Consider the following 72,089-nt stretch of genomic DNA (forward strand, 5'->3'; position numbering starts at 1 on the left):
CTACTTGTTCTGAACATGAGTGTATACAGGATGAGCCCCAACCGTAATAGATACATAGATGCCGTTTGGAGATTGATCTGCAGGGACATGGGCTACTTGAATACATCACATTTCATGTTTGTGCTATTTTTTATTACAGAGATATGAGGCCATCTTTGGTTTTTTAAAATGGAACCCTATGTTAAATTTTAGCGTAACATGATGGTCTTAAAAAGACGGTTTCAAATATGTGTATATCATAATATTTAGGCGAATAGTTTTTGAGACACAGATATGTTCTCGTATCGCTTTCGTCCTTCGAAGCGGCGTTGTCCAATGCGACCTTTCAAAAATGGTTCAAATGGCTCTGAGCGCTATGGGACTAAACATCTATGGTCATCAGTCCCCTAGAACTTAGAACTACTTAAACCTAACTAACCTAAGGACAGCACACAACACCCAGCCATCACGAGGCAGAGAAAATCCCTGACCCCGCCGGGAATCGAACCCGGGAACCAATGCGACCTTTCCTGTTGTGTAGAGTACATGGTAAACGTCGCGAGTCCGTTCTTACACAAACACGCCCATTTACCCGATAATAGTAATACATACTGCGATATTTTGCGCAAAAATTAACTGATGATGTCGGACAAATATTATTCAGTTATTTGACAACTGTGATACCAAAATAGTAGACAACATACAGTACAAAAACACTACACGATGTTAATACGTTTTAAGCAACAGAAATACAAATGTTAATGAGGAGGCCCTTATTGGTCACAATTATTTCTTACGCATTTGTTCTTTATTCGAATTGCTCCCAACAGAAAAAAAATCAAGAGGGGTCAAATAAGGAGACCGGGCTCGCCACATCACTTCAGCACGTCGTCCTCTCCAACAATCCGGGAACTTTTCATTTAACAGCTCTGTAGCCACAGGGGAAGAGTGAACAGGACGGCCGTCATGTTGTAACCACTTGCACTGACGCGTAGTTAGTGGTACCTCTTCCAGCAAAATGGGCAGGACGTTTCGCAGGAATTGTGCATAGTTATTGTCATTTAGTATACCCGGAATGACGTACGGCCCCACAATGACATTTCCGAAGATGCCGCATCACACGTTACCGCTCCACGGTTGCTGATGCTGTACCTGTCGAAGCCAATGAGGGTTCTCTATTGACCAGTAAGGCATATTATGCGAATTCACATTACCGTGGTTGGTGAAAGTCGCTTCATCAGTAAAAAGCACCCGTTGAAAAAACGCTGGATCATCTTGTAGGCACTGCAGAGCAAACCGGCAAAATTCCTGGCGCCGTTCGAAATCCACACCGGAGAGTGCTTGATGTAATGAGAGGTGAAACGGGTGAAATCTGTGCCGGTGAAATATGCATAGAACACTTCACTGACTTATACCACATTCCGAGGCGATACGTCGCGACGAAACAGTAGGGTCGTTATGCGCCAACGCTAGAACGCCCTCTTCATGTACCTCGCCAGTTTCATTTTTCTGCGTTGTCCTCTGTATGGCGTTCCATGATCCCGATTCAAGCAGTTTCTTGCAAATACGTGCAAGAAGCTGGCGCGTAGGACGCTCACGATTAGGATACAGCTCTCCATATCGCTTTATGGCATTTCTTCTGCTTTCACACTAGAAGCATATCTAACTTTTCTTCGTTGATGTATATGTCTGCTCCAAGAAACTGTGACAAAAATGCGATGTCTTATTACCCCAGCAGCACATTTATAGCCTTCTCTCCAGCTACCTGTGCGTCACCTTGTGGCGTTATCGAGAAGCAGGAAAACAATGCCTTCCCTGTTATGTTCCTCAGTGGTCAACAGGAAAGGTCGCATTGGACAACGCGGCTTCGAAGGACGAATACGATACGGGAACATATCCGTGTCTCAAAAACTCGTCGACTAAATATTGTGATATACACATATTTGAAACCTTCATTTTAAGCCCATCTTGTTACGCTAAAATTTAACATAGGGTTCCATTTAAAAAAATTGAAGATTGCCTCATATCTCCGTAATAAAAAATAGCACAAACATGAAATGTGATCTATTCAAGTACCCCCTGTCCGTGCAATTCACTGTCCAAACGGCTTCTTTGTATCTATTCCGGTTGGGGAGATACAAGGGTGTTATGACTTACTGCCTCACCCTGTATACAAAACCGGCGCCGGCCGAAGTGGCCGTGCGGTTAAAGGCGCTGCAGTCTGGAACCGCAAGACCGCTACGGTCGCAGGTTCGAATCCTGCCTCGGGCATGGTTGTTTGTGATGTCCTTAGGTTAGTTAGGTTTAACTAGTTCTAAGTTCTAGGGGACTAATGACCTCAGCAGTTGAGTCCCATAGTGCTCAGAGCCATTTGAACCATTTGAACAAAACCGGCCAGACCGTCTCTTGAGAGATGAATTAGAGAACGCACAACTCAGACTCGTTCAAGCTAATGGTGCAAGCGTGAGGAATACGTATAAGGAGGAATAAGGAGATACACCTTAACGACATATAGATATACCAAATAACGCTATTCTGGTAACTGTGTCCTATGATTTTCTTCGTAGGTCGAACCAGCCTATGACAAATATTACAACCACACTACGCGCAGGGCGAGCGAGGCAAAGTAGAACGTGCCGATCAGCCGATGCTTCTGACAATTCGCTCCGTCCCGCATTGTTCGTGCGGTCGCTCCTACTACTGTTGAGACACACAAGTGTGAACGAGAGCTCGTCTGAGCTGCGCCTTCGCTAAGAAAGCTTGTCTTCTCATTTCCCATTCCAGAAGAATAGATGATTGTATTGTCCGTGACGAGCTTTCAATCTGCTTTGACACATGATTATCTTAGAATGAAGACTGAGGAATTAAGATGTGTCAGCACTTAGTTGCTATCATAATGGTCCAATTATAAGGCTGTTTATCGATAGCGTTTTTAAAGTAATCACATTTAAGGTTGATCTCGCAGGAAATTGACTGTGAATGATTATTAATTGGTAGTCTGGTTTTTAAGGCAAAATGTCCAGCTAAATATAACTTCAATTTTTTTTTTACTTTTAGACCTGCTAACCCCACACGTAAGGGGTGCGTGGAAAATACGATCATGCTGTAGGCAGCTCTGAGATGTTTTGAGACCACAGTTCCCTTCAGTCAGAATGGTTACATCGATCTGCTGGAAGGCCAGCTTTAAGCGTTTGCTTTTCATCTGAAGTAGAGCAGCATCACAATCCTTCCCATTTAATGCACTATTCTCGATCACTCCGAGGCTATAAATATGTCTGAAATGAGATATGTTCAGCAGCAGTCACACATCTGGCTTGCTCCCCAGTGTTTCGCTAGAGCTTTTTTTTTTTTCTCTCTCTTTTCCACCTGGTTTGCTTCACCTGAAGCAACGCCGGAAGTGTCAGGACGATATTCGCGGAGTTTGGCCGACGTGTGCGAGTTGCAGCAGGGTAGTTCGACTCTTACGCCTCCTGCTAACACATCCATTCCACGCTAATGCGAACAGGAGCTGTTATCGCTATTGGTGTGTACTTGCATGCTGTCACGGTGTACGGTGAGCTTAGCTTTATCCCGACTGAAATCGTTGCTTGGCAGCGCAACTCTCCAGGTCAGATAACACAGCGATCGCTTGCGCGTCAAGAGCAGAGCAGTACATGGGGCTAGAACTACGTGTGTTGGGGGGAAAGGTTGGTGGGGAGAGGGGGAGGCAGCTGCGTAGGAGGGGAAGAGCGAGGGACAGGCGGCGCAGAGACAGAGAGCCCGCTATCGACCACAGGGCAGCCGGGCCGCGCCGCCGTCATAACCGCCAGCGCCAGAACGGCACGACCCAGCCGCGTTTCGCTCTAAATAAATCGCGCGGTGTCGATACTGGCAGCCGGCTGGCCCGGCGTGCGCATGCGCCAGTGCCCCACAAGCACGTTACGTGGTCACCGGCGTCCTGAACAACACACTGCAAAGGCGCGCCTACTTTCTTCCCGCAGTCTACCAACTGGGTCAAAACGCCCGGTATCGCGGTCAACTTAAACAAGGGCACAGAATTCAGGCGTGCTCTGTAAGTCCACGAATGGAACCCGCTCTGTAAGAGCACTTCCTGCGGCTACAGAAGCCAGAGCGCAAGTTCCTTCCCCTTTCATCTACATGATGTGTACCATGCGAGCCACTATACTCTGTATCGCGGGAGGTACACCGTACAAATATTATCGTCTCGTCCCATTCACTTACAGAGCGACAGCAAAATGACAGTACAGATGCCTCTGTATCCGCTCTAGTCTCTCTTATCGCATTCTCGTGGTCCTTACGCAACATGACGATCGCACATTAATCTCCGAATACGGGTTCTCAAAATGTATCCACTACGTTGTCTTTATACCAAGAACTTCTATTTAAGTCGACTTTCACTTCTATGCGAACCGTCGTTTCGTACTTAGCCCGATCAAACTGAAGGAACTACGTTGTCTATACCAAGAACTTCTATTTAAGTCGACTTTCACTTCTATGCGAACCTTCGTTTCGTACATAGCACGATCAAACTGAAGGAAGAAAGTCTTGAGTTTAATGTCCCGCCGACGACAGGCCCACCAGGGACGAACGACAGACTTGGTTAAGTTATAATGAATCAGCTACTAGCCACTGAATTGACGTATCTGTTTAAAAAAGTCAGTTTGTGTTCAGATCACTACAGTAAATTCGTGTGGGGCTACAACTACATACTCTCCTGTGCCATGGTATTCTACTGTAAAAAGTGTTAAATGTTGGGGTCGGAAGTGAAATTCAAGCTAACTTCGTTTCCTCTCTTTGTCGTTTGGTTCGTTATGTGCGCCTGTGCAGACCACGTCAAGGAAAAAACCTGAAACGGAGCATCAGCGTCGACTATCACACGTACTTTGATAATATCTGGAAATGAAATGACTACTCGAATCCCTAACGCCAATAAATAATAACAAAATAATTCTCAGCACGAGGTAATTATCCGAATGGGAAGGAAATCGGTAGATGCGATGCACATTTACAGACAAACAAATGGTTACAATTTCAGAAAAACTGGATGATACATTCAAGGGAAAGAGCTCCACAAACTGAGCAAGTCAGTAACACGTTGGTCCACTCTAGCCCTTATGCAAGCAGTTATTCGGCTTGGCTGACAGAGTTGTTGAGCGTCCTCCTGAGGGATATCGTGCCAAATTCTGTCCAATTGGCACGTTAGATCACCAAAATCACGAGCTGGTTGGAGGGCTCTTCCCATAATGCTCCAAACGTTCTCAATTGTGGAGGGATACGGCGACCTCGCTGGTTAACGTAGGCAAATGGCTCTGAGCACTATGGGACTCAACTGCTGAGGTCATTTGTCCCCTAGAACTCAGAACTAGTTAAACCTAACGAACCTAAGGACATCACAAACATCCATGCCCGAGGCAGGATTCGAACCTGCGACCGTAGCGGTCTTGCGGTTCCAGACTGCAGCGCCTTTAACCGCACGGCCACTACGGCCGGCCTTAACGTAGACTTTGGCAAGGACGAGGACAAGCAATACAAACTCTCGCCGTGTGCGATCGGGCGTTATTTTGCTGAAATGTAAGCCCAGAATTACCTCTGTGCTGTAAGCTTGCCGCAGATGAAAACTAATCGGGTCCTACGATGAAAGGAAATGGCACCCCACAACATCACACCTGGCTGTCGGACCGTATGGAGGGCGACAGTGAGGGTGGATTCCCACCGCTGTCCAGGGTGTCTCCAGACACGTCTTCGGCCTGGAATCTCATTGACTGGGGAAGAATTGTCTTCAGTGATGAGGCCCGTTTCGAACTAAGCCCCAATGAACGTCGAAGTCGTGGCTGGAGACGCACCAGAAAGCAGTGGAATAGCAACGTAACTGTCGCCCACCACTCGGCCCGACAGCCAGGAGTGATGGCCTGGGTTGCCATTTATTTTCGCAGCAGGACCTCTTCGGTGGTTATCCGCGGCACCCTTACAGCACAGCGGTACTTCGACGATATTCTACGCCCCGTTTTGTTTCCCTTCATAGCAACCCATCCTGGGCTTAACGTTTCAGCAAGGAAATGACCGCCTGCACACTTGTCTTCCTACTGCTTGTCTTCGTGCTAGCTAAATGCTAATTTGGCCAGCAAAGTCACAGAGTCTCTCCCTAATTGAGAGCGTTTGGAGCATTATGGGAAAGACCCTCCAACCATCTCCAGATTTTGATGATCTAACGCGCCAAGGAATACAAACGTCTCAAAAATGAGATCAACAGGAAGTGCCAAATGGCTAAGCAGGGATGGCTAGAGGACATATGTAAGGCTGTAGAGGCTTATCTCACTAGGGGTAAGATAGATACTGCCTACAGGAGAATTCGAGAGACCTTTGGAGAAAAGAGAACCACTTGTATGAATATCAAGAGCTCAGATGGAAACCCAGTTCTAAGCAAAGAAGGGAAAGCAGAAAGGTGGAAGGAGTACATAGAGGGTTTATACAAGGGCGATGTACTTGAGGACAATATTGTGGAAATGGACGAGGATCTACATGAAGATGAATGGGAGATACGATACTGCGTGAAGAGCTTGACAGAGCACTGAAAGACCTGAGTCGAAATAAGGCCCCGGGAGTAGACAACATTCCATTAGAACTACTGACGGCCTTGGGAGATCCAGTCCTGACAAAACTCTACCATCTGGTGTGCAAGATGTATGAGACAGGCGAAATACCCTCAGACTTCAATAAGAATATGATGGTTCCAATCACAAAAAAAGCAGATGTAGACAGATGTGAAAATTACCGAACTATTAGTTTAATAAGTCACAGCTGCAAAATACTAACGCGAATGCTTTAAAGGCGAATGGAAAAACTGGTAGAAGCCGACCTCGGCGAAGATCAGTTTGGATTCCGTAGAAATATTGGAACACGTGAGGCAATACTGACTCTACGACTTATCTTAGAAGAAAGATTAAGGAAAGGCAAACTTACATTTCTAGCATTTGTAGACTTAGAGAAAGCTTTCGACAATGTTGACTGGAATACTCTCTTTCAAATTCTAAAGGTGGCAGGGGTAAAATATACAGGAGCGAAAGGCTATTTACAATTTGTACAGAAACCAGATGGCAGTTATAAGAGTTGACGGGCATGAAAGAGAGGCAGTGGTTGGGAAGGGAGTGGGACGTTATTCAATCTGTATATTGAGCAAGCAGTAAAGGAAACGAAAGAAAAATTCGGTGTAGGTATTAAAATCCATGGAGAAGAAATAAAAACTTTGAGATTCGCCGATGAAATTGTAATTCTGTCAGAGACAGCAAAGGACTTGGAAGAGCAGTTGAACGGAATGGACAGTGTCTTGAAAGGAGGATATAAGATGAACATCAACAAAAGCAAAACGAGGATAATGGAATGTAGTCGAATTAAGTCGGGTGATGCTGAGGGAATTAGATTAGGAAATGAGACACTTAAAGTAGTAAAGGAGTTTTGCTATTTGGGGAGCAAAATAACTGATGATGGTCGAAATAGAGAGGATATAAAATGTAGACTGGCAATGGCAAGGAAAGCGTTTCTGAAGAAGAGAAATTTGTTAACATCGAGTATAGATTTAAGTGTCAGGAAGTCAATACTGAAAGTATTTGAATGGAGTGTACCATGTATGGAAGTGAAACGTGGACGATAAACAGTTTGGACAAGAAGAGAATGGAAGCTTTCGAAATGTGGTGCTACAGAAGAATGGTGAAGATTAGATGGGTGGATCACATAACTAATGAGGAGGTATTGAATAGAACTGGGGAGAAGAGGAGTTTGTGGCACAAGTTGACAAGAAGAACGGACCGGTTGGCAGGACATGTTCTGAGGCATCAAGGGATCACAAATTTAGCGTTGGAGGGCAGAGCGGAGGGTAGAAATCGCAGAGGGAGACCAAGAGATGGATATACTAAGCAGATTCAGAAGGATGTAGGTTGCAGTAAGTACTGGGAGAGGAAGAAGATTGTACAGGATAGAGTAACATGGAGAGCTGCATCAAACCAGTCTCAGGACTGAAGACACAACAACAACGCGCCAGTTGGTGCGCGTCCAACTCAATTACAACCCGAAAAACGGCTTGGATAAGGGCCATTGGTGAACCAATGCGTTATTAATTGCTCAAACTTTGAAGCTCTTTCTCTTAAATAAATCATTTCAAGTTTTCTGAATTTGTAATCATTTGTTCGTCTGTACATGTACGAGGGGGGTTTGAAAAGTCCGTGCAAAGTCCGAGAGATGGCACCACCGGCGCATATAGAGATCATGGTTAGTTAGTAGCATCTTTGGAAAGAATGCACATTCTTTGTGTTTGGCATTCGTGTGAATCAAGGAAGTCGAGTAATTGTCAAAAAATGGACGAAAAAGAATTTCGTGTGGTGATTAAACATTACTTTATGAAAGGCAAAGCGCCTCAGGGGACTAAAGAGAATCTTGATAAAAAATTACGGTGACTCTGCACCTTCGATTAGAACAGTTCATAAGTGTTTTCAAAATTTTCGGAGTGGTCATATGGGCACAAGTGCTGCTGAACGTTCTGGACGTCCTGTGGAGTTTACGACTCCATAAATCATTGACAAAATCCATGATATGATGATGAATGACAGAAGGGTTAAGGTGCGTGAGATTGCTAGTGCTGTGGGCATCTCGAATGAACGGGTACATAATATTTTGCATAAACATTTGGACATGAGAAAGCTATCGGCAAAATGGGTTCCGCGATTGCTCACACTTGACCAAAAACGGGATCGTGTGGTTTGTTGCAAGGTTGGTTTGCAGCTGCTCAGGAAGAATCTGCAGGACTTTAAGCGTCGTTTCGTCACTGTGGCTGAAACATGGGTACATTACTACACTCCTGAGACCAAACAACAATCTAAACAATGGGTTACCAAGGGAGAATCTGCACCAAAAACTGCGAAGACCGTTCCTTCGGCCGGAAAGGTTATGGCAACTGTCTTTTGGGATTTGCAAGGGATAATCCTCATCGACTGTCTGGAAAAGCGTAAAACTATTACAGATGCATATTATTCATCGTTACTGGGCCGTTTGAAAACCGAGCTGCAAGAAAAACGCCGGCGATTGGACAACAAATAAGTCCTTTTCCATCACGACAGTGCACCAGCACACACCTCAGCAGTTGTGGTCGCAAAATTATTGGAAACAGGATTCCAACTCGTTTCACATTCTTCTCCCCCCCCCCCCCCCCCCATTCTCCAGACTTGGCTCCCTCGGACTACTATTTGTTCCCCAATTTGAAGAAATGGCTGGCGGGACAAAGATTTCATTCAAACGAGGAGGTGATTGCAGCAACTAATAGCTTTTTTGCAGAATTGGACAATTCCTATTACTCGGAAGGGATCAACAAATTAGAACAGCGTTGGACGAAGTGTATAAGTCTAAAAGGAGACTATGTCGAAAAGTAAAAAAGGTTTACCCCAAACACATGAGTAGTTTTTATTTTTGCACGGACTTTTCGAACGCGCCTCGTACATCACAACTGCCGATATCAGTCCCATTCAGATAATTCATTCGTAGGGCGGGGTTGTTTGATTTTTTTTTCCCGTAGAGTATATTGCATCGTTTCAGTCGTTGGCTATAACGTATCTGACAGCGTATAAACAGTCTAGTACAGGGAAAGAGGGCATCCCTCGCTAAAATAAGTCTGTTAGTATCAAACATAAGCCCTAATTTAGGAATGTGCGATTGGAGCACAGCTTTGTGTGGGATTGAATCATGGACTGTGGGTAAAACGGAAAAGAAGAAGATCGAAGCGTTTGAGGTGTGGTGCTATAGAAGGCTGTAGGAAATTAGGTGGACTGATAAGATAAGGAATGAGGAGGTTAGGCGAAGAATCGGTGAGGAAATGAATATGTAGAAAACATGAATAAAAAGAGGAACAGAATGGTAGGACGTAACTTCTATGCTGCTAGAGGGGTCTGTAAAGGGTAAAAACTGTAGGGGCAGACAGAGACTGAAGTATGTTAGGCCGGTATTACACCATCAAATTTCTTTGTCCAATATCTTTATCAAAGATATTTGATGGTGTAATAGGTAACTTTGTCAAATGTCGTCCAATATTTGATCAAATCTAGGGCCTCGCTATAGATTTGATCAAAGAAGTCGCTTGTCTTCTGTTCACTGCAATGTGACATGTTACCACATGGAGCGCTAGCATCGCTGCATTCTGTCGTCTGTAGTGTTCTTATAAACATTGCAGGTAAATACAATTGGTGTGTGCCGACAACTAAAAAATTAAGAGATGTATGAAGCTGATGAGGCGCTTTACAACGTGAGCCACGCTGAATACAAAAATAGATTATGAAGATTGGAGACCTGACCTAACCTAACCTAACCTAACCCTCTCGTGTAGCAAGGAATCGGAGTGTTACAGTGAGCCTGTCTTCTGCAGATATAGCAGTTCTTAAGTGAGTGTTGTACTTTGTGATATGAGGATACACTTCACTCAGCACACACAGAAATGTATGCTCGTCCATTCTTAAGTAATTTATGAAAGACTTGACGTCCTCCACTATAAGCTCACGTAACAAGTTTTGTAGAATGCTTTTATCGTGTCGTCGTAGAACCCACAGCTTCACCCAGGTACGTTTCCTTTTTTCCCCCCGCTTCTCTTCCGCATGTGCACACAGTGCAATTGTGGTACATGGAACTGCTGCGGTTAATGACAAGTTGTAGTTGTCAACCATAGACGAAAAATATGATGACAGTGTAATACCCCTTCTAGCGCGCGGCGGAAGGGGTCGATCGCCGGTCGAATGGGTCTGCCCCGCCGCAGGCCCCATCGGCCACCCCACCTATGACTACTTCGGCACCGGCAGGTGGACATCGGAGAGAGACGACACACGCTGTGGGAATGGTTTATGAGAGTTCAACGTATCACTCGGGCGGAGCTGTGCAACCGCCTGGCGCAGCAGCGACGAGAGAACAACACGCACAACTGACATCAACCGCCGCTTCTACCGGTAAACAAGAGCGTTCGCGGAAGCCGCGCAAAATTGAAACCTTCACGGACGAAGAAAACTCGTACCCTACGCGTGGCAGCGTCCTTCACAATCAACCTGATGTGGAACAGGATAGGCCAACACCGCTGGAATTCGGTGTGAACATCGAATTGATGGACCAAGAACCACTGGAAAGAGACAATAGCTTTGCAGAAACGGATGATTTCCTCCTAGTGCGACACAAACGCCACTGTCGGAGAAACTCGAAAGAAGACGCGAAGTCTCGGAAACGACGAGCTAAGATCATTGAGACTACCAATAGGTTCACACCTATTACCCCCAGAGATGATGACAAACTGGGAGGAGACCTTAACTCCAGACATAGGGCTCGGCAATCAAGGAGGGCCAACCGAAAGGGACAGCAACTCTACGATCTAGAGAACGATCTTCAAGTACAATCTATGGGCCACGGGAACCTACACGCATCCCTGAGTTCGCCGTCCAGGAGGCTGACGTTCTCGATATAGCGAGTGTTAAAAATATCGCTGCAAATCTACAGCTCAAGACCACCCAGGCTCTATCATCTCATCATCTACCAGTTCTCTGTCTTCTCGAGGGTGGCGGCCTCCAAGCTCCTGAACTGTTAACTGAGATCTCTTTGCGACATACCTTAACAATAACGTCCGACTGACCCAAGCAGTCTCTACAATTCTGGAAATTGACATTGCTGTGGCAACTTTGACAGCTAAAATCCAATGGGCAACAAGACGTGCAGCGACTGATATCTTTCGCCATGAGCATCACTTTGAAACATTCCCTCCTCTTCTCACTGACATCAAGCATCGCCGGGATACTCACAGAAAACGATGGAAACGATACAGAAATCTAGAAGATAGACGGCTGATGCATCGTTTGTTCTGGGAACTGCGCCGCCGAGCTGAAGAATGGCGGCAAGACCTCTGGGAAGCAAAGATGGACGAAATGTTTCTCCAGACTAGGGAAGAGTGGCAACTTGTCAGGGCACTACGCCAACCGAGACCACCAAAAAGAGCAATAAGCGGCCCCGATGGCCTCTTATACGACTCTCTTGGCCAAGATGAATTGTATGCCGATGTATATGAACACCACATGACAGCTCCGCCCCCACAGGATGCAGAGGATGCTAGGGAAGAGGACCGTATCCGACAGAGAATCGCCGACTTCCGCCAACTCCCCACAAAACAGAAGCCTGTTCTTAGCACTCCCGCTGAAGTTGGAAAACTCCTCAGGAAGGCGAACAACTCGGCACCTGGCAAGGACTCTGTAACCAACGCCGATCTTAAGCATCTTCCGAGAAAGGCCATCGTTCTCTTAACTCCAATTATCAACAGCTGCTTACTCAACGGCTACTTCCCTGCAGACTGAAAGGCGGCGAAGACGGTTCCTATTCCCAAAAGAGGAAAAACCCAACGTTGGCAGTCAGCTACCGCCCGATTAGTCTGTTGCTCACACTCGGAAAAATATTGGAACGGGTGCTGCTACAGCGTCTCACAGTCTATCTGGAAGAAAGTAACATCATCCGCCAGGAACAGTTCAGCTTCCAGCCATTGTTATCGGTGGAGCTTCAGCTGCTTCGGATCACAAAGTCCATACAACTCAACCTGAATAGACGTTAACTCCACACTTGGAGTTCCCCTAGTTATCGAAAAGGCTTATGATCGGATGTGGCGTGACACGCTTATAGTCAAACTAGTCGATCAAACCCGTCTCCCCGACTGTTACATCAAGCTGGTTGATAGCTTTCTGCAGGACAGGCGTCTGTTTGTGCAAATAGGTGGGAAGAAATCATCACTGAAAACTGCCCAGCTCGCATCCCACAGAAAGCGGTGGTTTCGCCATGCCTGTTTAACGACATTTCCCACTATTCAGCACGTCACCTCCAGTCTATACCCCGATGATGGTTCAAATGGCTCTGAGCACTATGGGACTTAACATCGGAGGTCATCAGTCCTTTAGAACTCAGAACGAATTAAACCTAACTAAACTAAGGACACCACACAGATCCATGACCGAGGCAGGTTTCGAACCCGCGACCGTAGCAGTCGCGCGGTTCCGGACTGAAGCGCCCAGAACCGCTCGGCCACCGCGGCCGGCTACGCCGATGACGGCCTTCCTAACCTCGGGAAGGAACATCGAACAACTTGTCAATAGGATGCAGCGACAACTTGTCGTCACCGAACAATGGGAAAAGAGAAATAAAATCACCCTCAACCCTACGAAAACTGCAGCAATACTGTTTACGAAGAAACGGCCGGAACTGAGGAAGCGACTTGCCATCAGTGAACAACCAAGCACGACTAGGACGACGAAATACCTGGGAGTGATACTGGATAAAGGGATGACTTTTACCCCACACATACAAGATAGAAAACTGAATACTGTGAAGATGATCTGGGCACTCTGCCGTTTTTCACGAGCAGGAATCTAAACCCGTCAACGAAATTAAATCTTTATAGAGCAACGGTACAACCATTCCTGCTGTACGCCTCAACTTCTTGGGGAACAACATGTCACTCTAATATACGCAGTTTGCAGCCTCTACAAAACAGGTGTTTGAAGTGGAATCTAGGCACCAAAAGGTGGGCCAGGACGAGAGAAATACACGAGCTGACTGGAAAAAATTACGTAGCTCAGAAGATAAAAGACCAGGCAACTCGTCTTTTTCGCAAATTAGACGAGTATCGGGGAAATGTCCGCTAACTTGCGAATGTAGGCCAGGCCCTACCACAACATGGCACAAATACAAGGTGCCTCGAGGCATTATTGCACCCCCACAGGACCATCAAAGATGATGCAATCTTCCGTTATTCGGCATTTTACATGGAAATAGTTACTGTCAGTCTCTCGTACGACTGCCTAACCCTCAAAGGACTCAAGGACCCACAGAGAGTCCAAGTCACTTTGCAAGCGAATACACAATAAAGTGAAACTATTTCTCACACCCTGCCACTCCAGAAGAAAAAATGGCCAAAGGCGATCACTTTTTGGACACATCGTGCCAAAAAAAAAAAAAAAAAGTCACGGACTGCGCGGCTCCTACGGCAGGAGGTTCGAGTCCTCCCTCGGGCATCGGTGTGTGTGTTGGTCTTAGCATAAGTTAATTTAAGTAGTGTTTAAGTCTAGGGACCGATGACCTCAGCAGTTTGGTCCCCTAGGAATTCACACACATTTGAACATTTTTTTGATATCGTTGCGTGTTTGTGCTACTCTGGGATGAAGAGTCACGACGGGCAGCATCGAACCAGTCACAAGGGTGATGGAAAAAGGAAAACATCATGGGTTCCCTCACATTGTCATCAACTGGCAAAAGAGACACAACATTAGATAGTTGGTTGCGAATCGAGAGAAAACTCAACTATTGCAGTAAAAGAACCACCCTGGCGAGGCGTAATTACATGAATTTAACAGAATCAAAATGAGAGTGACTGAATGTGGATTTGAAACTTCAGTACAAAATTTGGCGTATTTTCTGTATAGATTATTTCTTTCTTCTTGATTCTGGTGTTTGCTGTCAGCAGAAAGATCTAAGTATGTTTAGTTTTCGGCATAAAATACGATCCCCGTCAGTACTTTCTTAAATCCACTGCTTCCATGATATACTTACATTATTATGGTCATTCTGTCTGGAGTTGCAGATCCATGACTTCATTTGATACCTGAGGCGATCTTAATGGTTGAACAAAAAGAAAACTTTTCGAAATGTTTGCTTGTCATTGTTGTTATTCTTCAGCACGAAATAAAAAAGATTGCCACAGCGTGTCATCTAAATTTGGTAAATCAAACCACCACTTGCTTCCATTACTCTGCTACCAACCGCCAAAAGTAGCTTACGAAAAATTACAGAACTTCAGATGATGCTGACTTTTGACGTCATTTTTATAAAATTAGCCAACCGTTCGCCAGAATTACAGAGTGTCTGTTGTACCAAATTATTATTTACACAGTTTCAAATGACACTGAAGACCAGTTTTAAACAAGATTCAGAGGACCAAAATGGAATCTGGGAAACCTCACTCATTCCGGTTCGGTTCAGATGAGAACCACGTTCATAATATTTTGATTAAACGGACAGAAAGGTTAACAACAAACAAGAACAAAAATCATTATAAAAGAGATTTAAAAAACTGTACATCGGCGATCGATGTAGTACATGATTGCGTTTCATTGTTGTATTACTAATTTAGAAACGTATTTCGTCAAGGTAAAGTATTTTGTAAGTTATAACCACATTTTATTCATGTTTTAAGTAGTTAATGTTACCAATACATCGAATATTAGAGGAAACTAATTATCTGAACAGAGGTTTTTTGACCTCATGCTGCGACTGAGATACCTGAGTTGCCTCAAAAGGCTTATTTTCTTTTTAATAGTGTCAAAAATTATTTGAGCAGTGCTGTCGTATTGGGTTCGGTGGGATAAGTCCACGGAAGCTGTCTTCCACGAAGCCTGTAGCGATACTTCGAATGGTCGTTGTGACTTTCAATAAGTATTAGTAAAGTCGTGGTAATTTCTAAACAGGAAACCAAGTGTGAAAACTTGAATCGCAGGATGAAATTTGACAAAGTAAATACTAGTAAATAGACTGATTTGAAAAGAGATGGTTAATTTCAAGGAAATTCATTTTTTAGCGAAAAGTGTGTCGTTTTACGTCCCAAGCAACTTTTATTACTCGAATGCTTAAGTTGTTAACTATGAACAGAGAGCCTTCCGCCCGAACAATGATGGAGTACAGTGCTTGGAACTGATGTTTAACGTACAAATGAGGGAAGACTTCAACAGAAGTTGATTTGGATAAAAAGTCTGATCTAGATTCTAGATAGTCCTTTCGTTGTATATCATGATCGCTTATCTCTTTCCACTTTTTATGCATGAAGTTTCGTCTTCCCCGAAGACCGGCATCAAAATCAGTAGCCTCGAGGAAACATCGTACGAATTCCCACTGTAGAATGCCTTACCGAAAAGAGTTCGTACAGACTCCGTACAGCAACCACCACATCAGCAGCTGATAACAAGTTGTGAAAACGTGAATCTTTAAGGAATTTACTAACGAATTATGGTAATAACTACACAGTGGACTTCGACACGGTAAGTTTTTGACTGACATACTGGGTGGGAAAACGGTGGGACGGAAAACCAAGATGAGGCTAAAGAAAGAAAAACAATGAAAGATCTGTTTGAAGTAACACAGTGACGTAATTATCAAGAAGTGATGTGGACTGCACGAAGCAGAGAAGAGCGATTCCAGTGACAAGATTTACCCTTTACAAGTTGATGTGATGGTGGTGATAATTGTGATGAAAATCATTGTGCCTTTGTGTTACTTTCCAAATTTGTGCAAATATCTCTTGGCGACAAGTAGCTGTTACACTGTTTCGTGCAACGATGGCGCTGTGTTGCTAAACTCTTAACCTCTTTCCAAACACATTCTCGTTCCGCATCTTTACTAGCGCTGTTGCTCAGCGTGGCGGTTTGTCGAGAATGGGCGTGGGCTTGGTTTCAAACGGCAAGCGCCACACTGCCGGCGTCGTGTGTGTGTGTGTGTGTGTGTGTGTGTGTGGCGGGGGAGGGAAGCGAGGCACATACGCGCAACCGCCAACACTTCGCAGTGACGTGCCGCGATATCTTGCCTGGAGCTCGGTGTGTTATCAGTGCTGTGCGGGCTCCGAAGGGGTCTATCCGTACTTTGACCAAGCATAATCTGCTTCCATCACAGGCTCATTAGCAGGAACCAGCTGCAGGCGAAACAGAGGGGAAGAAGTGGAAGAAGGAAAGGAGAGAGAGAGAGAGAGAGAGAGAGAGAGATGCGGAGGTCAACGATGACGCATGCGTGGCGAACGCGCGACGCGGCACTCTCGCCATTCGCCGTGTCCCGGCGCACCGCACAGGCCCAGCGGCGTGCGGACCGCCCACGGGTTACGCATTTACATCACAAGCGCAGCGCACCAAATGCTTCAGTAGCGCAGCTTTAAAATCGTCCATCGGCGTAGCGTTTCACGGTCCCCATACGCGATCAAACAATTATCAAACTTTACTATGGTTGCCAAACATTTGACTGTGTAACGTGCTGTTTGCTGAGTTTCTCAAGTACAGATCGTGTTTGACATATTTGCAAGAGATTTCGATAGACGGGAAGTTTGACAAGATGGCGGACTTTGTTTGTATCGAAGTTTCGCCGCATAAGTTTAGTGAAAAACTTGTATTACAAGTTACCTCACTCTATCGTGAGTTTCCACAACTATGGAAACGACAATCAATGATAAAAACAAAATAGAACAGTCACCAAAATGGTAGTGGTATTGCATATTTCTCAGCCATATTACAAAGGTAGAGGTTAAGAAGAAAATCAATATTCTACGCATAACATACAAGCGGGAGTGCAATTAAATAAAAAAAAAATCAAAGTTTCTCAGAACTATTATCTGAGGACCAAATAGAAGAGAACAAATTTTCGGAAACTTGCGCCTTCTTTTTCAGTGTGAAGGCGAAGTTACTCTAAACAGGTTATTAAAAGTTTTACTATCCATTCGCAGAAAGCCATTCTCACTACTGTTAAAATAATCACGAATACGAATAGCATCTGTTTCGAAGTGAGGTCAAACTCACAAACTTCGTTTGTACGTGTACGGGGTTGTATGACAAACCGGTGGCTAGACAAGGGCGAATTTGACAAACACGTTTCCTCCTTTACGGGCGCCTTAACCGCTTTGGTTGGCGCTGCTCTATTTCTAGTTTTGTAGTTTGCTATGCATTCCGTACTACATGATGTTTTCTTAATGAACCAATAAGTCTATGATTCATTGAAGAATCGAACTCACATGTATAAAAAAGCTTCAAACGTCTGATTACTCAGAAATGTGTTAATGTTCAAAAATGTGTGTGAAATCTTATGGGACTTAACTGCTAAGGTCATCAGTCCCTAAGCTTACACACTATTTAACCTAAATTATCCTAAGGACAAACACACACACCCCTGCCCGAGGGAGCACTCGAACCTCCGCCGGGATCAGCCGCACAGTCCATGACTGCAGCACCTCAGACCGCTCGGCTAATCCCGCGAGCAAATGTGTTAATGTGTTAAATGTTTAACATGAAGCACATAAGCGAGAAAAAATTTAGAAAATGTTTACAATTGTGCTTAAAGTTTGTTGGAAGTTGCTAAGTGCTCTCGTTCTGAAATACTAGATAAATAAACTCTGGATTTTATCCACTGTTTTTCAGTGTTTCGTCCGCGACTGTTTTCCTTTCGTAAAATGAAGAACAAACCGCCTTCAGTCACAAGTTGCGTTTATTTACTGCAATATGCATTTCGAGCCCTGGAGGCTCATCTTCAGGTGCTTTTTAGTGATTTACATCAGGTTTTTGTCCTGACAATGTGTATAAAAAAATGGTTCAAATGGCTCTGAGCTCTATGGGCTAGTTCCCCTAGAACTTGGAACTACTTAAACCTAACTAACCTAAGGACATCACACAACACCCAGTCATCACGAGGCAGAGAAAATCCCTGACCCCGCCGGGAAACGAACCCGGGAACCCGGGCGCGGGAAGCGAGAACGCTACCGCACGACCACGAGCTGCGGACGACAACGTATATATCCCAGTATGTACTGCAAAATTAAAGATGTGTATTGTGTATACCAACTGCACAACAGAAGCAGACATCATACAATGTTAAACTGCAAACAACTAAAAAACCTGATGTAAATCACTATAAAGCACCTGAAGATGAGCCTCCAGGGCTCGAAATGCGTAGTGCAGTAAATAAACGCAACTTGTGATTGAAGGCGGTTTGTTCTTCATTTTACGAAACTCCGGATATTTGCGCGCCTTCAGTTACGCTACCTCAAGAGAAGCACACTATTTCTGACTGTAATATTTGTCTTACACCTCTTAATGAGAAGATTACGATAGAACATTGGATTTTTAAATTCTGTCAATAATTACGCGAAATATTGAAAATCAAGTTTTCGTTGTCCTTGGAAGTCGTTAAGACAGACAACCTGCGGCTGGTGGCAGGTTCCAAGTTCCGGGATAATCTGTTAGTAATGAGGTGACACTTCCTAATATCGTGTCCGGCGTAGCGCCATGGTATGGACTCAACAAGTCGTTGGTAATCCCCAGCAGAAACGTCGAGACATGCTGCCTCTAAAGCCGTCCATAATTGCGAAAGTGCTGTCGGTGCAGACTTTTGTGCACGAACTGACCTGTCTATTATGTCTCATAAATGTTCGACGGAATTTGTTTCGGGCGATCTGGGTGGGCAAATCATTCGCTCGAAATGTCCAGAATGTTCTTCAGAGGCCGGCCGCGGTGGTCTCGCGGTTCTAGGCGCGCAGTCGGGAACCGTGCGACTGCTACGGTCGCAGGTTCGAATCCTGCCTCGGGCATGGGTGTGTGTGATGTCCTTAGGTTAGTTAGGTTTAAGTAGTTCTAAGTTCTACGGGACTTATGACCACAGCAGTTGAGTTCCATAGTGCTCAGAGCCATTTGAACCCATTTTGTTCTTCAGAGCAATAGCGAACAGTTGTGGCCCGGTGACATGGCACATTGTCATCCATAAAATTTCCATCGTTGTTGGGAACATGAAATCCATGAATAGCTGCAAATGGTCTCCAAGTAGTCGAACATAACCATTTCCAGTCAGTGAACGGTTCAGTTGGACCAGAGGACCCAGTCCATTCTAGGTAAACACAGCCCACACCACTATGGAGCCACCACCAGCTTGCACAGTGCCTTGTTGACAACTTCGGTCGATGGCTTCATGGCGTCTGCGCCACACTCAAACTCTACCATCGGCTCTTACCAACTGATATCGAGACTCATCCGACCAGGTCACAGCTTCCCAGTCGTCTAGAGCCCAACAGGTACAGCGAAGAGCCCAGGACAGGCGCTGCAGGCGATGTCGCGCTGTAAACAAAGGCACTCGCATAGATCGTCTGCTGCCACATCCCATTACCGCCAAACGGATACGTTTGTCGTACGTCCCACATTAATTTCTGCGATTATATCACGCAGCGAAGCTTGTCTGTTAGCACTGACAACCCTACGCAAACGCCGGTATTCCCGATCGTTAAGTGAAGGCCGTCGGCCGCTGCGTTGTCCGTGGTGAGAGGTGATGCCTGAAATTTGTTATTCTCGGCACTCTCTTGACACTGTCGATCTCAGAATATTGAAATCCTAACGGTTTCCAAAATGGAATGTCTCATCTGTTTAGCTCCAATTACTATTTCGCTTTCAAAGTCTATTAATTCCCGTCGTGCGGCTATAATTACTACGGAAACCTTTCAACAAGAATCATCTGAGTACGAATGACAATTCCGCCAATGCACTGCCTTTTTGTACCTTGTGTACGCGATACTACCGCCATCTGTATATGTGCATATCACTATCCCATGAATTTTGCCACCTCAGTGTAGAATGGTATTTGCTGCAAGCCAAACGAGACGGCTGAAATTGCTTGACAGATGAACTGAACCATACAAGTAGATACGAAGCCTTAGCGTTTTGGGACAAAGTAAGCTTAGTTAGGTGCAAATAGGGATGCAGCAAAACAGTTAATAATTTTTTAAACGTATACAATATTGACATAAAAAACTCGACACGAATCAAAATGCATGCGGAAGAGTGAAACAGGATACCTTATGGATATAAGGCATTAGCCGCGCGTGATTAGCCAAGCGGTCTAAGGCGCTGCAGTCATGGACTGTGCGGCTGGTCCCGGCGGAGGTTCGAGTCCTCCCTCGGGCATGGGTGTGTGTGTTTGTCCTTAGGATAATTTAGGTTTAGTAGTGTGTAAGCTTAGGGACTGATGGCCTTAGCAGTTAAGTCCCATAAGATTTCACCCACATTTGAACATATAAGGCATTAGCACTTGGGCACGAACCGCCCTCCGTGGAAAACATTGTTACTGTCGACGTGGAGAGTCCCGGTTTATATTCTGGTGACGGAAGAGGTTTCCAAAGAGTTTGGGCGGCAAGACTGAAGCGATCCTTTGGTCCGTGCCTCGTAGCTTCCGTGAAGTGTGAATCCACACGCGGCTGCTGCCGGAACACACGCATTCTCGCCGATGTGCAGTGCTCGAGACAAATTACCCGACGTACTGCTTTGCAGGTTTAATCGGAAACGTTTACTGGCGGACGCTGGTTAATTCTTTGCTCTGATACGGTATCAAATCACTTTAAATAAGGGTCAGCAGCGTCGGTTTGACTGGTGAGATACGATTAAAATAGACACGACTCCAAAGGCAACAATTAAAAGCATTGTAGCTATCTGACTACTTCCATGAAAGATTCTGAGATCCGATCATTGCACTGGAGTATGTTCACCGCTGACAGTTCGATACTGGGCCTGCAGCTGCTTACTAACAACCCCGCCCCCCTCCCCCCTAATAACAACGACAACAAATCACGAATACAGTTCAAAGGCGATAGGGAAAAAGTCACACAAAACCAGCACACTCATATCTGCACAGAAACAAACTTATTGGCGTGATTTAAGCATATGTAATCCAAACATGCTGCATTGCTGCTTTTTTTGCGTGCTGCATTTGGACTGGCAGGGCCCACCATCTGATAAGTTCTGTGCAGACCGTAATGCTCCAGTCTGTCCGGCTGTTGCAAGGTTTTTTTAGTGAAGCAGGAGAGAAGGAAAAAAGCACAAACAACGCCCCTTCCAGATTAATGACACTAGTGCGAGAGAGAAGTATAAGGAGGAATAATCGTACATATCATAAGGCTATGTACAAGGTGTTCGGAAATTCCCGTTGTAGGCTTCTAGGAATTGTAGAGAGGACTGAATACATACGTGAGGCGTTTGAAAAGTCCGTGCAAAGTCCGAGAGATGGCACCACAGGCTTTTATCGAGGTCATGTTTAGTTAGTAGCATCTTTGGAAAGAACGCACACCAAGTTTCAGCCATATTGGTCTATTTCTTTGTGTTTGGCATTCATGTGAATCGAGGAAGTCGAGTGATTGTCAAAAGATGGCCGAAAAAGAATTTCATGTGGTTATTAAACATTACTTTATGAAAGGTAAAATGCCTCAGGAGACTAAAGAGAAGCTTGATAAACATTACAGTGACTTTGAACCTTCGATTAGAACAGTTTATAAGTGGTTCCAAAATTTTCGGAGTAACCATATGGGCACAAGTGATGCTGACCGTTCTGGACGGCCTGTGGAGGTTACAACTCCAAAAATCATTGATAAAATCCACGATATGGTGATGGATGACAGAAGAGTTAAGGTGTGTGAGATTGCTTGTGCTGTGGGCATCTCGAATGAACGGGTACATAATATTTTGCTTAACATTTGGACATGAGAAAGCTATCCGCAAGATGGGTTCCGCGATTACTCACGCTTGGCCAAAAACGGAATCGTGTGATGTGTTGCAAGGATGGTTTTCAGCTGTTCAGGAAGAATCCTCAGGACTTTAAGCGTCGTTTTGTCACTGTGGATGAAACATGGATACATTACTATACTCCTGAGACCAAACAACAATCTAAACAATGGGTTACCAAGGGAGAATCTGCACCAAAAACTGCGAAGACCATTCCTTCGGCCGGAAAGGTTGTGACAACTGTCTTTTGGGATTTGCAAGGGATAATCCTCGTCGACTATCTGGAAAAGGGTAAAACTATTACAGGTGGATATTATTCATCGTTACTGGACTGGTTGAAAACCGAGCTGCAAGAAAAATGCCGGCGATTGGACGGCAAAAAAGTCCTTTTCCATCACGGCAATGCACCAGCACACACATCAGCAGTTGTGCTCGCAAAATTAATGGAAATAGAATTCAAACTCGTTTTACATCCCCCCTATTCTCCAGACTTGGCTCCCTCAGACTACTATTTATTCCCCAATTTGAAGAAATGGCTGGTGGGACAAAGATTTCATTCAAACGAGGAGGTGATTGCAGCAACTAATAGTTATTCTGCAGATTTGGACAATTCCTATTATTCAGAAGGGATCAGCAAATTAGAACAGCGTTGGACGAAGTGTATAAGTCTAAAAGGAGACTATGTCGGAACATTAATAAAGGTTTACGCCAAACACGTAAGTAGTTTTTATTTTTGCATGTTCCTTTGAAACGTCCCTCGTAATGTTTTGAATACGAACCCATATTAAGAAACGTCACCCAGCGACGACACAAAGCGTCAAAGTTATAGGCGCCGGCGTCTGTAATTGTATGCACACTGATCATTCCTGACATTATGACCTATTATCGATATAAACAAGGCCAGGTGACAGCAGCGTCATCTGGTAAGGACTGACTGCTAGTCAGACACGCACACGATGCATGTAGTATCAGTGAGAGGGCTGTCCGTGTGTAGCATAGGGAAGGCGCGCCTCTATCTAAATTCGAGGGCAGAATGTGATGGCCCGGAGGCTCTCGGTACGAGCATTTCAGGAACTGTACGACTTGTCGGGCATTCGAGGATTGCTAAGATGAGCGTATTCAACACATGGTGAAAACACGTCCAGACGTCGTGCCCTCATTACAGGGCGGGCCGTGGTGGCCGAGCGGTTCTAGGCGCTTCAGTCCGGAACCGTGCGACTGCTACGGTCGCAGATTCGAATCCTGCCTCGGGCACGGATGTGTGTGATATCCTTAGTTTAGTTAGGTTTAAGTAGTTCTAAGTTCTAGGGGACTGATGACCTCAGATGTTAAGTCCCATAGTGCTCAGAGCCATTTGCACCATTTTCATTAGAGGTGTCGGACGTCGTGTAGGCTGGGCAGATTGGTAAAACAGGACAGGCGGCGAACTGTGGCGGAACTAACATTAGAGTTTAATGCTGGGCAGACTACAAGTGTGTCTGAACACAAAATGCACCGAATACTCCTAACGAAGGGCCTCCACAGCCGACGACCCATGCGTGCACTAACAGTAACTCCGCGACATCGGCAACTACTACTGAAATGGGCATATGACCATCGGCGAAGGACGTTGGCGCAGTGGCAAGGCGTTGCATGGTCTGATGAATCCCGATACCTTCTTCACCATACCGATGGGAGGAAGCGAATGCGTCGTCTTCCAGTGGATCCGCTCCTTGACATGTACTGCAGGACGGAGAGAAACTGGCGGCGCCTCTGTTATGCTCCGGGGAACATTCACGTGGCCATCCATGGGCCCGGTGGAGCTCGTGCAAGACACCATGCACCATGACAGTATCGTACACTGTTTGCAGACCACGTTCACCCCTTCGTGACGATTATGTTTCCCGATGGTAGTGGCATTTTTCAGCAAGATAATGCGCCGTGCCATAAGGCCAAGAGTGTGATGGAACCGTGGCGAGTTCCAACTGACGTGCTGGCGCCCCAACTCGCCAGATCTGAACCCGATCGAATACATCTGGGATGAGACTGAACGTGGCGTCAAAGCTCTTCGCCCCCTCCCGCAATTTACGTTAATTAGGTACTTGTTTGTGCAAATGTGGTGCCAACTCCCTCCAGTGACCTATAAAGGCATCACTGCTTCCATGTCACGACGTGTCGCCGCTATTGTCTGCGCCAAAGACGGACATACCGGCTTTTAGCTAGCGAAGATGAACAAGAGCTCATAGCTCCTCAGTTATGCGTTTTAGAGCCCATGTCTACTAGACATTTTTTCTTGTATTGGTCCATACTATCACCTCTGAAAGATGCATACACTACAGTCTCGTTGTTGTTGTTGTTGTGGTCTTCAGTCCTGAGACTGATTTGATGCAGCTCTCCATGTTACTCTATCCTGTGCAAGCTTCTTCGTCTCCCAGTACCTACTGCAACCTACATCCTTCTGAATCTGCTTATTGTATTCATCTCTTGGTCTCCCTCTACGATCTTTACCCTCCACGCTGACCTCCAATGCTAAATTTGTGATCCCTTGATGCCTCAGAACATGTCCTACCAACCGGTCCCTTCTTCTTGTCAAGTTGTGCCACAAACTCCTCTTCTCCCCAATTCTATTCAGTACTTCCTCATTAGTTATGTGATCTACCCATCTACAGCATTCTTCTGTAGCACCACATTTCGAAAGCTTCTATTCTCTTCTTGTCCACAATATTTATTGTCCACGTTTCACTTCCATACATGGCTACACTCCATACAAATACTTTCAGAAACGACTTCCTGACACTTAAATCTATACTCGATGTTAACAAATTTCTCTTCTTCAGAAACGATTTCCTTGCCATTGCCAGTCTACATTTTATATCCTCTCTACTTCGACCATCATCAGTTATTTTGCTCCCCAAACAGCAAAACTCCTTTACTACTTTAAGTGTCTCATTTCCTAATCTAATTCCCTCAGCATCACCCGACTTAATTCGACTACATTCCATTATCCTCGTTTTGCTTTTATTGATGTTCATCTTATATCCTCCTTTCAAGACACTGTCCATTCCGTTCAACTGCTCTTCCAAGTCCTTTGCTGTCTCTGACAGAATTACAATGTCATCGGCAAATCTCAAAGTTTTTATTTCTTCTCCATGGACTTTAATACCTACACCGAATTTTTCTTTTGTTTCCTTTACTGCTTGCTCAATACACAGATTAAATAACATCGGGGACAGGCTACAACCCTGTCTCACTCCCTTCCCAACCACTGCTTTCCTTTCATGCTCCTCGATTCTTATTACTGCCATCTGGTTTCTGTACAAATTGTAAATAGCCTTTCGCTCCCGGTATTTTACCCCTGCCACCTTTATAATTTGAAAGAGAGTATTCCAGTCAACATTGTCAAAAGCTTTCTCTAAGTCTACAAATGCTAGAAATGTAGGTTTGCCTTTCCTTAATCTATTTTCTAAGATAAGTCGTAGGGTCAGTATTGCCTCTCGTGTTCCAACATTTCTGCGGAATACAAACTGATCTTCGCCGAGGTCGGCTTCTACCAGTTTTTCCATTCGTCTGTAAAGAATTCGCGTTAGTATTTTACAGCCGTGACTTATTAAACTGATAGTTCGGTAATTTTCACATCTGTCAACACCTGCCTTCTTTGGGATTGGAATTATTATATTCATCTTGAAGTCTGAGGGTATTTCGCCTGTCTCATACATCTTGCTCACCAGATGGTAGAGTTTTGTCAGGACTGGCTCTCCCAAGGCCGTCAGTAGTTTCAATGGAATGTTGTCTACTCCCGGGGCCTTGTTTCGAGTCAGGTCTTTCAGTTCCTTGTCAAACTCTTCGCACAGTATCGTATCTCCCATTTCATCTTCATGTAGATCCTCGTCCATTTCCATAATATTGTCCTCAAGTACATCGCCCTTGTATAGACGCTATATATACTCCTTCCATCTTTCTGCTTTCCCTTCTTTCCTTAGAACTGTCTACAGTCTTAGCGGCAACAGTACCGGTACATATAGTTCACTCTCACAAGGGAACCTCCCCATCGCACCCCCTTCAGATTTAGTTATAAGTTGGCACAGTGGATAGGCCTTGATAAACTGAACACAGATCAATTGAGAAAACAGGAAGAAGTTGTGTGGAACTGTGAAAAAATAAGCATAAGATACAAACGGAGTAGTCCATGGGCCACATAGGCAACATCATTGACACTGTGAACTCAGGAGCGCCGTGATCCCGTGGTAGCGTGAGCAGCTGCAGAACGAGAGGTCCTTGGTTCAAGTCTTCCCTCTAGTGAGAATTTTACTTTCTTTATTTTTGCATAGTTATTATCTGTCCGTTCGTTCATTGACGTCTCTGTTCACTGTAATAAGTTTAGTGTCTGTGTTTTGCGATCGCATCGCAAAACCGTGCGATTAGTAGACGAGAGGACGTGCCTCGCCAATGGAAACCGAAAACATTTGATCGCAAGGTCATAAGTCAACCGATTCCTCCACAGGAAAACACATCTGATATATTCTATACGACACTGGTAACGGCATGTGCGTCACATGACACGAATATGTTGTCGACCCACCTAACTTGTACACTTGGCGAATGAGTAAAAAGATTCTTCTACCTTGCCCGATTTAGGTTTTCTTGTGGATGTGATAATCACTCCCAAAAAAGTGATGAAAACATAAGAGTTTGTCACATAAACTGAAAATAAAAAAATTAAATTTTTCACTCGATGGAAGATTTGAACCAAGGACCCCTCGGTCCGCAGCTGCTCACGTTACCACGAGACCACGGCACTCCTGTGTTCCTAGTGTCCGTGATGTTGCGTATCTTCCCATGAACTACTCAGTTTGTATATTTTGCTTATTTTTTCACAGTTCCACACAACTTCTTCCTGTTTTCTCAATTGATCTGTGTTCAGTTTATCAAGGCCTATCCACTGTGCCAACTTATAACTAAATCTGAGGGGGGTGCGATGGGGAGGTTCCCTTGTCAGAGGTATCCGAACCAGAGACCATTGCCTCAAATTGACACATTTATCCACATCCATCACCCTTGTGACATCAACACGGAATCACCCTGTATATACATAGATTTACAGGCGCCGACGTTGGATGACGTTTCCGGACATGGGATCCTATTCAAATATTTGTACTCATTCGCCTCTATTAGCCGCAGGAGATTTTTAACGGGAATTTCCGAACAGCCTGTAGATACATCAACGAATGCTATTTTTAAGTCTCTGTCTCATGTTTTTCATCATAGGCTGAACGAGCGAGACGCACAACAACCACACCACGCGCGGAGCGAGTGAGGGAAAGTAGAAAGTGCGGGTCAGCCGATGCCAACGTGTCCCGCACGCCACGCTTGCGCGTCACTGCCACCCGTGATGAGACATGCAAATGCGAACCACAATCAGTCGGCGCTGTATCTACGCTAGGCAAGGCTGCTTACTGACTGTAAATTTTTTTTAGTTTAAGCACTTTTAAGGTTGATCTCAGAAAAAAACTGATTGCCTAATTGATTATTAATAAACTACTGAAAACACCCAACTGTCTCTATTTCTACTTTAATATACGTAGCCCGGCTTACAGAGCAAAATGTCCTGCTAAATAAAACACTGAGTCCGGCTTTTCTGCTTTTGGGCCGGGCGTGGCAAACCTATACGCAGCTGAGCTCGGGCTCCGTTGAGTATGCAGCACCACGTGGAATGGGGCCTCGTGGAGATCTTTCGTCGTCTTTCTTTGCATAAATGATAGCTGCATTACACTTACAAAATTACTGCACATCGTACTGAAAATAGGAAATTATAAAAGAAACTAACTGATTTAAGAAGAGCGGTGAAAGAGGATAGGACAGATTGAGCATTAGCGTGCGCTGCCCAGGGAGGAGATATCGTATATGTCAGTCTACTTATCCAACACCTCCTGCAGCTAGCTGATAGCTCCATTCTCTGCTCTGAGACCGAACCAGTCCATGCACACTGACCCTCAGCACTCGCCGTTAGAAACAGAAGAGTGCCTAAGCAGAAATCCAAGCCTGCACACGGCAATGCACTTTCGAATGCTATGTAGGCTTTCCGTACCGGAGAAGTAGCCCCGTTGATTACTGAGGATCGCTAACGCCAAACTTCCGAAACGATAACCGCTTTAAAACACAAACGCTCAGAGGGCCCAATGCTCGCCATCTCAACCCACAGGGAGTGACAGCCGAGTACCTGATTTCCAGACCTCCAAAACTGCTCCCCGAAACTATTTAACATGCAAGCCTTTCAGCCAGTCAGCCGGCCGCGGTGGCCGTGCGGTTCTAGGCGCTCCAGTCCGGAGCCGCGCTGCTGCTACGGTCGCAGGTTCGAATCCTGCCTCGGGCATGGGTGTGTGTGATGTCCTTAGGTTAGTTAGGTTTAAGTAGTTCTAAGTTCTAGGGGACTAATGACCACAGCAGTTGAGTCCCATAGTGCTCAGAGCCATTTGAACCATCAGCCAGTCAGAATGGAAAGCAGTGTGTCGGCGTTCTCATAGGCCACTTGCTGTGCCTGCTTACTACTGTGTTTCTGTCAGGTGCTGCCTACTGGCAGGACAGGACTTGTATAAATTTTTCTGGATGTTGGAAGCGCTAGCTGTCATGGGAAAACTCGACCTTGAGATCAGCCAAGACGGCCCCGATCACTACATATTTAGGAGGAATAAGGAATGCCCTCCAGAACACGACTCTGTCTGTGATAACGGCCAAAGGAAGAAGAACACACAGACGCAGCCACGAAATGAGACGTTGCAAGACGTGGAAAGGTACTGAAGTAAAGTTGCCGAGCATCTGGTACAGCGCCATCGTTCGCAATCGATGACATCGCAAAACCCCACTGGTGGTTATTTTCCCAACCCCTCAAAAATTAATTGTTGGCAGGCCACTTCTTTAAGATCCACCCTCTAATTTTCAATTATGGTAAAATGGATAACGCGAAAGTGCAGCCCTCGGCATAGACCTTAAAGTGGGGAATTTGTATAAATCTGAACGTGATTGACGCTACCTGACTGATTCCATCTAACTTAACATAGTGAACGTACCAAAGAGAAACACTGATTAGTTAATTACTTGCATGTATTCACAAAAACATTAATTAAACAACATATAAATTCTACAATGAAAACCATGACAGTTCCCTTTCCAAACGCAGATATATGTTTAAGTGGCTAGCAGTGTTATTTGCCCATCTATGAATTTACTACCTGTCCACTTGAAGTGTACACTCTAATAAAGTACAACGATAATTGCAGTCTATATAATCCTGTAAATTCCTGACCGAAACAGCGACAGAAACATCATGAGTATCCCCAGATGTTCACACATTCAGTACAACTGCAATGAACTTGAGACAGCCGATCAACCTGGATTCCATAAGTATGAAATCGAATTGAACTGCTCTGCCAGTGCTGAGAATTGCGTTCATCGTAAACAGGGCTACGTTGTGCCGAGCTTTATGCTGCAAAAAGAGTCGGCCCTTTTGTGAAGACGATGTCCCATTTGACTATAGAGTTTCCTGCTCGCCCGACACAAATCCAGCGCACTCTATATTTGCATGCCCACCAAAATTTACACAAACCCATGAGCCCATCACTCTGATAATGTGTGTCGGCACATAACGTTTTCCACGAAAGGATTACTGGTATGTGCAAGGTCGGTTTAAGACCCAGGTGACACAAGCGGGGCACGAGGGAGCCTCTACTGTAAGGCATCTACAGAGGACGCATCAGAATTAATACCGGCCGTTTTGGGCGCTAACCTGAAGGGAGCGCCTCGGGGTGACCGTGTGCAAGATTTGTTTACAGTGCATGTCAGAATCAGTAGCGAAAACTGACACGGGTTAAAGAGTGCGAGTCAAAAGTGGGAGAAGGTGGTAGAGTGGATCACCCGGTGATAAGTCTCTTGTATACGAAAATTTTTCTCGAATCGACTCTGACGATACGTCTGCAATATACACTTCTGGAAATTGAAATAAGAACACCGTGAATTCATTGTCCCAGGAAGGGGAAACTTTATTGACACATTCCTGGGGTCAGATACATCACATGATCACACTGACAGAACCACAGGCACATAGACATAGGCAACAGAGCATGCACAATGTCGGCACTAGTACAGTGTATATCCACCTTTCGCAGCAATGCAGGCTGCTATTCTCCCATGGAGACGATCGTAGAGATGCTGGATGTAGTCCTGTGGAACGGCTTGCCATGCCATTTCCACCTGGCGCCTCAGTTGGACCAGCGTTCGTGCTGGACGTGCAGACCGCGTGAGACGACGCTTCATCCAGTCCCAAACATGCTCAATGGGGGACAGATCCGGAGATCTTGCTGGCCAGGGTAGTTGACTTACACCTTCTAGAGCACGTTGGGTGGCACGGGATACATGCGGACGTGCATTGTCCTGTTGGAACAGCAAGTTCCCTTGCCGGTCTAGGAATGGTAGAACGATGGGTTCGATGACGGTTTGGATGTACCGTGCACTATTCAGTGTCCCCTCGACGATCACCAGTGGTGTACGGCCAGTGTAGGAGATCGCTCCCCACACCATGATGCCGGGTGTTGGCCCTGTGTGCCTCGGTCGTATGCAGTCCTGATTGTGGCGCTCACCTGCACGGCGCCAAACACGCATACGACCATCATTGGCACCAAGGCAGAAGCGACTCTCATCGCTGAAGACGACACGTCTCCATTCGTCCCTCCATTCACGCCTGTCGCGACACCACTGGAGGCGGGCTGCACGATGTTGGGGTGTGAGCGGAAGACGGCCTAACGGTGTGCGGGACCGTAGCCCAGCTTCATGGAGACGGTTGCGAATGGTCCTCGCCGATACCCCAGGAGCAACAGTGTCCCTAATTTGCTGGGAAGTGGCGGTGCGGTCCCCTACGGCACTGCGTAGGATCCTACGGTCTTGGCGTGCATCCGTGCGTCGCTGCGGTCTGGTCCCAGGTCGACGGGCACGTGCACCTTCCGCCGACCACTGGCGACAACATCGATGTACTGTGGAGACCTCACGCCCCACGTGTTGAGCAATTCGGCGGTACGTCCACCCGGCCTCCCGCATGCCCACTATACGCCCTCGCTCAAAGTCCGTCAACTGCACATACGGTTCACGTCCACGCTGTCGCGGCATGCTACCAGTGTTAAAGACTGCGATGGAGCTCCGTATGCCACGGCAAACTGGCTGACACTGACGGCGGCGGTGCACAAATGCTGCGCAGCTAGCGCCATTCGACGGCCAACACCGCGGTTTCTGGTGTGTCCGCTGTGCCGTGCGTGTGATCATTGCTTGTACAGCCCTCTCTCAGTGTCCTGAGCAAGTATGGTGGGTCTGACACACCGGTGTCAATGTGTTCTTTTTTCCATTTCCAGGAGTGTATTTCAAATCCTCTCTTTTCCCGATTCGAGCACAGGGTGTAATCATTAATAGAGCGTATCTATGAAAGATGCCGAATCTTCAGACACTAAAAGTACTAATTCTTCTTAAAAACGTAAAGTAAAATCACTGCACTGAATTGTTCCCATTCCAGCTCCACGACTGATAACTACTACTACTGCTATTATTATTATTCTTATTATTACTGTTATTATTACTATAAGCATCAATTACAACTACAAATCCGATAAAAATTTAAAGAAAAAACAAACATGTGCAACTGTTTACAACATATAAACATTAAACAGACCAGACTACTCACGATTGTCGGAAGAGTCAGTTCAGTGGAGCCCTTCTTCAGATGCTTCATGTGGAATCTTGTTCCCACGAGGGAAAGGCCTGTTAGGATACTTATTTACAATATGGAACATTGTCTGAATGTCACCACAGTCACGAGAACCTTCAGTGCAAAAGCCCCACTTGTGCATGTTATATTTTCACCTCCCTTCTCTAGTCCGGGATCTATTAAGCCGTACCCACACCTTCCCAGGATGATAAAAACCTGCAACTTTAACGGTTGGTTGTCAATAAGTTCGTGGTTCCGGCTTTTCACGGCTTCCCACTCACGTTTCCATTCAGTGTCCCGGTTGAACCACGTGGTCAGCATTTGGACTTCTACTTAAGATGCTGGTCTTCCGGATCTGAGGCGTTTCCTAGACAGCGAGATTAAATCTAAGACAAGAGGGACTGACTAATTTTTAGAAACTTGCTGGCAAAGGTTTTAGAGAGTCGCCTTTCGACGAAGGTGGGTTGGACAGGTGTTCAATAGTACTGGCAGCCAGCATGTAGTTTCATTCTGAATGTGCCACTAATGGTTCTCATAGCTGTTTTCAGATGAACGTCAAATATCTTTACATGAGCGTGCGAAGCCAGACTGGTGCTCAATATTCCGCTTCAGAGTGTTCCAGTGCAAGGGATGCTGCAGGAGAACTGATGTATTTTCTCCCCATGTTCTGCCTGACAGCTTCCTCATCAGGTTCGCTCGTGTTTGTACCTTTTGAGCTACGTTGGAGAGGTGTTTATGATATGTCAGCGTTCTGTCTAATGTGACATCAAAGTATTTTGGTTTATCGTTGTATCTACCTATGTCAAGAGCGCCAAGCTGTGGGCTGATCTGTGCTTATAAGGAACGATTAGATAGGTGGAAAAGACATACTTCTGTTCTAGAAACATTAGGTCTAAGTCGCCATGTCCTAAAATATTCATAGAGTTTAGAGAGACTGTTTGCAAACTGTTATTCACATTCGGAAAGATATTCACTCTGGTATGAAACTGTAAGGTCATCTGCATATTGGAATTTCCAGCAGTTCAAGTTGGCAGGTCTGCTGTACAAAGAGTGAATAACATTGGAGCAAGAGCAGAGCCGCTAACTATGAATACCTTGCAGAATATGACAGCGGAGATTCGAGCGTTGTTTCCCGTGGTTGCACATAGTTTACTCTCACAGCAGAAACGCCTAAATAAATAATGATATTCCGGAAGTAATGCTACCTCATGTATGTAATGCTAATCGAGATATGAAGAAAGCCAAGGAACCAGGAGATGAAATTGTTTCAAATACAATTCATTAAAGCTGGAAGATAAGAGGCCCAAAAGGAACTTATAAAATTATTTACAGGAAGTCTATGAGTGAGACAGTCCCCCAAAACTGAGAAAATGCTAGATCTGTTCTACTTCACAAAAAAGGAACTTCCTAAGCCACAAAAACTCGATTGATATATCGGGCTGTTCTCCATAAAGTTCAAGAATATGTGCCACGAATGTTTGCCCTGTACCAAACGTAATCAAAATCGTAACTCATTTACGGTATGTGTTTTTATTATTAAGACTGTCATACGAATCGTTAAAAATATTGTTCTTGAACACTGATATACGTTTAAGGTGTCTCTGGACAGATGATACCGCATAGGAATCATCGACGTTTCTTTGTGGACTTCTTGAATTAATTTTCTGCACAGAGGAAGCTCTGGTGAACATGCAGGTTATCTTGTTTCTCGAAAGATAGATAAGAAGTTCTCCCGACGTCCCATTAGCAAAGTATGTGACTATTTGCGCGGAATGGGCGAGGCATCTGCCATGTTGTATCACACGGATAAACGAATGTCCAGTGGGATTTCCAATAATTGCGGAGGCATACTTGGAAACTGTAGACACTTGTGACTATTTGGAATCCCATCAACAGAATTGTAACCAGTTATATGATTCTTGAAAACCTCGCGCAAGACGTCAGATCAAGGTTACTCCTCTCAACTAGCGTGAATTTTCAGCTTTTATTTCTCGTGTCAAAAGCATTCATACATCAAAGAGATTACGGTACATAGTTACATGTGTCATAATAATTAAAACAGAAATATATAGTATGTTTTGTATATGTGCAATGATAAACAGAAGTAGCTATTACATATGTATTAAATTTTACCGGACCAGTATTTGGGCATAAAGAGCGCATTGACTGAATCTTTGGCCAGATCTTCGGCAGTGCTCGTAGCTGGGCACAAACTGTATTGCAGGTGGTGTATAGTCTGTTCAACTTCACATTCGCACAGTGTTGACTGCACTGTGCAGCCGTATCTGTGTAGGTTAGATCTGCACTTTGTGACGCCGCTTCGAAGTCGGTTAGTCTTCCAGGTGGCCCAGATTTGAGTGTGGACAGGGGGAATTCTCTCGTCTGGTACCAGCCAATCTTAGATGTGCTGGCTCCCAGTGCGCCACTCCTGAAATCTTGTTTACTTACTTTGTTCTGCAAGTCCCTAGGCTGTTCCCAGCAAGCTCTTCCTTGAGGCTTGGTTGTGCTGGCTGATGTTCGAACAGGCGGTGGGCTGCAGATGTCGTGGCTTTGATCCTCTCTTTCGTGGCTCCCGAGGACCTTCGTATGCCTGGGGGCGCTATTCCAGCAAGGCAGTACAGCTTCTCCAGAGGTGTGAGGCGGAGAAAGGGAACTGATACCACATTATATTAGGTAGGCATACTCTGCAGCAGAGTACAACAAGACTAATGCAGGTGCATTTACAGTCCCTGGCTGCGACTTCCAAGTTGTTCCTGTGATCTTCCGTACCACATTGTTTCTTACGCCCACTTTCTGCTTAGTATTTATGCAATGTTTGTTAAAGGCCAGCGCTCGGTCCAGACAGATCCCAAGACGATTAGGGGCTGTGCACTGTTCAAGCAGAGTTTCTTCCCAGATAATCTGTACGCTTCCGACGGCGTCCTTGTTCTTCAGGTAGAGTGCACACATCTGCGTCTTGGAAGGGTGTGGATTCAGCTTTTTCGTCTTATAAAAGGAGCAGAGTAAGTCTTGAGCCTTTGGCAGCTTTCGTTTGATGCTTTCAAAGTCTCTGACCTGAGCTGTGATGGCATGATCATCTGCGTAAATGAAGCTTTCAGTCTCCTCCGGTAGTGGATGTTAACTTATGTAGATGTTGAATAGAGGTGGTGCCAGGACATTTCCTTGGGACAGCCCATTTTTGTGTCTCTTCCACTTGTTTATGTGTCCTTGGAACTCTACGAAGACGCTTCGGTTCTGGAGAAGTTTCCTGGTGGTACGGGTGAAAACATATCCTTTTGTGATGATGTAGATCCTTCTAAGCAGAATGCAATGGTTAACGGTTTCATAGGCTGCTGACAGATCTATAAACACTGAACCTACAATCTCCTACCTTCCAAAGGCATCTTCTATATGCTGAGTCAGTTTTAGTATTTGGGAGGTGCAGTTCTTTCCTTCTCCGAAACCGGCTTGTGCTGGATCAAGAGCGGGTCAGTTTTCTTCGTCAGCTTATGCAGGAGTAATCTCCCCAGCATCTTGTAAACAATACACATCAGAGAGAATGGCCTGTTGTCCTCTGGGACACATCTATCTTTCGGGATAGATATGACCCTATCTTTCCTCCAAATTTTTAGTATGTTGCAGGAGTGGACACAGTTATTCATGAGTTGCAGCAGCCCTCTCTTGGCCGCAGGGCCGCAGTTCTGTACTTGCTTTACTTATAGATCGTCGAGGTAGGTAGATTTACGCTTCTTACATTTGTCCAAGGCAAGTTTCAGTACATCTGTAGTGAAAGGGTGACACAATTCGCTGGTTTCGTGGGTTTGCTGCCTGGTGATGGTTTCCTTTCTTCTTTTTGTGGTTGTGGTTGGCTTCCATTTAAAATGAGCTGATGACCTATTTGGTCGGTCTTCACGTTGGAAAGTGAGTTTGTTTGGTAAAGTTCATTGCTGAGACGTCTTAGTAAGTTCCACGCTTGCTGCCTGCTGCTGCTCATGCTCAGTTATGATTGTCATCCACTGCTCCTGGAGATAAGGGTGCTTTCTGCAGCCTGGAGAGTTTGTTCGCAAAAGAAATCTTGTTCGTGCAACTTGTAGTATTCCTCCTGTGGTATGGCTCTTTCTGATGTTACGCTGGGAAGAAAATGGGTCCTGCAGCCGCAGGGAATGACCAATATTTCACTAGTTCACTGAAGTGTTCGTATTCTTCATGGATTGGTGCAACTGTGTTGCTAGCATAGAAGGGATTGTAGCCCAATCTGACTTTCTAAAGCTGTATCTGCGCCTGAAGGCTATCTGCTGTGGTTCTACTGCTGAGTAGACCTGACACATGATCGGTCGGAGCCGTGCGTTTGATATTGGTTTGATATTATGTCATTACTGAGCTCTGCGGAGATGATCTCGAAGCTGTTCTCGTCCGTGTGATAAATGCTGCTCACCCGGAGATCTGGCCTCACAAAGATGGCAATTCCATATCGAGAATGTGACCTTTCAGCAGCTAGCTTCACGTGTGGCACTTTAGGTCGTCTTAGCTGATTTTGTCTTTGTGTTTCCTGGGAACATAGTATGTCGCATTTCTTGCTGTTGTACAAATTGTGCAACAGTTCTTCTTTCGCAGACGACATGCTTTCTTTGTAACTGGAGATGACTGTCGGCTCAAAAAATGTCTATTGTTTTGTCTCATCTTGATTTTCAACCTATCAGTACTCGATATTAACGAAGGTTCATTTGTCCAGGGTTGTAAGCGATTGTCCATCTGTAGGGAAGCAGCCTACTCACGCTGTAGTAAATTCACATCAGTCTTTCTATTGTAAGCCAGCCAGTCCGCTGAACTCGCTCTGACGTCATAACTGTTGCGCAATACTTTAAAAATCAAATAAATAACCTGAAATGTTTCTAGAATGTCAGGAGTAATACTAAATTAATATGTGTTGAATATCAGTTCGATAACTTTAACCATTTTCGAAATTTGGACGTTTTTCTGTAAAAATCATTGGCGCAACAGAAAAGAGCTAGAAAGTTAAAAATTTATATTTATATTCATCTTTCATAATAATTTAATAAAAACAGTACTTTGGATTTCACAAATTAAAATTTTAGTGGAAATTCATGATTTTCTGGTTTTTGTCTTAAAATTTAAGGAAGCAAGATAGATTAAGTAGGCTAATAAATAACGCTAGGATGTTTATATTTAAGTAGGTTGGAGATCCGCTATAACTATGAAGATGTGAGAAGTTTCATTTGAATACCTATAAAACTACAGCGATAGCGTATCTCCAAAGGGCCAGTTCAGAGCTCGTCTACTGCGTGCAGTGTAATTAAATTAATTCTCTCGCCCAAAATATTTAACTTAGCCACATCAAAATTTTATTATCAATACTTACCTGTGTGCTGAATGCACATTTAAATTGAGAGCTTCATCGGCCATCAGCAAAAGAAGCTATAATATATTCAATAACTTAATGTGGTGCATTACTAGCCCAGCGGTTAGTCGGGAGAGCCGATTTGATCAGGCGTTCCCTTAGCCGTCCGCACCGCGGCTTTATATATAAGAACGCTGCGCAAGGAAGAAAGGCCCCAGTTCTCTCCAGACGCTGAATAGCACGTCATCTGTGTCGGGAGTCGCGTCGCGTCGGTATCATTGCTACAAACAGCCTCGGATGCCGTATTAAGTTACTCGGAATACGCGTAACCATGAAATCATTTTCGAGTGAAGTGTTAATTCTGGGTTGACTTTATAATTATCGATCTTCAGTTTGCGTATGTCGTATTTTGACGTGCCGCCGCGGGACAGACATACTACCAATTATTTAGCGTGGCGTTTGATGAACCTTATCATCAAATTATGGTGAGCATTCATTTAAACATTTAATTTGGACATTTATAGTTGCATCAGCGCATTAGACCCTGAACTGCTCTGTTAGTTAGATTCTGTGGATCCTTTTGTTTCCATCTGTGACTTTCAGAATACAGAACTTTTTTTTTCACGACCGTTTTTGATTATAAATCCCAGACAATCTCCTAATTCCTCAGAGCTATAAGCTGCAGCTATAAGTGTGTTTCTCAGATGAAGTGGGCACTAGGAATTCTAATTACAGGCTTCACGTTTTGCTAATCACTTTCTGGTTGCCAATCTTGTAGTTAGAGAGCCAGTGTTGAGAACGGCAAAAGACAGCATAAATAGTAGGAACATTTTACCAACAACATAATTTCCACTCGCCACCCCACATATGGTAAAACGGCAGGGAAATGCAGTGTTTCTCTATTCAAACTTTTTAACATCAATCATTCCACCCGCCGCCCCACATATGGTGCATCGGCCGGGAAATGCAGTGTTTCTACATTCAAACATATTCATTTTAAACAACATAATTTTTCTACCGCCGCCCCACATATGGTGCATCGGCCGGGAAATAAACTGAGTAAAAGTGAAAGTGATTTTTAACTATTCGGATTCGCGAGTGAAATGCGACACGCAACTGAGCATAGAACAGTGAATGTGTTACGTGCGTATGTGGACGACGCAATTGGATTAACAACGCCTCTGGATTGACGGAGCTGGCACTGAGTCTAGCGGCGCTGCCGGCATCGCGAGAAGCCAGTTTCGCCACACCGCAGTCATCTGCCGAAGCAGCCGGAGCCACACCTGCAGTTGCGGGCCACGCAAACACACAACAGCCGTCGGAGTGCCGTCTGCAGTTCAGCACTGCGTCGCATCAGTAATCCCGGTACACCGCGCAGACAACGCCATACGTCGTGCAGAAGGAACTAAGTTAAGTGAAAAGCTGTTAAAAATTTTACTAACCTGCACTAAAAGACTGTCGGCGATGGAACCGCCAAAAGAAACTGAGGTTAAACTTAAATCAGAACCTATGTCTGTTGAGGGAACTGTAAATACAGACAACGGTTCAAGTGTAAATATGCGTGAAAACAGTAATGTTAAAGTGAAATATGAAGTATTGTCTCCTGACAGTAGTGTGAAAAGGGGCAATGATTCAATAATAGAGACCCCTGTAGTAAAGCAGAAATTAGAAATTGTTAATTTATTGGATGATAGTTTATCTGATGAGTTAAAAACGAAACAGTCATCAGAGGTGGTAGAGATTAAACAGGAGAAGTTAGATATGAATAATCAATCAGAAGTTTCATTTAGTTTTGATGATTCTGGTGTTGGAGCTAGTTCTTTGTCACCTGAGTGTGAAAAGAAACCAGCTAGTGAGCAACCCAAAGATACTGGGGCTATTGATTTAAATGTTATATTACAAGCAATAGCTACCAGTAATGCTGAATTAAAGTCTGAAATAACTGAGGTCAAAAGCAGTAATGCAAAACTGTCAGCCAGTAGTGCTAGAATGACAGCTGAATTAAAATCTGATATAATTGAGGTAAATAACAGAATTGTGGCCAGCCAAACTAGTTTTAATAAACGATTGGAGGAAATGGACAATACCTTCAAGGCTGGTTGCAGTAAGTTCAAAGAGGATCTGGACAGTTTGAATTATAAAATTGATTACAACCATGAGGATATTAAGAAAAAGGTTGCTCAACAATTTTCAGAAATGTATAAAACAGTAAAATCCGAAGTTGCTGAGGTTCGCAGAGACTTCCAAATGGAAGATGCGAAGCTGGAGCACAAGTTAACAGAAAAGATCGAGGCAGAATCTGAACTGTGCTCAGATAGGTTTAAAGATGTTAATATAAAAGTAAATATATGTCAAGCAGAAGTAGACGCAATCAAAACTGATACTACTCATATTGTGCAAAGAGTAGATAACGTTGAAATGAGAGTAGAAAATATCAGTACTAACATTGCTAACATTGAAAGTAAAGTAGCTTCAGTAACTTCTGGTAATGGTAGTATACAACAAGTTGTAGCTGCAAACGCCGCTTTTATCGGGTGTCGGCAGTTCTTGCGGTTCGATCCAGATAAAAATATCCACCCGCTAGATTTCTGGAACGATTTTGAAGATGTGATTCCACCAACTTGGTCTGAACGAGAGAAAATCTCATTTATTAGAAGCCATTTAGCAGGTGACGCCATGCGTTGGTCAGCTGATGTTATGTTGAAGTGTAAAACATTAGCGGAGTTTAAAACAGCTTTCATTAATGAGTATTGATCTAGCAATAAGCAAAATGAAGTGTTGAGAGAATTATGGAGTGGAAAACGCTTCAATGCAGGCAAGGAATCTATTAAAGAGTTTGCTAGGTCATGGATCTCACGTTTGTCACATTTGGGCGAAAAGCTAAAACCGGAAATGATTATACTAGGTCTTGAAGCCAAACTGCCATGATATTGGCAAACTAGAATTATATCTCCCCTAGAGACAATCTGGATCGTTTCATTGAATATTTGGAACGTGTAGAACGTGTTGCTGCCAATGAGGAGCAAGCACGTAATAATAGAAATGCTAATAACACTAGAAGTAATTTTAAGAACGAGCAGAATGGCAACGAGCCGGCCGTGGTGGCCGTGCGGTTCTAGGCGCTCCAGTCCGGAGCCGCGCTGCTGCTACGGTCGCAGGTTCGAATCCTGCCTCGGACATGGGTGTGTGTGATGTCCTTAGGTTAGTTAGGTTTAAGTAGTTCTAAGTTCTAGGCGACTGATGACCACAGCAGTTGAGTCCCATAGTGCTCAGAGCCATTTTTAGAATGGCAACGTAAACATCAGAACAGTAGGTGTTCGCCATCCTAAGAGAGGTAGGAATTGGAGAAATAATTATCAGAACCAACAATGGCATCCAAGTGATAATAATTTTGTTCCAAACAAAATTATGCATGTAAACAACAGTACGGAAAGCAATGCTGTGCCAGTTAACTATAATGGAAATAAAGGAAACAGTAGTAGGCCGAGGCAGGAAAACTAGTTCCCGTCTATGAGGACGCTGGCGCTCACCAGGCGGTTACTTTTCCTAAGCCAGTAATTACAATAATTGGTAAGACAGATCAGAATACTCAGACTGAACAGGTGGATGAAGGGTCGGTAGCATCTAAGAATACAGCAGAAATATTAGATCACTCACAGTATTTGATAGATACCGTGTTAGAGACGCTTACTAAGTGGGAAGAGAAAGAGAAGGCGCAGCGGTGTAACGATAGGGAAGAGCTACAAAATATTGAATTGTCAGGTGAAGAAGCAGAAGAAATTCATGCTTATATTTACGATGAGAATGATGTGCTCTTATCTAAAGTGCCTGTGCAGGATGTTGATACTGTACTAATAGATTTAGGACAGGAGGTAAGTGAGAATGTAGAGGGTAGCCTGTTGGGAGTCGATGAACCCAGTAGCTGTGACCAGTTGTCACTTGAGAAGGAACCCGACGAAAATAGTAAAAGTGGTTTAGCTGTAACTAGTGTTATGCCCGGTCTGGAGGCGCAGAATCGCTCAGACTACAGTAATTTGGGTTATGTTCAGCAAACTAAATGTAATGAAGTCGTGCGGTGTTTCGATTTGAAATTAATAGACCGACTGGAAAAGGCAGCTGAAAATGTAATTCAGGAAACCCCTACACACTGTGACCTAAGTGTAATGAAGACAGATGTCGATCACTTTAGTTGGAGACAAATCCAAAAGGAACTATTGGATGAGTTTGAGGAACCACCTGTACAACCTAGAATAAGCCACCCTATATTAATAGTGAATATTTTGGGTATCAATGTACGTTGTCTCTTAGACAGTGGAAGTGAGGTGAGCGCGATATCTCAGTCCTTCTTTGATTACCTGGTAAAGACAAGCTTACAGTAATGAGGGTATCAGGACTAAGAATAATTGGTGCTACTGGCAAGGTGTCAAAAACGGTAAAGCAAAAAGCTTTGCTGCCCTTTAACATTAATGGTAATTTAATTGATCATCCATGTTTAATTGTAAACAATCTCAGTATTGAGGTTTTAATTGGCATAGATTTCTTGTCAAAATATCAGAGTGTTGTTGACTTTGAAAGAAGCCAGTTAAAAATGGTCTTGCCAATAACTGGAGTAATTACGGTACCTTTTATTGATAAACTAATGATGACAATTGGGGGCTGCCTATACGAGTTCTGAAAAATAGGAGATATTGGGACGAAGGTGTTAATCTTAGTAAAAATAAGCTGAACACAGAAGAAGCAATTATTTTAGACAAAATAGAAGCTAAATTGCAGGAAATCGATAAAATTTCAGCTAATCACAAGGAAGAACTGAGACAGGTTCTAAAAAGGCATCATAAGGTATTTTCAGATCGACGTGGCGTGGTCAAAGGTTTTGAATGAATGCTGTAGGGAGGAGGTTGTTCTGTAACCTCTACACAGTGTGGCAGCTGTGCAGTCCCAGCTGTGTGAGATCTTCTTTACTTTTCAGGTCTCACTCATTCTTCATCTTTACTATCCACCAAAATTTAGGCTCTTATTCTCAAATACTAAATTTGCTGTAGGGAGGAGGTTGTTCTGTAACCTCTACACAGTGTGGCAGCTGTGCAGTCCCAGCTGTGTGAGATCTTCTTTCCATTTCAGGTCTCACTCATTCTTCATCTTTCCTATCTACCAAGGTTTCGACTCCTTCTCTGCAATACAAAAATTTTCCGTCATGGCTATCAAGCCATGAGTTCTGTAACCATTCTATCCACCGATTAGTGAAGAAAAATACCTAATGTGACAAACCTAACAGTGACGTAAACAACAAAGAAGTATGATGTAATTAAGATAAAATGTATTTGAGTAACAATTATGTATAGAACCCTGGTAATATAGTAAGTACAAAGTGTTGTTTTATTGGAAATGGTCCACCAACAGTAATTTAAAAAGATAGATGAATTCGTGTACAAGCAGGATCTGAAGTGGTAGTGAAACCTATTGTATGCTGTAGAGCTAATTAATTAATAGTAAAAGAGATTGCTCAGTGTTAAGAAAAATATGCAGATAAGTTGTAAAAATGAACTCACCTTGTGTAGCAAGGAATGGCAGTGTAATAGAATTGAGCAGTGTTTGTGGTTGAGACGTGAAGGACACGTCCCTGAAGTATTTATAAGGTTGGAGCTGGCCGTTATTTGGTGTAGTGTGTGACAGGACACACCTACATGTATTGAGGTTATGAGTTGGAGGCGTGAATGCGACCATAGGTACCCTTATGTTAGATGAGACAGAGCAGCTCATGGTGTCCTATAGGTTTAAGGAATTTAGCATTACGCTCGTCCATAATTACTTAATGCATTGTAGTGGTAGGTCGAGAGAGACTACCTGTGGTTTCAGCGTCCGATCGAGTGGAAATGGATTGCCACGTGAACAAAAATCCCAGACAATCTCCTAATTCCTCAGAGCTATAAGCTGCAGCTATAAGTGTGTTTCTCAGATGAAGTGGGCACTAGGAATTCTAATTACAGGCTTCACGTTTTGCTAATCACTTTCTGGTTGCCAATCTTGTAGTTAGAGAGCCAGTGTTGAGAACGGCAAAAGACAGCATAAATAGTAGGAACATTTTACCAACAACATAATTTCCACTCGCCACCCCACATATGGTAAAACGGCAGGGAAATGCAGTGTTTCTCTATTCAAACTTTTTAACATCAATCATTCCACCCGCCGCCCCACATATGGTGCATCGGCCGGGAAATGCAGTGTTTCTACATTCAAATATATTCATTTTAAACAACATAATTTTTCTACCGCCGCCCCACACATCTTTAAACAAAACCTTGCACAGAAGCTCCGCATCGCTTGGCGGTTTTCGTAGACACCACTTGGAAAATTGTAATAGATTCTGGAAGTCACCGCCACGAAGCTTTTGAGCTATCGAAATGTCGAAAGGATGAACTGCGTTGGCACGTAGTAATCGCGGAACACTCCTTTGGCTGATCCCACTCGCACATTAAAGCAACCTCATAGCGACACGTGGGGTGTGTATTACCGCTGCTGAAATGTTAGTTGCATTTCTCTCATCATTTGCTGTTGTTTTCGTTGGCGCATTTTACTTCCAATTTCTAGAAATTTTTTAATAATATTTGGCCCGATCAAGATACCTTTCGGCTTGCAACGGCACCGCTGCTCTAACAGTTTGATGACATTCGCCATAAACAAAAATCATATTCATCTTTTTTACTGTTATGTAGTTGGGAAAGTCTGAACAGCATCACTAGCAATTTGTCTGGTCGCTGCAACAACAGAGCGCAGGCTGTTGTGCTGCAAGCGCTGAAGGTAAACGCCCGAACCGTACTTGAGTTATGTTTACTTTCTGGACGGTAGGACAGACACGTTATCCTGACGACGGGACAGATTATTTGCAGCGATGTTATCTTGATCCATTCCGATCGAGTTCCATGAACGTTATGTCGCTTAAGTGCATTTCGATGGCTGTATTCAAAGCCACAGAAAAAAGACACAGTCGGTGTCATAATTCGACAGGTATAGCTGTTAAAAGTTACTTGCATAAATCATAAAACTCACAGCATTGACGGCTGTCACGCAGTGAAATCTGCAGCTTGACAAATTTACTCGTTCTGGGTATATTTGGGCGGACTGTCGCATCTGCCTGAAGATCCATATTTTGACAACATAGTCCGACGACGCTGGACTGTGCGATCTTGTTCACAATGCAAGAACGGAACCAAGTCGACAAGAGAACGCCTACCTCCCTTCATCATATGCACTAAAATTAATACCAATACTAACATCAAACACAATTCTACAGGGTGTTACAAAAGGTACAGCCAAACTTTCAGGAAACATTCCTCACACACAAAGAAAGAAAATATGTTATGTGGACATGTGTCCGGAAACGCTTACTTTCTACATCTACATCTACATTTATACTCCGCAAGCCACCCAACGGTGTGTGGCGGAGGGCACTTTACGTGCCACTGTCATTACCTCCCTTTCCTGTTCCAGTCGCGTATGGTTCGCGGGAAGAACGACTGTTTGAAAGCCTCCGTGCGCGCTCTAATCTCTCTAATTTTACATTCGTGATCTCTCGGTAGGTATAAGTAGGGGGAAGCAATATATTCGATACTCATCCAGAAACGCACCCTCTCGAATCCTGGCGAGCAAGCTACACCGCCATGCAGAGCGTCTATCTTGCAGAGTCTGCCACTTGAGTTTATTAAACATCTCCGTAACGCTATCACGGTTACCAAATAACCCTGTGACGAAACGCGCCGCTCTTCTTTGGATCTTCTCTATCTCCTCCGTCAACCCGATCTGGTACGGATCCCACACTGATGAGCAATACTCAAGTATAGGTCGAACGAGTGTTTTGTAAGCCACTTCCTTTGTTGATGGACTACATTTTCTAAGCACTCTCCCAATGAATCTCAACCTGGTACCCGCCTTACCAACAATTAATTTTATATGATCATTACACTTCAAATCGTTCCGCACGCATACTCCCAGATATTTTACAGAAGTAACTGCTACCAGTGTTTGTTCCGCTATCATATAATCATACAATAAAGGATCCTTCTTTCTATGTATTCGCAATACATTACATTTGTCTATGTTAAGGGTCAGTTGCCACTCCCTGCACCAAGTGCCTATCCGCTGCAGATCTTCCTGCATTTCGCTACAATTTTCTAATGCTGCAACTTCTCTGTATACTACAGCATCATCCGCGAAAAGCCGCATGGAACTTCCGACACTATCTACTAGGTCATTTATATATTGTGAAAAGCAATGGTCCCATAACACTCCCCTGTGGCACGCCAGAGGTTACTTTAACGTCTGTAGACGTCTCTCCATTGATAACAACATGCTGTGTTCTGTTTGCTAAAAACTCTTCAATCCAGCCACACAGCTGGTCTGATATTCCGTAGGCTCTTACTTTGTTTATCAGGCGACAGTGCGGAACTGTATCGAACGCCTTCCGGAAGTCAAGAAAAATAGCATCTACCTGGGAGCCTGTATCTAATATTTTCTGGGTCTCATGAACAAATAAAGCGAGTTGGGTCTCACACGATCGCTGTTTCCGGAATCCATGTTGATTCCTACATAGTAGATTCTGGGTTTCCAAAAACGACGTGATACTCCAGCAAAAAACATGTTCTAAAATTCTACAACAGATCGACGTCAGACATATAGGTCTATAGTTTTTCCATGTTAGAGCTCATTTTATTACTTCTCTTCAAATCACACTAATCATGGAATGGAAACACACAGCAACAGAACGTACCAGCGTGACTTCAAACACTTTATTACAGGAAATGTTCAAAATGTCCTCCGTTAGCGAGGATACATGCATCCACCCTCCGTCGCATGGAATCCCTGATGCGCTGATGCAGCCCTGGAGACTGGCGTATCGTATCACAGCCGTCCACAATACGAGCACGAAGAGTCTCTACATTTGGTACCGGGGTTGCGTAGACAAGAGCTTTCAAATGCCCCCATAAATGAAAGTCAACAGGGTTGAGGTCAGGAGAGCGTGGAGGCTATGGAATTGGTCCGCCTCTACCAATCCATCGGTCACCGAATCTGTTGTTGAGAAGCGTACGAACACTTCGACTGAAATGTGCAGGAACTCCATCGTGCATGAACCACATGTTGTGTCGTACTTGTAAAGGCACATGTTCTAGCAGCACAGGTAGAGTATCCCGTATGAAATCATGATAACGTGCTCCATTGAGCGTAGGTGGAAGAACATGGGGCCCAATCAAGACATCACCAACAATGCCTGCCCAAACGTTCACAGAAAATCTCTGTTGATGACGTGATTGCACAATTGCGTGCGGATTCTCGTCAGCCCACACATGTTGAGTGTGAAAATTTACAATTTGCTCACGTGGGAATGAAGCCTCATCCGTAAAGAGAACATTTGCACTGAAATGAGGATTGACACACTGTTGGATGAACCATTCGTAGAAGTGTACCCGTGGAGGCCAATCAGCAGCTGATAGTGCCTGCACACGCTGTACATGGTACGGAAACAACTGGTTCTCCCGTAGCACTCTCCATACAGTGACGTGGTCAACGTTACCTTGTACAGCAGCAACTTCTCTGACGCTGACATTAGCGTTATCGTCAACTGCACGAAGAATTGCCTCGTCCATTGCAGGTGTCCTCGTCGTTCTAGGTCTTCCCCAGTCGCGAGTCATAGGCTGGAATGTTCCGTGCTCCCTAAGACGCCGATCAATTGCTTCGAACGTCTTCCTTTCGGGTCACCTTCGTTCTGGAAATCTGTCTCGATACAAACGAACCGCGCCACGGCTATTGCCCCGTGATAATCCATACATCAAATGGGCATCTGCCAACTCCACATTTGTTAACATTGCACTGACTGCAAAACGACGTTCGTGATGAACACTAACCTGTTGATGCCACGTACTGATGTGCTTGATGCTAGTACTGTAGAGCAATGAGTCGCATGTCAACACAAGCACCGAAGTCAACATTACCTTCCTTCAATTGGGCTAACTGGCGGTGAATCGAGGAAGTACAGTACATATTGACGAAACTAAAATGAGCTCTAACATGGAAATTAACCGTTTCCTGACACATGTCCACATAACATCTTTTCTTTATTTGTGTGTGAGGAATGTTTCTTGGAAGTTTGGCCATACCTTTTTGTAACACCCTGTATATTGGCCATTTCAACATTATTGGCTTCACGCTGAATTCTACGCAAGACTAGCATTATACACTCTTTCAGCCATACTCACAGCTGAAGGTAATCTTATTAATATTAGCTGTGTAGTGGCGCGGGCTTAGGTCGAGGCCCGATGTCGAAATCCAGGCTTTTGCCATCACCCACTGGTTCAGCGCTTACGCCATACTGGCGGCTGTGTAACTACTACTCGGGCGCTGGGACAACAACCGACATTCTGGGACATTTTGGCGGTGCTTGGCAGGCCGCGTTCGTGACTAAGGTGGCAACAACCCCCTACTTCGTCGTACATAAAAGCAGACCATCCAACCAGGCTATGCAGGCCGTAACAGCTGGGCTTCGAAACAGCTTCCGCTGTGTGTTGTCTTCGACGTTCTTCTCCCGTCGCGCGAGGACCGTCTGGCAGGAGTTGCCGCCCGATGGGCTGGGGGTCGAATCAACGCCCTCCTAGTCACCGAGCTGTAGGCACCCGACACTCGCCCCAGCTGGGCTGGGCGCAACTTCCCTGCAAGCAGCGTTAACACCGGGCCACTGTATTTGACGCTGCATTGCCGCGGTGCGCCGACCCCTGCAAGACCTTGATATTGATGGCGCAGCAGTTACTGCCATCCGCGTGACACCGTTCGCAGCCACCCTGCGGCCGTGAGATCGACACCCAACCATGTTGTGGAACCAGAGCGCCTCGCCGCCAGGTCGTGCCACCAGATGAGAGCATCTATCTGTAACTGCTGTAGCTTGTTGGAATATTAAAGAGTTTACATGCACACCGACTCTCTTGCTTTAGCCACCTTCTTTCTCTTTCACGCTGGCTTCCTGTAGCCCTCGCCAACGCATTGAACCCACAACGCTCGGGGTTGCAGAGCCACTACCACTTGAGAAGTAGAAGAACGGCTCTTCCACCCTCTCTAGCGGTCATTGTACTCCTGGCCACTAAAGGTGTGAGCATACTTACTCTCTTACTAATGTGTGTGTGTGTGTGTGTGTGTGTGTGTGTGTGTGTCGGCTTCGTTTGATAACAACAAGCCTTATCGTTGTAATGGTGATGCGGTAATGTCTGACACAAGAAGCGACTATCAGTGTCGACGACCATGATTTAAAAATCCACCTGTATTGTCTGCCACTCAGGTTGCAGGTACTGGCTTTACTTCGTGTACACAACTGGTTACAGTGTCGTCGGTACGATCCTTCACCCAACTACCTACGCTGCTGGTGGACGTCAGCATCCTGTACTATCGTCTTTCATCACCTCCGGTCGCAGATTCGTAGCTGGTTCTGGACTGTACTGTATTGACGAACAAAGTTCAAGGGTCTGATAGACTCTCTACCAGAATCTATACAGAATACTCGGCCGAGCTAGGCCCTGTTTCAACCGTAACATATCGTAGACTAATAGAACAAAAAACTATGCCCAATCATTCAAAGTCCCTTCCACATCCCTCTACAAGAAGGGTAGCAGAAGTGAGCCACAAAACTACCATCCAACATTTTTTACATCCGTGAGTTGTAGAACCTCGGAACGTATTCTATGCTCAAACGTAACGAGCTGTCACGAGTAGAATGACCACCTCCATGACAGCCAGCACAGATTCCGAAAACATCGGTCATGTGAAATCCAACTCGCGATGTTTCGCATTACATCCTGAAAGATATGATCAAGGCAAACAGATAGAAACAACATTTTTTGACTTCCGAAAACCATTCATCTCAGTAACACAACAATGCTTATTGACGGAAGTCCGACCATATGGGATCATGGAGGTCCACAAAAATTTTTCCAGGGAGAAGGAGGTGGGGTGGAGGAACTGTGAAATTGGCAAAAACCTAAGTTATACCGAAATTGCTTAAGTTATACTGTCTCATTGCGATCAGCCAGGTAATGCTTCTGGAACTGTATGAGAACTATGTAATGCCTAAAAACCCTGTACTACAGACTCCAGGGGAGGGCGGAGTGTATGTGTCCCTTCTTGCAAATCCGCGCCCATTACTTCGTATGGAATACCAAATGAAATTTGTGACAAGGCTGTGGCCGGCATGCCCTAGAAAAGTATGTCTCTGGACCATTCTTGTTCACGTTGTATATTAATAATTTTGCAGTAATCTCAAACTATTTTTTAGGTGATACAGTTATCCATTACGAAGAATTGTCAGACGAAAGCTGCACAAACATTCAGTCACATCTCGATATCATTTCAAAGTGGATCCAAAACTGACAACTTGCATTAAATTCTCCAAAAATGAAAAATCTTGCAATTCACAAGACTCAGAACCGTAGTAGTCAGTAAGTTTAATATCAATGAATCGCAAGTGGAATCAGTCAATTCATACACAGACTTGAGGGTAACAGTTTGTAGTGATATAAAATGAATGAAGACATAGGCTCAGTCACACGTAAGGCAGTTTGCAGACTTCTCTTCATTGATAAAATATTGGAAAAGTTCTGGAAACACAGTAGGAAGCGCACACTCCAATGCACTACACATTGGGTTGCATGTCATAGATGTAGATGTGGATGTACATGCTGAGTTTCCAGATAAGATTGGCATGTGTAACAGTCGGCGAACATTGTATTTCTGCTACCGGTTCGGATAGTTGCTGTTGTTTTTCTTGTCGCTAGATGACGTCAATTATTGATAATTCATCTAATAGGTTTTGCAGTTAATTTGGGACCCAGGATATTGGATCCGTAACACAATTTTATTATTGTATAATGGTCAGTTGCGGACAGTTCAATATTTAGATCCATAACGGCAAGCTATGGGGACGCTGCCTTTGACATGTACTCTGTCTTACACAGAAATTCCAGGATAACGGATACACATCGAGAAAAAAGAATGTAAATGTTTTCAAATCCGACAAGGGACTGCACTGGCACATCTACCATCCATTCTCCTGTCTACATGTCTTCCCCATCACAATTTCATTTTCACTGCAGCCATAATAATATCTTCCGTTCTAGCCTGTTGCCCGATACAATTTTTCGTTTTCTTGTCTGCAGCAATTCCCATTTCTTGTTTAGCAGTTATCTATGAAAGGCCCATGTCTCTCTGTACAAGAAAAGCGTAATAGTTTTGATGATGTGGAGTCCATTTTCCCTTTGCACTTTCCAGTTCTGAATTCCTCACTGCCTAGATGAACCTAATGGAACTTTTAGCGTTGTACTACACAGGGGATAGCAAAATAGTGTGGACACCCGTACTTACTTGGGAATGGTTTATTAATAAGGGGTTGGACCCCTATTTGCCCGTAACACAGCTGCGATTCTTCTTGGAATACTGGCATATAATGATTGTATAGTGTCCAGTGAAATGTTAGGCCACACTTCGATCAGAACCTCTTCTAACTCCTGAAGTGGCGAAGGAGGAGGAAATCTACTCCAGAGTCTGCGCTCCAATACCGCCCACAAGGGTTCGATTCTATTCAAGTCCGGGGACTGTGCTGGCCAGGGAAGACGCTGCAGTTCAGTTTCTTGCTCCTCATACCACGATTGTACTGTCCTGCCTGTGTGAAAGGGTGCATTATCGTCCTGAAATACGACATCATTGTTGGGGAACAACATTTGAATCATGGGACGCACCTGATCACCTAAAATATTCACATAATCGTTGGCTGTAACATGGCCTTTGAGAGTAATGAAGGGACCATCACAATACCATGACATGGCTGCCCACACCATCACACTTCCACCTCAACGCTTAATCCTTGGAATTAAGCAATCATGGTTGTAGGCTTCTTTCGGCTTTCTCCAGACGTAAGCCCGGCCCGATGGAAATAACGAAAACGTTGACTCGTCGGACCATATGGCGTGTTTCCACTGATCAGCCGTCCAAGATTTATACTCCTGCCACCATGTTTTACGCTCCTTTGCGTTGGTTGTCGTCACTAATGATTTTGGTATAGCAGCTCGTCCATGAATATCTGCTTTATGGAGATCTTGGAGAACAACGTCGGTAGATACGGAGTCTCGAAGATGGCTGTTGAGCTCTGCTTTCACTTTAGCCGCCGTAGTTTTGTGTTGTTTTGACACATTTCGTGTTAGCGTACGATGATCTCTGCCATTTTATTTTTATTTGCGCCCACTTTTACGTTTACACGATGATGTCTTTCCATGTTTTGTGTAGGCTGTCACGACTGTTGCAACTGATGCTCTTGAAACATTCAATAAGTTGGCTGTCTTGGTTAATGATGCTCAAGCTAATCGGGCCCCCACAATCTGCCGTTTATGGAACTCTGTTAGGACTTACATTGCACATCGATCTCGGCCTCTGAATGCAAATACGAAGTGTGCACTAATCGTAAACAATTTGCAATGAATCCTAGTCGGTAATGAACACGCGCAGTCCAGCGCGACATGTGCCTTACCTGCATTGTTGACGTCAAACACAAGCGTCCCATTACTACCAATGTTCACATTATTTTGCCTAATCCTTGTATATTTTTCCTTTAAGAGTAACCCACACGAAACATAGACTTCTGGAGTCACTGGGGACTGCTGTTCAGCCAAGCTGGCACAGCTGTTAAGACTCTGTAATCGCATCTTAGGGAGTGGACCCATGTTTCCTGCTGGCAATATGAATTTAGTGTGAATGACGTTAGGCGAACGCGGCCACTGTTGCATCGACAAAGTCACTAACGATTCCTTGCGCTCGCTTTCACAAATGTCTCCTAGTCTTGTACTGTGTCACTAAGGATGTTAAACACAACATAACTTTCATCTCTAACCTTTCTTCCATCTATAAACTTTGAATTACTTGCCCACATCCCGTGCATGCCACAGCAGACTTTCTGATGATATTTGTAGCCGAATAACTTTGGAATATACGTCCAACATTTTATTTTTATAGTAGAGATTTTCAGGGGAGCCATAGATATTGTCTGTCTTTTTTTTTTTGTATTCATGGCAACGAATGTATGTCGGTGTCGAGCGTCATTTACTCAGGTTTTGTAAGTTTTGAAAACAATTCATGCGATGCATGAGGTGAGAGTCGCGTATTACGATAGGCAAACAACATTACGGATAATGGCGTGACTCCAGTATAGCGGTGGGTGGCTCTTCGGTAAAGTCACCGACGGAAATGCTTCCACGCACAGCAAGCGGGACGAGTCGGTGCTACCTCCTGCAACCCTCGCCTTGCACTCCGCACTGGATTAACCTGCAAAAAAGGCTTCTCTAGCAATATTTTCTGCGGTGGCTTTCACTTTCTGTATGTCCTCTGGAAAAAATTCCAAGCAGGATTTTTTTCTGAGATTAGACTCGAGCTCGCTCGCTGACTTACCAACAATAGTTCTTCACACGCATCATGCGCGACTGTGCCAGTATGGATGCAACGGGGATGGACTTAACCTGCCAGCGCGTGGCAGACAATCTTACATATTCGGTGATGGCGCTAAAGCTTATAGGTGTGGTGGCGGTTGGTTAGGTGGGGAGGTGGTCAGTCCATGCGACACTGTTCATGACTATTCGCCTATCGAATGAGGACAATATGACGGGACGGGGTGCCGATAAGTCTGTGGCTTTATAAAGAAAAAACGCTGTTATGCATCCGCAGCATTTCTGGTTTCCTCAATATTCATAAATCATCTTTCATTGAGCTGTTTCTCGATGTATGGTAACAGCTAACAGTCTGAGGGGGCCAAGTAGGATGACTAGGGTGGATATTCGACGATTTGGAAATGAAGATGGCCGCCTTACGAGGAGGGGCATTGTCTTATAGCTTTCCTCGTCATTTGGAAACTAATTGTTGCTCCAGTTTGTCGACAAGTTCAACATAGTACTTTGCCGTGACGGTTTACTATGTTGTAAATGGTCAATAAGCGGGAGTCCATCTTTAACCCAAAAGACGGATGCGAACAACTTGTCTACTGATCTTTGTGTTTTGATCTTCTCTGGATCTGGAGGACCACTGATCTCCATCCTGTGGACTGTTCCATGGCGTCTGGATCATAAATGTATCTCTATGTTTCATCCATGGTGATCAGACGATCCAAAACTCCCACAGGATCCCGGCGAAATTGGACGAAAACGGACTGTGAAGGAAGCACTCTTTCATACATTTGGTCTGCGTTGACATATTTTGAACATATTTGGCTGAGAGCTTTCTCATATCCAAAATCTCATGAACAGTATCACTCAGATGTTTTCGGAATATTCCCTGCGTCTGTGCTATCTTTTAGCAGACATCCTACAAGTATTCAGGATCGAAGAATGAACAGCGTCCACGGTTTTTGGAACTGTGACTTGAGTTGGCTTTTCAGGACGCTCTTCATCTTCAGTGCAGAAAAACACTGTTTTAACTGCGGCAATCCTATTCTTGATAGTGGAGTAGCAAGGGCAGTTACCATACAATGTACCAAACGTATCATCATAAATTTGTTTGGCCGTGTTCCCTTTTTTAAAAAAAAAATATACTTAACCAAAGCACGACTCTCTTTCACTGTGAATTCTCTGTTTTCCCATACCATGTTCGCTTCAAATATGCACAGAAAAACAAATATTAATGTTAGTACTAAGCAATTACTGTTACATATAATGTAAAGAACAAGGTTTAATGCCGAAACAGAAATAATTTACATCAAGTTTAACTAGCAAAAGCCAATGACCTCTCAGCACCCCATCGTAATGCTAAAGTCTGCTATGGGACTAATTGGTACTGCTCGAGAGGAGTAGTGGAAGACAAGTGTCTGACGTCACGAGAGAGCAGCAGAAACTCAGACAGGGTAAAAATGGGTAGGGAGATAGGCCGTGGCCTCGTTTGAGGAATCGTCCGGGCATATCTTTCCAGCGATGAACAAGCACTCACCACATGTACACAACTGGCCATTAAAATTGCTACACCATGAAGAAATGCAGATGATAAACAGGTATTCATTGGACAAATATATTATACTAGAACTGACATGTGATTACATTTTCACGCAATTTGGGTGCATAGATCCTGAGAAATCAGTACCCAGAACAACCACCTCTGGCCGTAATAACGGCCTTGATACGCTTGGGCATTAAGTCAAACAGAACTTGGATGGCGTGTACAGGTACAGCTGCCCATGCAGCTTTAACACGATACCACAGTTCACCAAGAATAGTGACTGGCGTATTGTGACGAGCCAGTTGCTCGGCCACGATTGACCAGACGTTTTCAATTGGTGAGAGATATGGAGAATGTGCTGGCCAGGGCAGCAGTCGAACATTTTCTGTATCCAGAATGGCCCGTACAGGACCTGCAACATGCGGTCGTGCATTATCCTGCTGAAATGTAGGGTTTCGCAGGGATCGAATGAAGGGTAGACCCACGGGTCGTAACACATCTGAAATGTAACGTCCACTTTTCAAAGTGCCGTCAATGCGAACAAGAGGTGACCGAGACGTGTAACCAATGGCACCACATACCATCACGCCGGGAGATACGCCAGTATGGCGATGACGAATACACGCTTCCAATGTGCGTTCATCGCGATGTCGCCAAATACGGATGCGACCATTATGATGCTGTAAACAGAACCTGGATTCATCCGAAGAATGACGTTTTGCTATTCGTGCACCCAGGTTCGTCGTTGACTACACCATCGCAGGGCCTCCTGTCTGTGATGCAGCGTCAAGGGTAACCACAGCTATGGTCACCGAGCTGATAGTCCATATTGCTGCAAACGTCGTCGAACTGTTCGTGCAAATGGTTGTTGTCTTGCAAACGTCCCCATCTGTTGACTCAGGGATAAGATGCCTGTCATCTCGACTGCTAGTGATACGAGGCCGTTGGGATCCAGCACGGCGTTCCGTATTACCCTCCTGAACCCACCGATTCCATATTCTGCTAATAGTCATTGGATCTCGACCGAAGCGAGCAGCAATGTCGCGATACGATAAACCGCAATCGCGATAGGCTACAATCCGACCTTTATCAAAGTCGGAAACGTGATGCTAGGCATTTCTCCTCCTTACACGAGGCATCACAACAACGTTTCACCAGGCAACGCCGGTCAACTGCTGTTTGTGTATGAAAAATCGGCTGGAAACGTTTTTTTTCATGTCAGCACGTTGTAGGTGTCGCCACCGGCGCCAACCTTGTGTGAATGCTCTGAAAAGCTAATCATTTGCATATCACAGCATCTTCTTCCTGTCGGTTAAATTTCGAGTCTGTAGGACGTCATCTTCGTGGTGTAGCAATATTAATGGGCAGTAGTGTATTTACGTCGTAGAGACACTCAAGTGCCACACTGTAATACGAAAAGAAGATACTACGTATCTCACTGTTTCAGTACGTCCCACGAACATCTATGTACATGAATCACAACTTCCAGGTTCAAACTAATGAAAAAACGCGTAAGTCACATTAAGAAGGCGTTCGTTAAAGCAACGATTTCAGCAATCTGCACTCACAAAATAAATAGCCAGTTGCGGCTAAATTTGGAGGCAGATCGCTGTGTACCTTAAGCTCTAGATCAAACTTGTGCACACAAGCGAGATTGCTTTTAGGAAAAGGTGCTGTCGTGATACGGCTGTATTTGTTAGGACATGTATATCTGACGAGCCTTAGGTATTGATTTGAAATGCAAATTGCGACCGGACTGAACGTTCGTGACCGACTGAACCTGTGCTATAGACAAGGAATCGATTCCGGACTTCAGCAGGCCGCACGCATTGCTCTGTCAACTGGCTATCCAGTGACAACACAGCGACAGACTCTTAAGTTTCCGTATGCTGAGTTCCTCTTTTGTTATTCGTATTGGTCTTCTGACTGGTTTGAAGCGTCCCTCCATGAATTCCTCTTCCGTTCCAACATCTTCATGTCTGAGTAACACTTCAATTATTTGTTGCAAGCATTCCAGTCTCTGTCTTCCTCTACAGTTTTTATCCACTAAAACCCCCTCTAGTACCATGAAAGTTACTACTTGTTATCTTAATACGTGTCCTACCATCCCGTCCCTTCTTCTTGTCAGTTCTCCCTTTCCCTTTTTTTCCCTGTCCTCGCCGATTCTGCGGAGAACTTCCTCATTCCTTATCTTACCAGTTACCTAATTTCCAACATTCTTCTACAGCACAACATCTCAAATGCTTTGCTTCTCTTCTTTTCCGGTTTTCCCACAGTCCATACAATACTGTGTACCAAATGTACATTCTCAGAAATTTCTTTCTCAAATTAGGGGTTATGTTTGACTCTAATGGACTTCTCTTGGGCAGAAATGCTCTCTTTTCTGTGCTAGTCTTCTTTTTATGCTTGCCTTGCTTCGTCCGTTATGCGTTAGGGCTATTTTGCTTCCGAGGCAGCAGGCAGCAGCATTCCTTAATTTGGTCTGCCTCGTGGTCACCAATTCTGATGTTAACGTTCTCACTAATCTCTGCTACCCCTCATCACATTCGTCTTTCGATACATTGTCAGTCGATATTACTGCAATCGGGACTCATCTGACCAGGCCACGGTTTTCCAGTCGTTTTGGATGCAACCGATATGGTCGCGAGCCCTGGAGAGGCGCTGTAGGCGATGTCGTACTGTTAGCAAAGACACTCGCTTCCGTCACCTGCTGCCACAGTCCGTTAATGATAAATTTCCCCGCACTGTCCTAACTGGATACGTTCGTCGTATGTCCCACACTGATTTCTGCGGTTATTTCAGGCATTGTTACTTATCTGTTAGCACTGACTACGCAAACGCCGCTGCTCTCGGTCGTTGAGTGAAGGCTGTCAGCCACCATGTTGTCTGTGGTGAGAGGTAATGTCTGAATTCTGATATTCTCGGCACACTCTTGGTACTGTGGATCTCAGAATATTGCATTTCCTAACAACTTACGAAGTGGAATTTCCCTTGCGACTAGCGCTGACCACTACTCCGCGTTCAGAGTCTGTTATATACCGTCGTACGGCCATGTTCACGTCGAAATCCTTTTCACGTGAATCGCCTGAGTACAAATGACAGCTCTGACAATGTACTGCCCTTTTATATCTTGCGTACACGATGCTACCGCCATCTGTATTGGGCCTATGTGCATATCGCTATCCCATAACTTCTGTCACCTCAGTATAGACTAATGCTGAATGTTAGACTGGTGGACCAGACATCTAATGTAGAGTTCTGAACTGAACTGTGGAAATAAGAAATTTACGACGCAACTTGACGTATCTTGAGGTATTAAGGAACTGTCAGTTTGGTAATGGATGGAAGTGTGAGGAGTAAAAATTGTAGAGGGGGCGGGGGGGGGGGGGTCTAAGGGTTGACCACGGTAAGCAGGTTCTAATTGATGTAAATTGCGCTAGTTATGCCGAGATGAACAGCATAAACTAGCGTGGATAACTGTATCAAACCTGTCTTCAAACTGAAGACCACAATAGCAATGGACGCTGCGGTTTGTCTTCGTTAGAGATTGTTTACAAAGCGCTTACACTGGCTTTACTTTCTCTTGTTCACGCTATGCTGCAATACCGCTCACGGATGTGTCACGTGTATACAAATACAGGCATGTCCACGACCTTCGTTTTGTTCGCTGCGCAGTGTAATGGGATAAATGTGAACTGGTGGATTTTCGAGGAAAGAGGCCTATTATGTTAAACTCCAGTAACAGGATTTTAAGACGGAATCTGCCAATATTGTTCTATACCGCTGTCCATCTATCAAGGCAACGAGAAGAAAATCTGACGTGTGGTACAAAAGATGCTCAAATCCCATGCACATTTTAGTGATACGCATACTATCACTGTATTCCTTTAGTGTAGATGAAAGACAAAATGGGTTTTGGGGTTTCCCTTGTTGCAAGCACTCTGTGTGCTGGATAATAATACTCGCGTAAAAGTGAGTTCAAATGGTTCAAATGGCTCTGAGCACTATGGGACTCAACATCTTAGGTCATAAGTCCCCTAGAACTTAGAACTACTTAAACCTAACTAACCTAAGGACATCACACACATACATGCCCGAGGCAGGATTCGAACCTGCGACCGTAGCAGTCCCGCGGTTCCGGACTGCAGCGCCAGAACCGCTAGACCACCGCGGCCGGCAAAAGTGAGTTCGATAGTACTTGCAATTTGTGTGCTGGATGATAACACTCGTGTAGAACAGAATCAGAACGTACTTGCTTGATGCACTTGTAGTTTTGACCAAACATAACAAACTGGGATAAGGTGCAAATTGGTGATCCTCAACAGTTAACGCCATCACGCACTTACAGAGGTCTGAGCTTTTAGATAGAAAGCTTCAAAGCAGTCGGCGAGTAAATCGAGGCTGACATGAGACCTGCTGTGAAATCAGTGTCATAATGCAGACTTTATTTAAGGTCAAATGTAAATTTCGTTAAAATAGGAGCTCACGTGCCGGCAATCAGTGACGAAAAACAATAGATTATTATTTCAGTGACGTGTGGGAGGAGGAGTTTGGGATCGTCGACAACGAGATCATTAGAGACGGAGGACAAGCTCAGATTAAGGAAGGATAGGGTAAGAAAATCGGCCGTGCCCTTACAAAGGAACCATCCCGGCATTTACATGAAGCGATTTAGGGAAATCACGGCAAAACTAAATCAGGATGGCCGGACGCGGCTTTGAACAGTCGTCCTCCCGAATGCGAGTCCAATGTGCTAACCACTGCGCCACCTCGCTCGCTGCAATGACTTGTACGCAATAGGAAAAGTAAAAGGCGTTGTATTGTGTATGAGCATGAAACTAATTACATTTAAAATTAACCTTTTTTCACTGTGTGACGAACTACATTTCATGTTTTTGGATAAAAACATATCACTGATGTGATCGAGTTAGCTGAAACTAGTTCGGGAACGACAAACACAAAACATCAAGTCGGATCCGTAAATCCCATAATGTTTTTCTACAGAGACATATAAATCAGGAGGATGTCTGTGTTTGGCGATGGACTAGTGTACAGATCGTCATGTCAATGCAGGTCTTTTCAGTCTTCAGGTTTCGTTAGAAGATGTTGCAAAATATTAAACTCCTTGTTTCATAATGATGTTTGTTGCGTTCAGCCTGCAGTAGCTGTGGAACGTACGAATGTCCTTAACAGCTCAAATGCTGTGGTCTTCCGAACGCGTTCGTAAGGAATCGCAGGAAGTAGAGACCGTAAGCTATACAGTATATGCTGTGCGTCTATTACTTCCGCAGAGAAGAATGCAAAAAAGGCTTCAATACTCTTTCAGATGCGAGCGTGAAAACTCGCGTGTGCGTCATTCTTTCTTTCTTTTCTTGCTCTCGGCCCATTTCTCCTGTTCTCCGTCTCCCAACTCTGCTTCCCCCACCCTGCCGACCGTTCCGCGTCCCGGAAGACCAAGTGAAGGCCGCTGTTGCCATGTGGGTCGTGAGCGCTGCACGTACAACACGATGTCTGAAATTATTTTTAATCTCCTCACTGCGTGCAAGTGAAACAAACCCGCGAAAGCGTTAGGCTAGGCTTGTCCTAAGACTGCGCTATCGTTATCTGATTAACTGTTACATAATTGCTCGTAGATGATTTCGTCATCGCATGCTTGTGTAAGTAATGTGAGGCGCTTGCTTCATTTCGAGAAGATAGTTGTCTTGCCTACAAGATTGCGTTCGGCCATTAATTCATCAAGCGCGTATTGTGGTGGTGTAAATTGGTTTAGATAACTTATTTAATCTTATTCGTATGAAATCATATCTAGCACACATCTGTAACCGTCTCTAGCCGATTATGCAATCAGCCTTTTTAGCACTCAACAAAAAAATAACGCAGAGAATGTTAAAAATGATTAGCTAAGTGTCAACACCACGTAAATCTGGTACAGTTGGGCGCACAAAATATTTAGAATTGACTACCACAATAACTAGATACCTCAATTAGTATTTAGTGAAATACGAATTCGTTTTTTATCACATGCTATTTGTAGTTTCGTTTGATACTTCTGTTGCTGCTAAGAAGAGCGAACGGCTATCTTATCTGCTACTACTACGGCCGACCTCCAAGGTCAGCTGGCCATGTACACGTATAACAGCCAGCGAAACATAACAAGGAGTTCCCTTGGTCGTCAAACGTATAAATTAATATCCCAGTCATTTTTGCAGCAGTATTTGAACCCAAGACTTTCATACTCCAGTGTACTTACCTTACCAAACATGTCCAACTGGTACAACTTCATTACTCTCTTATGAGGAATAACGATTCAGTGCTATAAAACGTTAGTAGTCTACATACAACCTCACCTCTTCTTTTTTCTATATCTCTAACAGCTGACCAGGTACATCACTCTCTCCCACTTGCAGGTTGCCTACCTAATTATTTCCTGGGGCCACACAAATTTGTTTTTCAGTACTTCATATAATTATGAAATGCTCCCATAATCTACTTGTTATGAGGCACAATATTTCGTTAAAGGTTTAACACACTGAGAAAAGTATAACAGTTAGAAACTTTGTGTATGTCTTGAGGCTGAAGAATTCGAGCAGGCAAATTACCCAGATCTTTATCCATCTAGTATTTGAGAATGAGAGCACTTTACACTTAATTTCAAACTTATTTCGTTGACACCTCCTCACGAATGATGAAAAAAAGTTTACCACTTACTACATATTCGCTGTTCATACAGTAAAACTTCAGCTTCAGGTATGACGTTGTAATTTATTACTCCTTCACTACTAACTCCATTCGCTATAAATTTTGCAGACAGTATCCACATATGCCACTCAGTGTATGGGAAAAATTATACAGGGTGTTCAATTTATCTGAAGACACTGAGATATTTCGAAAACAACACATTGGATCCAAAAAATTTATAATTAAAAGTTGTTCGCCTCGGAGGGGGACACCCAGTGATACCAAACTCAACCTCACACCCCACCGCGTGTGTGAGGGCAGGAGTGGACAACTTTGAAATCTCAAATGGGAACCCCCATTTTTTTATTGCATATTCGAATTCTACGGAAAAAATTCAGAAGTTTTGTCTGAAACATTTTTTTTTTCGTTACGTGACAGATGGTGCTGTAACCGGAAACATCAGAATAGGTAGAAAATCGTACTATCAAAATGCTCTCCAATGGCACTTGAATTAAAGCCCTCGGAACCTCGCGACCGCTACGGTCGCAGGTTCGAATCCTGCCTCGGGCATGGATGTGTGTGATGTTCTTAGGTTAGTTAGGTTTAAGTAGTTCTAAGTTCTAGGGAACTGATGACCTCAGAAGTTAAGTCCCATAGTGCTCAGAGCCATCTGAACCATTTTTGAAAGCCCTCACTACCAGGTAGGACAGGCAATTATTTCATAATATTTAACGGGAAATCCCATCCTCAACACTGTATTCCTCCGAGAAAACAGAAGCGTCTGCTCGACACACCACCGTGGCCCTTGTAGAAAACTACGACTTACCATAAAGGCTGTGCAGTTCCATTAACAGTTATGAATTAATTGCCTGTCCTAGCCTCACACCGTGGAGGTGGGGGGGGGGGGGTTAATTCAAGTTACATTGCGGATGTTGATGCTGATGAAGTGCTGACTGTTGATGCCCCGAGACGTGTTCGTTGGGTTTGATACGCAGCGAATTTGAGTCCAGGAAGATAAATTTAGTACACCTAAATACTTCGAAAGGCACTGTGGAACCACTATGTGCCTGTTGCACATACTATTTTATTCCTGGCTAACACCAAATCCGATGCAAAAGCTGTTAACCATGCAGTTCCTCAGCAGTGATAATGACGCAATACACAGATTTCATGGCATCGGGGCAAGAAAATGGCACCTATCATCTGCTACAAGGCACGATTTGCAACAGACGATGAATGTTTTGCTCCGGATTACTCTCTCTTTGTCCAGTACGAAACTCTGTATAAGGCGGGGAAAAACGAGCGTATAATAAGATCAGAGCATGGCAGATAAATCGAATCGAACAAAATTTTCCAGATACCCATGGGTTAGAGATGGAGCGTTGTGGAGCTACGGCTGTAAAACGGTACACAATCAGTTAACGACCGCGCGGAAGTCTGCCTTCTAAGCGACCATTTTTCAATGTGACTATAGGTGAGGTTTTGCCGCTTAACCTGTAACTGTGTTATGTTGTGGTTGTTCTGTGTTGTAGCGGAATTGGAGGCAAAAATTTCGAGTATTTGCTGTTTTATTTTTTTATCATTGCCTTAGTTAACACTTAATAATCAACTGTATTCGTTAGAATAAAAGTTTACTCATTAGCAAAAATTGAAACATGTGGCCTTTAGACATCATTATTAAGTAACATTGAGTGTTACAATACACATGTCGACCATCTTACTGCAAGGCTGTTTCTGCAGTATAGCTTATCATCCAAACAAATTACGTTAATAGAACTTACGCTACTTTTAGCGTCCTTAATTGGATAGTCATACTATACCCAGCAATCATCACAGAAAATCTGCATCTAACGTAACCGGCCATTGAAAGGAATTTAACGTTTGATTGACTTTGACGATTCAACTGAAACAGCTATCTTCTGCTCTTTATTATTTATTTACTTGTCGATTGGCATACATTAAAAGTTTTTCAATCACAAGAACAGCTATACGTACACAAAGAATACTAAACTACTACATATTTACATTTCATCACAGCTCTCCAGCATAACATAAATGGCAATAGCTATTGACGAATATAAAGGTAGTTTATATAGTTTATCACACCACTCGTTATTGTTAGGAAATCTTCAAAAGGACCTTTGCAGGATGTGCGGGACACGTTGATACACGAACAACCATCTGCCACTCAGCGCTACAGCAGCTACAAGGTGGTGATGAAGATTTGCCCAAATTGTGGAGAGTGTCTGATCATGGTCCGTTCGGATGCGATTCGTTGTTGTTGTTGTCTTCAGTCCTGAGACTGGTTTGATGCAGCTCTCCATGCTACTCTATCCTGTGCAAGCTTCTTCATCTCCCAATACCTACTGCAACCTACATCCTTCTGAATCTGCTTAGTGTATTGATCTCTTGGTCTCCCTCTACGATTTTTACCCTCCACGCTGCCCTCCAATGCTAAATTTGCGATCCCTTGATGCCTCAAAACATGTCCTACCAACCGATCCCTTCTTTTAGTCAAGTTGTGCCACAAACTTCTCTTCTCCCCAATCCTATTCAATACCTCCTCATTAGTTACGTGATCTACCCACCTTATCTTCAGCATTCTTCTGTAGCACCACATTTCGAAAGCTTCTATTCTCTTCTTGTCCAAACTAGTTATCGTCCATGTCTCACTTCCATACATGGCTACACTCCATACAAATACTTTCAGAAACGACTTCCTGACACCTAAATCTATACTCGATGTTAACAAATTTCTCTTCTTGAGAAACGCTTTCCTTGCCATTGCCAGTCTACATTTTATATCCTCTCTACTTCGACCATCATCGGTTATTTTACTCCCTAAATAGCAAAACTCCTTTACTACTTTAAGTGTCTCATTTCCTAATCTAATTCCCTCAGCATCACCCGACTTAATTTGACTACATTCCATTATCCTCGTTTTGCTTTTGTTGATGTTCATCTTATATCCTCCTTTCAAGACATTGTCCATTCCGTTCAACTGCTCTTCCAAGTCCTTTGCTGTCTCTGACAGAATTACAATGTCATCGGCGAACCTCAAAGTTTTTACTTCTTCTCCATGAATTTTAATACCTACTCCGAACTTTTCTTTTGTTTCCTTTACTGCTTGCTCAATATACAGATTGAATAACATCGGGGAGAGGCTACAACCCTGTCTCACTCCTTTCCCAACCACTGCTTCTCTTTCATGCCCCTCGACTCTTATAACTGCCATCTGGTTTCTGTACAAATTGTAAATAGCCTTTCGCTCCCTGTATTTTACCCCTGCCACCTTCAGAATTTGAAAGAGAGTATTCCAGTCAACATTGTCAAAAGCTTTCTCTAAGTCTACAAATGCTAGAAACGTAGGTTTGCCTTTTCTTAATCTTTCTTCCAAGATAAGTCGTAAGGTCAGTATTGCCTCACGTGTTCCAACATTTCTACGGAATCCAAACTGATCTTCCCCGAGGTCGGCTTCTACCCGTTTTTCCATTCGTCTGTAAAGAATTCGCGTAAGTATTTTGCAGCTGTGACTTATTAAACTGATAGTTCGGTAATTTTCACATCTGTCAACACCTGCTTTCTTTGGGATTGGAATTATTATATTCTTCTTGAAGTCTGAGGGTATTTCACCTGTCTCATACATCGTGCTCACTAGATGGTAGAGTTTTGTCATGACTGGCTCTCCCGAGGCCATCAGTAGTTCTAGTGGAATGTTGTCTACTCCCGGGGCCTTGTTTCGACTCAGGTCTTTCAGTGCTCTGTCAAACTCTTCACGCAGTATCTTATCTCCCATTTCGTCTTCATCTACATCCTCTTCCATTTCCATAATATTGTCCTCGAGTACATCTCCCTTGTATAAACCCTCTATATACTCCTTCCACCTTTCTGCCTTCCCTTCTTTGCTTAGAACTGGGTTTCCATCTGAGCTCTTGATATTCATACAAGTGGTTCTCTTCTCTCCAAAGGTCTCTTTAATTTTCCTGTAGGCAGTATCTATCTTACCCCTAGTGAGACAAGCCTCTACATCCTTACATTTGTCCTCTAGCCATCCCTGCTTAGCCATTTTGCACTTCCTGTCGATTTCATTTTTGAGACGTTTGTATTCCTTTTTGCCTGCTTCATTTACTGCATTTTTATATGTTCTCCTTTCATCAATTAAATTCAATATTTCTTCTGTTACCCAAGGATTTCTATTAGCCCTCGTCTAATGCGATTCAGAGCAGTCCAAAGTGCCCGAGGATGATCAAATCCAGGGGGCTTCTCCTGGATTCAGGGCAGTTTCGGCCATTGTGGAGGACAGTTCTGATGCCAAAAGCGTGTCCACTCACCGATGACATTGAATTAATTTTCAGTAAGAATTCTGGTTGTGATAAGAGTGGGATGCCTTGATCTTAATCTTTTTCTCTCCACAGGGAATACATAATTCAACACTGCAAGATCGGAGATATCAACAAGCTTCTGGAATTCACGTATTAGCGCACTCTTCCGTCTGTTATCAAGAGGTGGAATATGACTCAAGGTAGATAACCAGTGTGCGAGAGTAGATCGTATTGACTCACTGACAATGCGCAAGGATTCGTTGAGTTGTACATCTATCTTTTTCGCATTTGCGCTATTAATCAAACAGACACACAGTACTCTGATGTTGAGAATATCAATCGAAGTGGCGATAAATAATCAGAGAGTGTCTACTGACGATCGCCAACTAGTGTCACAGAGTTTACGAAGTATGTTATTTCTGCTTGTTCTTGCTCGTTTGTTAATTTTTCTATATCAATTTTTCTTTGTGTGATTTGGTGGGTCTTTCTTGCTGGCGGTGACGTGACGATATTTATTTTTATCTTCATAAAAAAAAAAAATAAAAAATAAAAATAAATATCGTCACGTCACCGCCAGCAAGAAAGACCCACCAAATCACACAAAGAAAAACAAACGAGCAAGAACAATTAACAGAAATAGAAACTTTCATAGAGGAAGGAGACCTCGAAAAAGCAACAGACCAAATAGAAGACGTCCTAAAAAATTCAGTGATACAAACAACGCCCAAAACAAGGATGGCCAAAAGATGGTTCGATGCTGAATGCTACAGCAAAAGGAACACTGTTCTAAGAATCCTCCACAGACTAAGAAACCAGCATGACGAGGAAACATACAAACTGTACGCAAAAGAGAGGAGAATCTACAAAAAACTAATAGAAGAGAAGAAAAAAGAATACATAGAAAGTGAGGCAAAAAGAGAAGCGGATGAAGCAGAGAAAGACCCATACATAGCAGCAAGACCAAGAAAAATGGCTCATACACCAAATATAGACCTGAAGGAATGGGAAGACCACTTCAGTAAGATACTGAACAAACGAGGACTCAAAACACCCCCAAAGAAAGAGAAACAACATCAAACTAAGGAAAAAGACAATACATGGGATCCTCTTAATGAAGATGATGTGAAAGAAGTAATAAAAGCACTGAAGAATAAGAAAGCAGCAGGACCTGATAATATATATAATGAACATATAAAAGATGCAAAAGAGTCCCTCCAACACATATGGACCAAACTGTTTAACAAATGCCTGGAACTTGGGAGAATTCCGACACAATGGAGACACTCGACAATAAAAGTTCTCTACAAAGGTAGAGGAGACCCAATGGACCCAAACAAGTACAGAGGCATAGCCCTAGAAAATACTCAATTCAAGATGTTTTCAAAAATAATAACACAAAAAATCCAAGCCTCTGTGGACAGTCATCTCCCAGAACGACAAATGGGTTTCAGATCTGGAAGATCAACACTTACGGCAGTCAGGCTTCTTCTAAACAACATTGATGATGCGCTACAAAAGAAACAAATGTTCTACACAGTGTTCATAGACTTTACCAAAGCCTTTGACCTATTGGAAAGAGAGCTCATAGTCCGAAAACTGGAAAACACAATGGGAGAAGATAGCGTATGGGCAAGAATAATCAAGTCAATCCTCGAATTCAACTTAATCACAATATCAGACAACCTCTCTTTTTCGAACCCCACTCTGCAATCGAACGGAGTCTTACAGGGTGACCCAATGAGCCCTTTGCTGTACATTCTTGCCACTGAAGAAGTACTCCGAATTGGAGAAAATGAAGAAGATGTGTATGTATATGCATACGCTGACGACATAGCCGTAGGTTCAACAGATATACAGAAGCTGCAGAGAATCATTGAGAAAATAGACAGATGGTGCAGTGAACACAAACCACACATAAACATAACAAAGACAGAAATGGTAATTTTCAGAAAAGGAGGCAAAACACCCAAGAATGCGGAAATCAGTATCAGAGGACAAAAAATAAAAATCTCATCAGACTTTAAATACCTAGGAGTGACATTGCAACCAACAGCCAAATGCTTCACAAAACATACAACAGAACGTGCAGCCCAAGCAATAATAGCAATACAGGACATCAAAAACATCCGCCTACTCAGTCTAGAAACAGCCATGAAATTATTCAACACAAAAATCTTGCCAATCCTGGCCTATAGGATGGAGGTTATATGGGACCACCTGACAGAAAAAAATCTAGAAACACTAGAAAAGGTAAAATCGACCTATCTAAAAAGAGCACTAGGTCTCTCAAAGACAACAAGATCTAGACTAGTGTACCTGCTAGCGAGAGAGACATTCCTAATTGAAGACATCAAACTTCGATATATGATGCCACACACCAGGGTTTCCAGAAAGCAACTGAAGATCATGGAGGACAAACGAGAAAAAATATGGCCGGAGTTTTATGGCACCGAAGCAATGACGAACCGCTCATGGACAGCACCAAACTTCGAACAGCGACATGTCGTAACTAGACTTTCTATTCACGGCTTTCATCATCTAATCTGCAAGAACAAAACTTATCATGACCCAACCGCAACATGTGTATGTGAACTGTGTAACGAAGCCTGTGTACGATATCACATAGAACTGTGCAGTAAAAGAGTGAAATCGATAAATGAATATGCAAAAATGTAAAATGTAAATGTAAAATATTAAGCAAAGTAACTGTATATGACTATGTGGCTGCAATTTTATGAAATAAATTATTTCTGCTTGTGAGGTTTGCGGATGTTCGTCTCAAGAGCATGTTATGACGAATTTGGTCTTCCTCAAGATAGACACCAATGTGCCAATCTATTGGGCAGATGAAGATATGCAACTTGTCTTTTATTTGAGTTAGCTGCAACCTCCGTTTACGGAAGTATTGGATTTAGATGTCCTCACTAGAAGTTATGATTAATGTAGTTGTTTCGAAGGTTTTGTGTCGAGTGGCTATTGCCAGTCATCCACAAAGCCAACTTTCTGGACTGTGTTGGAGCAATATCTTCAGCTAATTTAATTAGAAACTGCTCTCTTTACGATAACAGCTAGCTGGGACAAGTTAGTTTCATGCCCGTAGCTTCACACGGTACATTTCCAACCTATGGTTATTTGAAAAATTTTTCTCGGTTTGACGTCCCCTAACCTGCCAGATGTTATTATCAGGCTTTTTTCCTCCATCCTTTGGTTTGTCCTCTCTTTTTTATTACTTTATGGGTACGCATTCCAAATCTACATTGTTGGACTGGCAGTAAATATCTAACACAGTATGTTTACCACTTTATGCAGTTTCTCGTTAAGGTTCAGAATTTGGAAACAACAGTGGTGTTCACAAATACAACAGCAGTAAGAGAAATGAGCTTCATTGTTCCACCACGTCTTAACCTGAGCTGCAGAATGTGTTAGTCACATAGTGAATGATATAATTGTATGGCATAGATGGCCGGGAGGCCACGTGGGGGGAGTTTCGGCCGCCGAGTTGCTTTTCAGTTGCCGCCGCATTGGACGAATTGGGTGCTGCTGCTGCTGAAATTATGATGAGGACACACACCACCCAGTCGCTGAGCGGAGATAATCTCTGCCCAGACCGGGAATCGAACCCGGGACGCGTGACCACACAGCTACGTAGGCGGATCTGTTACGTAGCAATAAAACTGTCTGGCGACCTCATAAGCAAGCTAAATTTGCAACCAGAGATTAAGAACAAGTTCAGAAATAGAAAGTCATTGGTACTTGACAACTTCTTCCACTAAACAGAAATAGTTTTCAACAAACATTATCCACTCCTATCTCTCTCTCTCTCTCTCTTTGCGGGCGTGTGTGTGTGTGTGTGTTTGTGTGTGTGTGTGTGTGAGAGAGAGAGAGAGAGAGTGGGGGGGGGGGGGGGTTGGGGGAGGGAGCGCTTAGCGTATACGTTGTGGCGCCCACCTTTCTTAAGATTGAACTAAGGACTTAATTGAAAACTCAGCCAATGTCCTCAGATCCCGAACGCAAAAGTTTAGTAAAAACTAAAATTATAATGATTTCTGTTAGGTGAACCACCGCTATTATGGGGCAAAACAAAAATCTCCTGAGAAAATTAATTTACCAGTATAAAAAACAGAAATGGGCCCCTAGAATTCGCCGCTACGGGCACCGTAGCAACCAGACAAGGCCAAGAGTTTGTCTCGAATTGACGCAGAAATTTTTGTTAAAAAGTGCACGTCGTACTAAATTCAGTTAACTAAGTAAAATTAAACCACATTCACTGAATTGGAAACTCAATATATATTCTTCGAATAACATTACAGGCACTGTGCCTCGTAACTTTAAACTTCCTAACAGTTCTTAAAAATACTAATGTTAACTGAAATAGGCCTAGCCTGTGACAAACACGGCAGTCCAAAATGAATATAGTGCTAGGATAATACTAAATAATTTCATTATTTTCTTGTTTCTGCGGCGCAACAGCGGTTTGTGATTCCTTGTCTCTTATCCATTGCTGCGCGCCTCCATTGATTCACATAAGTTTTCCGGGTACTATATTCTACTGCTGTGCTTGAACACGACACGAACTGCTCGAGAAGTTTACGTCACAGCTCAAGAAAACGCGAGTTCTGCCAACAGCTTCTGTTGGCTCGAACTTAGATCGCCCCGCGATCTAGCGACTTTCATTGGAACTATGTCTAGGAAGTTACAGGCGTTATTAATATACCACTGAGTTTAATAATAAAAATAACAGCTGAACAAAACAGCACAAGCTTCCAGACTACAACAAAGTATCTTGTATATAAATATAAGTTCGCAATAAAGCTTCAGTCCAATTCTCGAGGTTTTGCTCGTCCCGCAGTCTAGTAGCGTCTGTTGGTACTATTATGTAGACGTGGCTTGCCACTATATTTTATTCTAAAAATCATAGTTGCAGTCGGTTTAATGTGTTTTATTTCATGCACTGTGCATTTAATTCTTGATTAATTTTTCCCCTGTTTCATTTTACTGTTACCACTTGTTTTCAAGTTGATTAAAAGCTGGTAACTTTTTACCTATTATTCAGATTATGAGTAAGGACTGAAAGGGTCGTTAGCAACCACTAAGTGAATCATTATAGCAAAATAAAACATTGTACTGGTTTGAGAGTCAAGTAACATTTTTAACCCTCGAGTGGTCTCATCAATTTTTGTAACACCAGTGGTCGCGTGGTTGACTCTGTCAACCATCCATCGTTTTCATGAAAGATGTGAAAAGTTCTACCATAATATGCTTGCCACTGGAAAATAATAAAATTATTTTGGTTTTTTAATAGAAAAACAAATTTTAATATTTGACCTTTATTATTTCTAAAAATACAGTTACAAAATCTAATTAAAGAATCATTTTTTCATTTAACAATACATTCCTAACACACAGGATAAAGTTAAATCACATTTTGACCTGCGTTTATTTCTCAGTACATGTTACTTATACAGCATTTATTGGATTATACTCTCTTTATTGAACATGACTATATTGTTTCTCCGTAAAAACATTTACTTATCCTGTTCCTATACCTCATCCAAAGTGCTACATGCACACTTTTCACACACAACTGCGGAATGCTTCTTGCACACAAACATCTTACACTGACTACAAGGAAGAGTGGTGACAACACTGTTTTTTCTGCCACACATAACGCAGCGACTTTTCTTTTTGTTTGGAGGTTCTTCTGGTTTTTGCAATTTATAAGGAGGCAAAAATATTTTGAGATCATTTGGAAGCATCGAAATGTGGGATCTTGTAACTAAATGATCTTTCATAAGTTTCAAAAATGGCCTCCTTGAATTTTTAGGGTTTTCTGCGTTGCAGTGAAACAGTATTTGGGCATTGGCGCCAGCGATGTTTAGTAGAGCCAATGATACAGTCATCGTCCACCTCCTCGTTACTCGTCAACAGACTATTTACTGCACATTTGATCGATTGTGTCAACCCCTCCTTTTGTCATGTTGTAGTCCATGATAATGTGTGGTTTATTGGTATTCTCATCAACTGTACCTTCACTGTGCGTGGTGCTAACAGTAAGCAGAACAACACATTTGATTCTTTTGGGCGCATTTGACACCAGTGTGATATCTTTCTGGTATCCAAACTGTGAAGACCCAATGTTCCTGGATTTCAGAGGTAGTTTTATTTTCTACAGAGTTCCAATGCGTGTGACGTTTCTCTGCAAAAGTGAGACTGCCAGTGGATAACTGGTATACCAGTTGTTAAAAATAATATCCCGATTTGATCCCAGCAGAGGTTCTGCCAGACGATGCACAATATCGTACGTCTTATTTGACACCTTGTAAGGGCCATCTGGTTGTGGTCCACAGTACAGCTCAACAGATGCTGTATAGAATGTTTTGGCATCGCAAATAGCAAAGAATTTGAACCGTACTTTCCTGGTTTGTTCGGTACGTACTGAACAAATGAACATCCCCCTCTAAAAGGTGTCAGCATCTCATCTATGGTTACAAACTCTCCCAAACTATAGCTTTCCTTACAACTGGCGACAAATTTATCTAAATATGACCTGATTGTTGCTAATTTGTCTTTCTGTTCTTGTCAATTTCTCGTCAAATCTCGCGCTTCTGAAGAGAAATAAGAACAGTCTAAATAACATGCAAGGTCTAAGAATCTTCATACCAGTGCCATCTTTACTCCAAAGTTTTTCAACATTTGTTTTATTTACACTCTTCAAGCTAATCAATATAAGGAGT

This window comes from Schistocerca nitens, chromosome 1, assembly GCF_023898315.1.
Source record: "Schistocerca nitens isolate TAMUIC-IGC-003100 chromosome 1, iqSchNite1.1, whole genome shotgun sequence".
In the NCBI taxonomy this organism is placed as follows: domain Eukaryota; kingdom Metazoa; phylum Arthropoda; class Insecta; order Orthoptera; family Acrididae; genus Schistocerca; species Schistocerca nitens.